General features: G+C 41.7%; 3 protein-coding genes across 4 annotated transcripts in view; 2 read left to right on the top strand and 1 right to left on the bottom strand.

Annotated features, from left to right (window-relative positions):
* Window positions 1-1,724, top strand: part of EPHA10 (EPH receptor A10) — a 41,982-nt gene extending 40,258 nt beyond the window's left edge. Inside the window, exon 17 of the mRNA XM_056795169.1 lies at window positions 1-1,724. This exon is cut by the window's left edge and continues 824 nt beyond it. The gene's annotated coding sequence lies outside the window, so the exon portion shown is untranslated.
* Window positions 1,725-9,921: 8,197 nt separating this feature from the next.
* On the bottom strand, window positions 9,922-36,701 carry CDCA8 (cell division cycle associated 8). Its single transcript, XM_001380894.5, has 10 exons — window positions 36,354-36,701; window positions 31,950-32,078; window positions 31,436-31,476; window positions 24,167-24,242; window positions 22,809-22,882; window positions 21,586-21,650; window positions 20,366-20,461; window positions 19,215-19,341; window positions 16,903-16,989; window positions 9,922-16,418 (listed from the first exon to the last, which is right to left on the bottom strand). The coding sequence occupies exons 1-10, from the start codon at window positions 36,448-36,450 to the stop codon at window positions 16,374-16,376; spliced, it is 837 nt and encodes a 278-aa protein (XP_001380931.2). The 5' UTR covers window positions 36,451-36,701; the 3' UTR covers window positions 9,922-16,373.
* Window positions 36,702-36,810: 109 nt separating this feature from the next.
* Window positions 36,811-60,317, top strand: AIRIM (AFG2 interacting ribosome maturation factor). 2 transcript variants are annotated; one of them, XM_001380892.5, is made up of 5 exons: window positions 36,811-36,961; window positions 51,029-51,311; window positions 52,837-53,016; window positions 57,405-57,520; window positions 58,140-60,317. In XM_001380892.5, exons 2-5 carry the CDS (start codon window positions 51,040-51,042, stop codon window positions 58,175-58,177), a joined length of 606 nt encoding a protein of 201 aa, XP_001380929.3. In that variant the 5' UTR covers window positions 36,811-36,961; window positions 51,029-51,039; the 3' UTR covers window positions 58,178-60,317. The 2 variants fall into 2 exon arrangements, with proteins under 2 accessions (XP_001380929.3, XP_016277988.2); XM_016422502.2 differs by having other exon boundaries at window positions 36,953-37,032.
* The last annotated feature ends 5,305 nt before the right edge of the window (window positions 60,318-65,622 follow it).

The raw sequence follows: 65,622 nt of genomic DNA, 5'->3' as shown, positions 1-65,622 counted from the left end.
CAGGTGCTTATCAAGACACATCTGTCTGTCTTCTGTTCATCTGGGTCCCTCTTCAGGGCCATCTCATCTACTCCCAACGTCATCCATCCCCCAGATTCATAGACCGATGAGAATCTGTCCTCCTTAAAGATATCACTGCCTCCTTGGAAGTTCTGCAACAGGTCTAGTCTTTCTTGCTGCCAGTTCCTTTTCACCTGGAGTCAGAGAGGAGCTCACCTTCTGAGTGACTCACCTGGGATCTGCCACACTCACGCCGCCGCCAGCCTGGGGGGAGGAGGGAGACAAACAGGGTTTTCATTTTGAATTCCTTTACACAAGAGCAGGGATTGGACTTTTCCCCTCCCTGTATCTGGTCCCAGGTAAGAACTCTGAGCTGCTCTTCTCTTCTCAGCCCACAAAACCCCATTATTTAGCCTCCAGGGAGTATGGGGAAGAGAATCCTAGAATGTCAAACCCCAAAGAGAGCTGAGATAACTTGGCTCAGCCTTAGAGAAAGCAAGTTCCAGATCTGGGAAACAACTTGCTCAAAGTTGCTGAGTGAGTAGGAGAGCTGGTACTAGAACTGGGGTTTCCTGGCTCTTGGGGCTCTTCCCATTTCATCAGGAGGACTCCTAGGAAAGCCTTGAGTGTCTTACCCTGGACTTTAACTGCCTTCCGATAGAGGGGCCCAGAGGAGGGAAGCCAGAGAAGGTCTTTAGGTGCCAAGGTGGGCTTTAAAGGTTGGGCAACAGTAAAGAGACAGGCAGGGTACAGAGCATCCCTGGATCCAAGTGAATGGTGATTTGGGAGGGAAGGGTGAGTTGCAATTCAATGCCTGGCATGAGTGAGATAAGCTGGAGAATAGGGAAGTTGGGTGGGCTGGGAAGAAGGCTAGGGGGCCAGGAATGGGGGACTTATTCCTAACTGGTCTGTATTGGACCAAGGAAAGAAGGGTCAAGGAAAGCAAGTCCCTCACCCTCCCACTCCCAGGCACACTACTTCCCCAGGACAAAACATCTCTGCCTCCTCAGAGGAGGGAATCTGGGGCTAGAAAGGAGCTATGGGTGCTGTCTGGAATTCTCTTTTTTCTTTTCCAAGGAGAGGGATCCTAGGCTCCAGTGAGTTAGCTGTCCTCTAACTTTCACACTGTAGCTTGTGACATCTAAGGATGGGTTGAAAGGATTGGTGATGTTAACTGGAAGAAGAAGAAGAAGAAGAGATCTTGATGGGGATGAGAGCCTGTCGTACAATATCTGAAGGGTTGTCCCAAGATAAATATACTTGGTTGGTTTGTCCCGAGGGCAGGGCTTGGAGAAATGGAGGGGACCGGCAGGGAGCTGACTCCCTGACAATCCCAAGATAGAATGGACTTGGGGTGGGGGGTGCTGGAGTACAATTTGGTGACAGTGCTGTAAAGAACATTTCTATACAAGGAACAGTGGTAGGAAATGCCCTCTGTCCCTCCTGGGGTCCCCCCTGCCCACCTCTGGGACTTCGTGATTACACTCCCAGTTATACATGGTCTACACCCCCCCCCATTCTATACAGATCTATTTTTATATGGAAGTTAATTTCACCACAGTGTAAGCCAATGGGGCGGAGGGGGCGAGGTGTGATGGGGTGGGGGTGGGGGGTTCTTTGTGATTTGATTTCTTTGGTTAATTTTGGAGATGTTTTGTATTTATGGGGTCCTGTCTGCTACATGCAATAATAAAGATGTATGGACATCTGGACTGTGAAATAAAGAGGAGTCCCTTGTGTTCAGCTCTGGGAGTGATGATGGGGTGGGGGTGGGAGCATCCACACAGTCTCCTGCTGTTGAGGAGAATCCTGGCAGAACCGGCAGTTTTAGTATTATGTTTTTAAAAGGAACTGACAGTATCGTCCTTGTTCCAAGATCTCTGATGCTTAAGGATAGTGATTAGAGAGATGGGTTGAGATGATGCAGAATTCTGATTCGATACACTAAATATTTTCTATATGCAAAGAACAGCTGAGGTGGGTCTCTGGCCAGAAGAGATCGAGTAAAAAAAATTTCCCCTAGATTTAGGCTGCCCAAAGGCATCTTTTTGGGCACCAAGTAGAACAGTGGATAGTGTTCTGAGCCTGGAGTCAGGAAGGCTCATCTTCCCGTGTTCAAATCCAGCCTCAGGCACTTCCTAGCTGGATGACTCTGAGTAAGTCACATTACCCTGTTTGCCTTAGTTTCCTCATCTGTCAAATGAGTTGGAGGACATGACATCTAATATGCCAAGAAACCCCTAAATGGGGTCACTAGGAGTTGCCTGAATGCCAGTACGCTGAACAAGTGAAGACATCTTTTTTTAATTGAAAATTTTTATTTAATTAATTTAGAATATCAAAGACATCTTTTTGCCCCTTTTGAACCCTTGCACAGCTTGCAAAGAGAACTGAAATAGTGAGTTAGCTATGCAAAAGCTCGAGTTCAGAAACCAAACACAGATATTCCCCTCTCCCCAGGCCATATCATCCTGATGAATAAATTGGGGAGCCAAGAGATGGAAGGGCCAGAGTTCTTTTGCAGAAGAAGCTATCAAAGGACAGAAGGCTCTGTGTATCTGTGCTACTTACTCCATGGTGCATCAGTCAATTCATCCCTCCTTCATTCAGCTTCATAGGCTGGACCAAAATCTCCAGACAGGAAAAAGGGGCTCCATGGAAGGGCTTCCTCCCATACTGTCCATCTTTGGTCCCTAACAGACCAGAATGCGGGCTGTGCTTGCTGTTGAGATTGTGGGTAAAGAAGGGGTCAGGTAGGCAGTGGGCTCCAGGAAGGCACCTCATCTCTGGCACATATATACCGAGTGCAGAGGGGCAGAGACTCGGGTTCTTAGCAGGCAGAGGAGAGGAGAAAATGCTGCAGTTGATTCTGAAGTTATGGATGCAACAAACAACATTCGTTAATTGCAAAATGTGTCCAAGGCTCTGCGCCAAGCACCAGTCGCTCTGCTCACCTAAAGGCTGCTGGTACAGATGCTGCCTCCTTGCTCTGATCTTCCCCTACCCCCTCCCCTGCCTGAGAATTCCCTCCATCTTCTGCGGGCTCTTGCCTGGGTATTTCAATCTCTCTCAGATGTCAGTGCAGCACCGCCGCTGTTTGGCCCCGGCCCCCCTTCCCTCTGGCTCCAGAGCTAGTCTGCACCCTTTACTATCACACAGCTCCTTTTGCTTGCTTTTGGTTCTGGTCTGTCACTTAAAAATGTGGGAAACTCCCTCCACTGATTGTCAATAATCTGTAGTATATTTTTTTTAAACCCTCACCTTCTGTCTTGGAATCAATACTGTGTACTGGTTCCAGGGCTAGGCAATGGGGGTGAAGTGACTTGCCCAGGGTCACACAGCTGGGAAGTATCTGAGGCCAGATTACTGCCCCCCAGTAATTTGTAGTCTTTGAAAACCTAGGGGAGCACTGAAAGGCCAAGAGACTTAACCCAGAGTTGGCCCAGTTTCTAGATGTCCGAGGCAGGGCTTGAACCTGTCTTCCTAACACTAAAGTGGGCTCTCTGTCATGGCACTTCTTATGTATCCTTAAGTCCTTGTGTCACAAGATGCTTACACCCATCCTGTCACTAGCCAACCTGACGGCTAGTCTTAGCCTTCCCAGGCTCAAGGGCTTATCAAGACACATCTGTCTGTCTTCCGCTCCTCTGTGCCCCTCTGAAGCCTTGTTGAAAATATCAGCTCTTCGGGGCATCCCCTTTTATGTCACCATGGTTGGGAGTCCGTCTGAGATCATGCATGACTAGGAGAACCTACAACAGAATCCTGGGCTCAAAGAGCTTTGGTTTGGCTTTGGTTGGCAGAGTGAAGGATCCTGGTTATCAAAGGCGAGTAGCAAGAAATTGGGAGGAGTAGGGCAAACCACAAGCTGTGCTCATGCCAAAAGGAAAGTAGGGTTGTGATTTATTAATAACATAAAATAATAGGGGGCAGCTGGGTGGCTCAGTGAATGGAGAGCCAGGCCCAGAGACAGGAGGTCCTGGGTTCAAATGTGACCTCAGACACTTCCTAGCTGTGTGACCCTGGGCAAGTCACTTAACCCCCCCATTGCCTAGCCCTTACCGTTCTTCTGCCTTGGGACCAATACATGGTATTGATTCTAAGATGGAAGTTAAGGTTTAAAAATAATAATATAAAATAATAAATAAATAGTGAATTGTTCATATAATAAATACCAATATAATTAGATTGATATAATATGATATATAATATGTAATTCTATAATATGTAATTTTATTAATATAATTTATTAATAGAATTACATATTAATAGTATATAATATTCATTTATCATATATCATATAATAATTTCTTAAGGACTATGTAAATGCAAGTTATTATCCTCATTTTGCAGAAAAAGGAATAGACTTATCCAGGCTCACACAACTAGGAAACATTAACATATATGTTTGAAAGCAGGTATCCTGATTTCAAGCTGGGGCGTTCTTTCCACAACACAAAGGATTAATTAAAGGTTGCTGCTCCCTGTGAAATGAACAGCCTTCACCATGACTGACTTCACCCATCCTCCTACCTATCCAGTACTTGCCTGAATCTGAACTTCCAGGGGAGGAGGATCTGGGTCTGGGTGAGGATCTCTTTTGTGTATGGCTGCTGGGAACAGTCAGGCCTTATTAAGCATCCTGGCAGCTGAAGAAATGGTTTGAATGTTCCCAGCCCCCCAGAAATGGAGGCCCCGAAGGGTTAAGTGACCCGAGATCCTAGTAATGAGAAGAAATGGAATTTATTTAAAGTCCAGATATCCTGAGTGGGAAATGCACCCCCTTTTTCTAACATACTCCAGTTGTTTTTCCCAGTTATGGAAGGGCTAATGCCTCTTTCATCAGGCATCCTGCCATCAGGCAGGGAATTCACCCCAAATAAGGCATCATTCTGCCTCTCCTCAAGCACCTTCAGCAAGAGCCCTCACGACCTAAATAAGGTAGCCCGTTCCAGCCTCAGACAGCTGAGTGCTAGCGAGTTCTTCCTTAAACTGGGCTGAAATCCGCTTTCCCAGCTCTAATCTCAGAATCATAATTCATATATTTCCCCCACCCAAGTCTTCTCCAGGCTAAACATTCCTCGTTCCTTCAGCCAATCCATTCCATAAATGTCCCTCTGGGTTCTGAATCGCTCTCTAAAAGTCAGCACTCTTCCTCAAACATGCCAGAACCGGGACACCGAAGTTTGCTCTGGGAGGAGGTTTTACCAGGTTAGCTTTACCGCTCAGTGTTGGTCCCCCAACTGAACGAGAACCTCAATCCCGTTACAAGCCCTTCGCCTTGCTTGCACGGCTAGCCTTTGGGAGTTGGACAAACATCTGTAACTGCATTTTAGTTTGAGCTGTGGACTCTGCCTGCCAGTTTCCACAGCAGCTGTTCTGGCAGCTGGCTCGGAGCAGATGGAGACTGTCTGACTCACAGAGTGCACAGAGTGAAGCTACTTCATCGAAAGCCCTGAATGCCGAGCTGAGTTTGGCTTGTTTTTCCTGTAGACACCAAAGGTTTCTAAGAAGCAGTGCCAGGAGCCGGTGATACTGGTGTCAGGGAAACCAGTAAATTGGGAAACCCTTACAAGAGTCAAGTTGAGAAATGATGGCATGAACTAGGGTGATTACAATGGAAAAGGAGAGGTAGATGAAGGGGTAGATGCTAAAGATTTAGGGCAAAAATGGATTTGGCAACTCATCTCTATTTTGTATATATATATATTTTTAATCCTTACTTTCTTTTTTAGTATCAGTTCTAAAACAGAAGGGCAGTAAGGCTAGGCAGGTGACTTGTCCAGGGTCACAGAACTAGGCAATGTCCGAGGTCAAAACTGAACCCACAACCTCCTTTTCTAAGCCTGGCTTCCTATCCACTGAGCCACCTACCTGCCTCTGTGTTTTGTATTCTGATGCAGGCTCTATAAATATGGGTATTATAGTTCTGCTTGTCTTATGACTCCATGGATAGAGCCCCGGGCTTGGAGTCAGGATGTTTAAGTCTGGCCTCAGGTGTTAAATAGTGGTGTGACCCTGGACAAGTCACTTAACCACCCTCCATCTCCATTTTTTAAACCATAAAATGAGGATACTAATAACATTTACTTTGCAGGATTATTGAAATCAAAGGAGATATTTATCTATAATGTTTATCAAAAAGAAATATCTCTAAAGCACTCATCACAGCAGCTGGCACATGGTAAATGTGATAAATGCTTATTTCTTTCCTCTTCCCTATGCAATTAGCTCCTTGAGGGCAGGAATCCAAAGAATTCTAGAATTCAAGAGTTGGGACCTCAGAAACTATGTAGTCCAATCTATACACAAGAGGAATCCTTGCTTTAACATATAGGACAAGTGGCTCCCCAGAGGGGGAGCTCATCACTTCATCAAGCAGCCCATCGCACTTGGACAGCTCTCAAACCAGGTGCCTCTTTGCCTTTTCTACCCACTGCTCCTGACTTAGCCCTCTAGAGTGAAATAGATGAAGTCTAATTCTTCCTTTACACGACTGCCCTATTGAATTTCATTTTATTAGAATCAATCCAATGTTCAAGTCTAGCTTGTCTCATAGTATAATATTAACACCCATCCCAGCTTCTAAACCATCGATAAAAAGGTTAAAGGGCACATATGCCAGAGGACTTACTCCCCTAGAGACCGTGTAGACACCCAACTATAAATAATTGGCTAAGCTTTGTATTTTCCCCAACCCCAAATACAAGGCTCAAAAAACAATCAAAATGCATTGCTTTTGCTTTTATATCATACCATTTGGCTCTGAATATATCCTTCCCCATTCTCTAATCCAGTGACTTTTAAAAAAGCAAAGACTTTTTTATACACAACAATTATATATATGTATATATATATATGGTTTGTTATAAATGTGGAACAAATTATAACAAATATGCTTATGCAAGAGAAACAAATCCTCACATTAGCTAGGTTCAAAAATCGATGTCTCATTCTTTTCTTCCCCTCCTTCCTGCTCCTTCCCCTGTTCTAAGAAAGCAGGGAATATATAGGTTGTACATATAATTCATATTGTAAAGAGAGAATTAGACTCTCTTAGTTTATTTTTAATATGTAATCAACCAGCAAACTTTAATTTAGTCAAATCAAGAGCTTAAAGTACCCCTACTTAGTACCTAGTACCATTAAGTAAGAGAGTTCACAAGTGACTTACTAGTTCACCCCCCCAAAGGCCACAAGCACTGCCCCCCCCCTCCCCGGGCAGTGCTAGGCAAATTGGGAGGCTGTGATTGGTTCCTATAAAGTGGGAGAGACAGGAAGTGATGTGGGAAAAGGACTATAAAAGTCGAGGCTGAAGGACAAGATGCACTCTTTGCTTCCTTGGTGCTTCAGTAAGGAGACCCTCTCTCCATTGGTGCTTTGGGGGACACTCTCTTCAGCGTGAGCTCTGCTGAGATTCTTGGTGGTCTTATCCTCATGGGCACTGAAGGGTCTCGGTGGCTTTTCAGCATTTCCTGGCTCTTCAAATTTCAGCTTTCTAATTAGTACTTTAGATTATGGTGACACTCGCTTTTGGATCTGCATTCCCCATCTAGGATTAGGGTACTTGTAGCTAGGCAACTTTTTCCTATATTTCATATCTCAACCCAGTTGTAAATAAAAGCTGCTAACAGTTTTTCTGACTTAAGGGTTAATATTTTATAAACGGTGACCCCAATTCTATTTTATAACTCATATTTAGTCAAACCTAATTTTAAATCTTACAGTATTTCCCTGTTTGTCATGATGTAAAATAACACATTTCTTTCACCAGAGAAAAATTCATGGAGGGCATAAAGTGAAGAATGATGTTTTAATCTGCATTCAGACTCTCTTTGTTACTTCTATGGCGGTGGTGTTACTTCTATGGTGGTGGATATCTTTTGTTATCATGAGTCCCTTGGAGTTGTCTTGGATTCCTGCCTTGTTGAAAACAGTTAAGTCGGGAGCAGCTGGGTGGTTCAGTGGATTGAGAGCCAGGCCTAGAGATGGGAGGTCCTGGGTTCAAATTTGGCCTCAAACATTTCCCAGCTGTGTGACCCTGGGCAAGTCACTCAACCCCCATTGCCCAGCCCTTACCACTCTTCTGCCTTAGAACCAATACACAGTATTGATTCTAAGACGGAAGGTAAGGCTTAAAAAAAAATAGTTGTCATTCAGTTAAATCATTAAAAGAGAAAAAAGTATTTCAGTAAAATTGCCACATTGATAGGTCTAAGAATGAATGCAAAATGGACCTCTGCTTTCGCAGTAAAGGGTGAGATTCATTTTCTCAGTTTTTCTCCAGAACCAAACCTGGTTATTTTAATTTCATGTTTGTATATGTTGGTTTTCTGTTTCTGCTTATTTTGTTCTGTATCAGTTCATGTCTTCCTAGGTTTTTCTGAATTCTTTATCTTATATAGCATATTCTATTATATTCATGCACGTTTGCTTAGCCATTCTCCCATTGTTGGGCATCTATATTTTGTTTCCAGTTCTTTGTCTCCCTTACCCCACACTAGTCTCTTGCCCCAACTTGCTGCCATGAATATTTTGGTGTGCATTGGATTTTTCTTTCAATTCTGGAAATTCACAGCTCCACTGATAGTATCCATCATGTTATGGAGTGTGTCCATATTCTCACATCCCCTGCAAAATGACCATTCCCACCTTTCATCCTTGCCAATTTGCTAAGCATATGATAAGATCTGTTAATTTGATTTACATTTCATTATGACTTGGAGCAATCTGCCATGTGGCTAATAGTTTACAATCCTGAGCACTTTCTGTTCATATACTTTGGCAACATATCCCCTGTTGATTTGGTTACATTCTTATTAATTCCCTATATGGCTCTAAAATATCTGATGCAAAGATATTTTATCCAATCAAGTTTTGATTATCTTAACTGCATTTTGTTTATGCCAAAGTTTTTCAAATTTACATAACAAAAATTATGGTTTTCCTCTATGCCATTAAGAATTTTTCTCCAAATGTCTATCAGTTAGGAATGATTGAGAAAGATGTGGTATATGACTGTAATGGAATACTGTTGTATTATAAAAAATGATGAGTAGGACAATTTTCAGGAAAAAACCTGGAGACTTACTTACATGAACTGATGCAAAGTAATATGAGCAGAACCAAAAAAACATTGTATGTAGTAACAGCAACATTGTTTGATGAACAAACGTGAATGACCTAGCTCTTCTAGCAGTACAATGATCCAAGACAATCCCAAAGACTGATGATAAAAAATGCCATCTGCCCTTCACTCCAAGAAAAAACGGATGAGGTCCAAATGCAGACCAAAATATACCATATTTCACTTTCTTCTTTTTTTTTGTTTGAGATCTCTTCTACAAAATGACTAATATGGAAAAATGTTTTACATCATAGCCGGTGTAAAATCTATATCAGATTGCTTACCATCTCAGGGAGGGAATTAGAGAATTTAGAACCAAATTTTTTTTTTTATGTTAAAAAATTCTCTCCCTAGTTCTAGCTATGAAAGGTACCACTATCTGTTTTTCTCCTTTTTCTTTTTTTCTTTCTTAATTTGTAATTTAAAAAAATTTTAAAGAATATTTTATCATAAAAATGATTATACTCAGTGAGGTGTAGAACTCTATCATCCTACAGAGAAGTAGTAGGGGAATAAGACAAGGGAAGGGAGAGGTAATAGAAGGGAGAGGGGGATGTGTGGGGGGCTGACAAAAAGCAAATTATTGGTAAGGAGGAACAGAATAAAAAGGAATAGAGCAGGATCTAAAGGGGATAACATGATGGAGGGCAATACACAGTTAGTAATCCTAACGCTGAATGTGAATGGGATGAACTCACCCATAAAAGGAAAGCAGATGGCAGAGTGGATTAAAAACCAGAATCCTACTATATGTTGTTTACAAGAAACACATTTGAGGCAAGATGACACACAGATTCAAGGTAAAAGGCTGGAGCAGAATTTATTATGCATCATCTAAAGTAAAAAAAGCAGGAGTAGCAATCATGATACCAGACAAAGTCAAACTAGAAATTGATCTGATTAAAAGAAATAAGGAAGGAAATTACATTTTGCTAAAGGGTATAATAAATAATGAAGTGATATCATTACTAAACATTTATGCACCAAATGGCATAGCATCTAGATTTCCAAAGGAAAAATTCAAGGAGCTCAGGGAGGAAATAGATAGTAAGACCCTACTAGTGGGGGATCTCAACCTTCCCCTTTCAGAGCTAGGTAAATCAAACCAAAAAATAAGAATGAAGTAAGGGAAGTAAATGAAATACTAGAAAAATTAGAGGTAAGAGATATCAGGAGAAAATTAAATAAGGATGAAAAGGAATATACCCTCTTCTCAGCAGTAAATGGTACATATACAAAGATTGACCATGTACTAGGGCATAGAAATATTGCAAACATATGCAGAAAGGCAGAAATAATAAATGCAACTTTTTCAGATCATAATGCAATAAAAATCATACTTAACAAGGGGTCCATGGAAAGACAAATTTAAAATTAATTGGAAATTAAATAATCAGTCTTCAAAACTGGTGGGTCAAAGAAGAAATCATAGAAACAATTACTGACTTCATTAAAGAGAATGACAATGAGGAGACAATATATCAAAACTTATGGGAAATAGCCAAAGCAGTACTCAGGGAAAATTTTTTATCTCTCTGAGTGCCTATACCAATGAAATAGAAAGGGAGGAGAGATCAATGAATTGGACTTACAACTTAAAAAATTAGGAAAAGAATAAATTAAAAATACTCAGATAAAAACTAAATTGGAAATCCTAAAAATAAAGGAGAAATTAATAAAATTGAAAGTAAAAGAACTATTGAACTAATAAATAAGACTAGGAGCTGGTACTTTGAAAAAAAATAAAATAAAGTACTGATTGATCTCTTAAAAAAAAAGAGAGAATTAAATTAACAGCATCGAAGATGAAAGGGGTGATTTCACCTCTAATGAAATTAACTATTTTGCTCAATTATATGGCAATAAAGTATGACAATCTAGGTGAAATGGGTGAATATTTACAAAAATATAAATTGCCTAGATTAACAAAGAGGAAATAGAATATTTAAATAACCCCATCTCAGAAAAAGAAATTAAACAATTATCAAGGAACTTCCTAAGAAAAAATCACCAGGGCCAGATGGATTCACAAATGAATTCTATCAAACATTTAAAGAACTAATCTCAATACTATGCAAACTATCTGACAAAACAAGCAAAGGAGTTTTACCAAATTCCTTTTATGACACAAATGTGGTACTGATTCCAAAGCCTTGCAGACCAAAACCAGAATATTTTCCCATGCTTACGTGATTCATGTTCTCTTCCTCCCCTCTTTCCTCCTCTTGGAGCTCACAAAAAATCCCACTAGGTTATACATGTGTTACTGCTCAAAACCTATTTTCATATTATTTATATTAATGATAGTGATCTTTTAAAACAAAAACCTCCAATCATATACCCATAGAACCAAGTGATAAGTCATGTTTCTCTTCTGTGTTTTTGCTCCCACAGTTCTTTCTCTGGATGTGTATAGCTTTCTCTCTCATGAGTCCCACAGGGTTGTCCTGGATCATTGTAGTGCTATTAGTAGCAAAGTCGATTCCATTTGATCATCCCAATGTTTCAGTTACTGTGTACAATGTTCTCCTGGTTCTGCTCATTTTACTCTGCATCCATTCATGGAGGTTTTTCCAGTTCAGATAGAAATCAAGCAGTTCATCATCCCTTATAGCACAACAGTATTCCATCACCATCATATATCACAATTCGCTTAGCCATCCCCCAATTGAGGAACATCCTTTCAGTTTCCAACTTTTTGCCATCACAAAGAGCAAAGCTATGAATATTTTTGTGCAAACATTTTTCATAATCTCTGTCTGCCCCCTTTTCAATGTGATCTTTAACATATAATAGCAAAGTAAGTCATTTGAAACACATTGGATAGACAGTAATCTAGTAATGCTAGTTCATAATATACCGAGATCCAAGGAAGGCACCATATCCAAGGGGGCCAGACAGGAAAACATTATTAAGTTATGGCTGGTGGGCAGTTTGCAACCTACTCAGAACTGGTCAACAACCCTGGTGAAGTACTGGTTCATAGTTTGGCAATCAGCTTGATGCACGTCTGGACCAGGATACATGGCATCTCTTTTTAGGAGTTAAGGAGCAGCTCAAGGGAGTCAGTACCACTTGGGGGTCAAAGTCTGTTTCTGACACATAATGATTTTCTGACTCTAAGCAAATATTTTGCCTTCAGAAATACTTTGGCAACTCCAAGACTGAGGATGCTGAGGTGCTAACCTCCAGTGGTAGACATTACTTCCTCTCCAGGGAGCTCCAAGTTCAACCCATTTCTCTATTAGGAATTAATGCATTGTCTTATCTTAACAATTCTCTATTTCTATGTTCCCTGCTGGACCCAGGAGAGACCACAATCTAATTTTCTAGCCCCCACATCTACAATCTATGTATATATAAGGTATGCAGAGGAAGTTTATTTAATAAAACTAGTTCAGAAATCTAAGACCCCCTTCCTCCTCAAACCCAATGAGCTATCCTTTCTAACAAGGAATTTAAAAATTCAATAAGCTGAGCATCAGACCAATGAGATCTGACTTAAAAAAAAAATCCTCACCTTCCATCTTAGAATCAATACTGGGTATTGGTTCTAGGGCAGAAGAGTAGTAAGGGCTAAGCAATGGGGGTTAAGTGACTTGCCCAAGGTCACTCAGCTAGTGTCTGAGGTCAGATTAAAACCCAGGATCTCCTATCTCTGGGCCTGACTCTCAATCCACTGAGCCACCCAGTTGCCCCCTAACCAAGTCTCTAAAGCACCCATTGCTTAGCCCCTGACCTCTGCAAAAGAAAGTACCTTATCCCTTCTATGAGAGTTTAAAGCTTAGTCATTAAACCTGGCAGATTGCCTTATGTCTTTGAATTCACATCTGTTGTTTCATTTAGTGTAATTTGTTTAGCATTGCTGCAAATGATGGGCATCTACTTTGTTTCTACTTCTTTGCTACTACAAAGTGTTATGAATCTTGGTGTATACAGGATCTTTTTTTAAAAGTCTGACCTTGTTGAGGTCTGTGTATAATAGTGGAACTTCCATGTTGAAAAGTATGAATATTTTATTTGCTTTTTTAGCACAATTTCAAATTCTTTCTGACTGGTTGGTCTAAAGGACTTCTGGTTAAGACAAATGTCCGAGGTCATGCCGAAGCCCTGTTCTCCCAATTTTTCTTTAGTAAAGATTATAAAGGGCATCAGATGGATAATAATCAACATAACAAGGCCAGGCAGCAAAAGCTTGTGGGCATCAAGAAAGAGATCTCTAGGAAAACTACCATGGCATGAAGTCCCAATTAAGGCTGGAGATAAGAGTAAACAGAAGAGAGGTAAAAAATGATGGAAGAATGCTATGGGTCAGGAGATGGACAAGAGGAAAGCCCAGAAAAGAGAAACTCTCCAATAAGCACTAGCAGAGCCTCAGAGGGAAAACATGGCTTTACTACAAGGACTCAGTGGCTAGAATGAAGAGATTTAAAAAAAAATAAAATGAAATGTCAGCCCACAAGCATTTATTAGGTGTTTACTATGTCCAGGCACTGTGCTGAGCACATTACAATATTAACTCATCCAATCCTCACAATGACCCTGGGAGGTAGGTGCCACCTTTATCCTCATTTTATGGTTGAGGAAACTGAAGCAGAGGTTACTTGTTCAGGGTCACACAGATTAGTGTCTGAGACTGAATATGAATTCGAGTCTCCCTGACTTTACGCCTGGTGCTCTAACCAGAGTATTGAACCATGTAACAGGTGTCAGCACCCCTGGTGGGGAGAAACTTCTTTTCCAGTTCTATAGTGGTGGCTTGCAAGAGGCAGGGACTTCGGCAATTGTAAGGCCACTCTGAAAGTGACACCAGTCTCTGATGCTGAAAGGACCAGGCTGGAAGCAGGATTATCCAAGGGCCACTACTTGGCCCTTGACCATCTCCATCAGGGTCCGTGGGGAGGATGTGCCACGGTTTGGCCCACCTGATGCATGCCACCTCCAGTCATCTCAGGGACCTTCTCCACAAGGACTGCTCCCTTCTATCAGTATTATAACACACACATAAAATCTCATATCTATAAGATCACACTACATATGTATATATAAAAAATGTTTGCTTAAAAACCCACCAGTTAGTTTCCGTTTCCCCACATAACAAGACTGATCACTACCTTTCAGCTGAAAAATCTTTTACTGGTTTTGCCCTCCTCCTTTACAGCGTGGTAGTTACAAGCTGCCTGACTTGTCCGGGCTGTTTTCTAGTAGTGCTTGGCACATGGTGGGAGTTTGATGTTTCTTTCTTTCCTCCGCATCCCTCCATGAATGTTTGGGTTTTCTGGAATAATTCCTCAATGATCTTGCAGTGCTGTACTCCAGGAACACCTGGTTTGTTTCTAGGCTTTCAATGCTGTCAATTGTTAGTTGTGCACTTTTGCTCTCATTTTTTCCTCCTGGGGATGCTCTTCTCTTCCCACATCGCTTTCTCAGCTTTTTAGTCTGTTTTCCTGTAAGGTATTTCCCTTGTAGGTTTCTTTCTTCTATTTTTTGGGTCTGTTTGAGAGTGCCAGGGCAAATGCTCTGTCCTCCAGAAACCCACCCTGCTTCTCGATGGGGAGCAGCACTGGCCCAGCACCTACACCAGGCCATCCTCCATTAGATGACAAGCTCAAAGCAGGGACTGTCTTGTTTAAATTTGGTATCTTCCAGGGCTGGGTAAAACAGCCACTTTATATCTGTTGACTTTAAAAGAAAGGCAAGAGTAAAAGTCAATAAGGAAAACAAAAGACAACACAAAGCCTGGGAAGACGAGAACAGCGGTACTCTCACCAAAGCCAGGAAGTCAGGATGAAGGAAGGGTGGCAGGAGAAAGTACTGATGACTTTTCCTGTGGTGGTTAAACCCTTCCTTTCTATGAAGTGACTTGCCTAGGGTCACACGACTAGGAAATGTACCAGGGCTCCAGGCCTGGTACTCTCTCCACAGGGTCACCTGGCTGCTATCCCTAACGTGAGCACAAACGGATACTCAGTGAACACTGCACCGCGCTGGTTAGATGGGCGGTGCTGGCTTATCAAGGGGGCCTCTCCATTCTCAGCATCTGTGGGGGCAGCAGACCAAACCTATTCCCATCTGGCCATCTCAGACACCTGTCAGTGGCTCCCACAAGCGTCCTTCATCCTCCCGAGACAGCTCCTTTAATATTTGATGAACACTAGACAACACTCAGGGTGCCCATATGTTAGGTCAAACAGCACCACACAGGCTGGACATTTGTCTCCGGCGCGCGCACCAGCAATCTGTGAATCCACATGGCTCCGTGTGTGCCTGGAAGTGGCCAGCTAAGATCTGCCACAGGTCCCTTCTCCTCCACACGGCCAGGAACATTCAACGTGGGAAATGTGCAGGGAAAAACGCCCCACACAAAGCCAGAGAAACCGCGCGCTCTTGTTCTCAGCCCCACGCTGGCTGATGGAGAGGCCCCTGGCTTTGCCCTTCCCAATGAACTCTTTCAGCACCTAACAAAGGGGAAAACCATTTCAGAGTCGGGAGCTAGTGAAGACCAGATTCAGTGACAGGAGAGAGGCAGGGTGCTCGGAAAGGCCTTCGGAGCTGCTGAGGGAGCCGCGGCTTGTTCCCTGCTATCTGCATCTTCCTGGACCAGGTAGCAGCTTTGGCATCTGGGCGAGGCCTCGGCTCAGCAACAAGAATCCCCAAGCTTGCTTCAGACGGTGTCAGTCTTAGGCAGACAGGATTCTGACTATTAAAACTATTTATTGAAAATAAGTACATACAAAGAATTCCTCACACATCAGGTCAGAACAGAGGAGAAAGCGGAGACAGACGGAGGGGCTAATGCTACAGTCATTGTGAGGAAGATCCTGCAGCAGCTGCAGTTGCCCTTCTCTTGAGGCCAAACCCCTGTCCTTGTGGCACATGGCACCACCGCCCACGATCCCCAAAGCTCTGACAAAGTCCTAAAAACAAACGAAATAGTGGCAGCTGTGTGAGGCAAGCTGGAGCGCTCCTGGGGAAGGACGGGCGGGAGGTGAGCCAGTTTGGGGAGTGGACAGAGGCTGTGATTGGAGCAATCGTCCTAACTTTTTGCTCTGAGGGTTCTGGTGGAAGGGGATGAGAAGAAAGGTGTGTTTCTCCATGATCTCTAATGTCCCACCAGTCAATCCCTTTATAAGAAACTTTGGACCAAATAAACGACGAGCCTGCAGAGAGCCTTCAGAGATGGCAAAGTTGCACATGTTAAGTCCCACCATGCCTGGCTTGGGCTTCTTGAAGAGTTTCAGCCGCTTCATTTTTGGGTCCGTAAGCTATTACAGATCTGAGCAAGTCGATTCTAAAAGGAAAGTAAATCACGAATTATCTGGAGAAGACAAGCCTCCTTTGCTCGTCTAGGACATAGGCCTTTCGTGGCCACAAATCCAAGACAAATCACAACCTCTCTAGGCCTTGACCCAGACAGTATTCCCAAACACTAGTGGGAAAGGTGCTAAGTACATGGAGAATGCCTGTCTAGACTTTCAACCTCCTCTGTCTCATTAGTGTCCTCCGATGCAGAGTATATTCCCTTGTCTGGGCGCTGCAGTGGTCGGGCCACCTCTAGAACCACCCTCCAGGGGACCTCTGACACTGCCCCAGGAGCAGAATCCTTCCCCACAACACTCGCCCACAATTCAGGGCTTGGGGATTTTGGTCAGACCCAGGCAGAAGCTTCTAAGCATAACCAGAATCCCAAGATCCACGGGAAAACATCTGGTGCCAGTAACTCTCCTCCATGTCCAAAGTGGCCACACCCCCGTGAAACAGTTCAGAGGACTTACAGATAACTTCTTAATGTTTCCCAAGGCCTCTGGATCCAGATGGGCCAGATCCATCTTTTGTAAGTCACTGGCCAGTAAGCGCATACTCTGTCCAAAGGAAAAGGAAAAGGGTGTTACATTCAGAAGGCCAGAGAACGCCACAATACACACTAAACTTGTGCTCATGCACCAACTTCTACCCGAAGCCTTTCTTGACCCCCCAGTTCCTAGTGCCTTCTCCTCCCCAAATCTGGAATCAAAACGATTCTGTATTCTTTTATTCTTTTTATACTTCTTTCGAATGTGTAGGCCTCTATTTATTTGTCTTCCTTGTTAGAGGAAACGTTTTCATGAGGGTGGGGTGGAATTAAGATGGCAGAGTGGGAGGAAATAGTACAGCCTAGTTTCCCACTACATATCATCCATGAAGAACTAGAAAGCGTATCAGACTGAATTCTAGTTGGGAAAGTAAAAAAAAAAATGTCAGCAAGTTCTTTTTACAACCCAGCATGGTTTGGGGAGACAGAGACCTACAGACTTGGAATGGGGTCTAGTGTGGAGAGTGTGTGGAGTATTCTAACACCCAGGGACAGAAAAGGAGCTGGGGCAGAGCGCTAGGGAGAAAGAGATCCTGGGGATCCTTAACTAGCACTGGGCACAGGAAGAACAGACCCTAGCTAGAACAAATTCAGAAGCAAATAAGAGTGGTTCTGAGCCCAGGAGCAGAGAGGGGACTCAGTTCTAGCCTCCAGGGTGGGGTAGAAGTCTGAAGTGGAATAATCAGGATAGGAAACTCAGACCAAAGGGGAGGTGGCAATTCAGTTGCTCTGAATCTATAGAACCAATTACCAGATGAATAGTAACCAAGTTGAGTAGCAGCCTAAAGAAACTCCAAACCAGGAATAAAAGCCAAAAGACTCAACCTGGGTAACGAATTTGCAGAGCTCAGACCACAAGAGTAATGAACAGAGCTTCCTCTGAATCATACCATTTTGGGAGCATGAAAAGTTTTCAGGACTCAGGCCTAAATAAGCTTTGAAAGCAGCAGAAGGGTACAAGAGGACATAAGTTCAGGTCACACATTGCCCCTAAAGGTACAGTGCCCCAGTATTAACACCAAGTCCAAAGTCAAGAAGCAACTGGAAGAATGAGCAAACATAAAAAGAATCCCACCATAAAAAGCTATGATGGGGAGAAGAAACTCAATCCAGAAATATAAGAGAATGCCTTATGAATATCTGTAAGCAAAGCTTCAAAGAAAAATGCAGCTCGGTCCTAAGTCCAACAAGAATTTTTAGAAGAGTTAAAGCAAGAATTTTTAAAAGTGCTAAAAAATAATTTTTAAAAACCAAGTGAGAGTGATAAGGAAGGAAAAGAGCAAAACAAAACAAACAACACTCCCCCCAAAAAAAACAAAACAACTTGGAAAAAGTGGCATAAAATCTCACTTCTCCATGAGTTATTTTCTTCAAATAACTCTGAAAATTAGAATTGCCCAAATTAAAGGTGACAACCTAGGAGACATCAGAAACTTTAAAAAGTCAGATTAGAGAACTAATTTGAGGATCAGCGGACTACTTGGAAATCATAAACAAAAAGTGTCTAGTCAACACATCTCAAGAAAACAGCAAAGAAAATTGTCTAGACATCTTAGAACCAGAGGACAAAGCAGAAACGGAGTTTACTTGTCACCTCTTGAAAGAATGCAATGAGGAGTTTATGTCATTCTTCATTATCTGTATCCCCAGCTCCAAGAGCACAGTATTGAGCACGCTGTATTTACTTGTTGAATGTCTAAGAAAAGAGGACGTGCTGACTACCATCAGACTAGCAACTGGCCAAAGAGGAACAGTGCACTTTCTCTACAACAGCCAGTCTGTTTCAAAGTGAATTTGGACTTGTTGACTTTCTGATGAGAAAGGACCTTTTGAGATGCAACTTTTCTCCCTCAGTGTATTGGTGCCACCACTGCGGTTAATGAGAGCTGAGCTTGACCTTCTGTTTCTGAGTCTCAGGCCCAAGAGGCAGAACATAAAGCTCACCTTTTCAGGCTGGTTATAGCTATGGTTCTGATTTGCATATCTTAAGCTGCATATCAAGCATATATAAACAAATGCAGCAGTAGGGGCACTTTTCAAATCACAGAAGTGCCTGCTATAGCAATGGCACCCTCCTTGGAAACCAGCATGAAACACTGACCTAGACTGGGTTTGAAAAAGACTGGGCAGGAGATTTAACTGAATAGACAGAAAAGATGTCTTGGGGGGCATAATAGTTCAAGAAGACCCAGAATGGCCCCAACTCTCTCTCACATAGACACTGCTCTCTTTTACCTCTCCTCCACCCACTGGCACAGTAAGGAAGACCTCATTGCTATCAGCCAGGGGGCTGCCGTTCACAGAAACGTTGTAAATCTTCTCTCTGGCTGCTGGAGTGCGTAGGCCTGGAGTCTTGAAGATTCTATAAAAGCAGGAAAGTTTTTGTGAAATCTGCCTACTACAATGAATTAAAAAGCAAGAAGCATGAGCATTTCTATCCCGATCCTACGTCCAGCTATCATTCTCCAACCATTTACTTCTTCCCTCCCAAACCACTCATTTCAAAGAGGAAGTTAAAGTTTAAATTTAGAAAAATTGTGAGCATTATATGGCTCAACACAACTTGCCTGAGAGAAAAAAGGCTGGAATTACTAAACACGCAACTAGAAAATAAATTCTCATTTTTGGCTCTTTGAAACCTGGCTGGAAAAAAGTCACCAGAAATAGATCACGGTCATTTCATTTAGAAGAGCAAATGCTTCCTCAAGTTGTTCAAATGTCACAGGAAAAGAGGATTTAGGGATTATAGTATCACTGGAATCTAACATTTTCAAGACGAAGGAGATTATTATACAAGAAAGAAAAAGTGAAACATTATTAAAATGTTGTCACTCATTCCTTTCAGACCTTTGGGTTGGAATTGGCAAAGGCCAAAAGAGGTTATAACTTATACGTAGAGAGAATAAAATAGTTCACCTACATAATGCTCCAGGCAATAACTTCAATTGTTCTTAGAAGAGCAATAATAATAATAATAATAGTTAATAATAATAGCAGCTTACAATTATAGAGCACCTGTTATGTGCCAGGCACGGTGTTAAGCACTTTACAATTATTATCTCTTTTGCTCCTCCCAACAAACCTGAGGTAGGTGCTTTTATTACCCACATTTTATAGATGAAACTGTGGCAGTCAGAGGTTAAGAGACGTGTAACGGTCCTACAACTAGGACATGCTTGAGGTCAAATTTGAATTCAGATTTTCTTGACCTCAAGCCCAGTGTTCTCTCCGCAGTCCTCAGCTGAGTGAGAAGGTAACAAAGTTCATGTCTCCTTCAGCCTCTGCAGACTCAAGGATTAGGTCCATTTGGCAAATGTCTGCTGTCTAGTGACTAATGTCCAATATCTGGACCACCACTGAACTTCAAGTAGCTTTCAAATACTTACCTGGAATCAAACTTGGGTGTCAGACCTGGAGTTGGTCCTAATATAGAGAAATCAGATCTGCCTGTGGCTGGAGTAACAAGACTATTTTGGTTGGACCTGTAAGAAATTTTGCCATGAGATGGAATCTTAATTGGCTTGAAGAAAACATCAGTTTTAATTATTCAAATCATGATCTTAGGACAACCTCCCAAACCAGCCAGTCAGGTCCACTGCCTCATAGAGGGATTTCCAGTTAACCTTTAGCAGTCACCATCTATCCTATGGTAGAATTTTGATAGAGGAAGAGTTGGTCAAAACTATTCCTAAAAATTTATTTTCCTCCTCTTCCATCTGGAATCTGTGAACCAGTGTGGAGGAGAGGATTAAAGAATTCCAACATTCTTTACTACAGTGTGAGGGAATTTCTAGCTACAAATTATATAATACAGTCTTTAACAATGCCTGCCAAAAGGCTCTTTCTTTATTCCACCTTAAAGTCTAGAGCATAAACAAGGCATCAGTATTCCAATGGAAGTTAAAAGCCTTCACTGGACAGCAATGCACACGACTTATCACAGAATAAGTAACCATGTAAAGAGGAACTGTTATTAAAAAGATACATTTATAAAAATATATTTTTTTTTACAAATGACAATTTGTTGCATGTTCCCTGCTTGCTGCCTATTGAGTCCTAGGTAGAACTCTCTTTTATTTAACCCTAGTCCTGAATCTGCCTGAGATCTCTTTTTCTGGTCTAGGCATTCTTACTTTTTTGGGTTCTAGATCCTTTCTCAAAATAATGTTCTTAAATGCATAAAATAAAATATATAGCAATATGAAGGATACTAAGCATTAAAGAAAGGTTTTTTATTCTCCCATTCGAGTTCCTAGACCTCTTGAAATCTTTCCATGGACCCACTGAGCTAAGAAGCCTGGTTGGGCTCTGGTCCCTCGAAGTTAAGCTTAGTCTACTCAGATTTGCTTATCCTACCCTCTAGTCCTAGCCAAACCAGTGACTGACTCTGCCCCTTTCAGATGTGGCTTTTCTAGAGTGCAACTGCCTAGGAAGGAAAAAAGTCTAATTTCCTGGGTCACAACTTGTCACAGATCCCCACTGCAGAACAGTTTCTGACCAGGGGCCAAAAGGGCTAAAACCTTCTCCATGTCTACATTTCAAACCAACAGGATCTAAGACTTTAAGGTCTCCAACCCCACCCTCAGGAGTCCCCCATCCGCATTGCCTTTTGTTCCTGCCATTTGCTCGTACTGATTGAGTCCTTTTCTTGGTCGTAGGACACCTCTTTGTCTGAGAGGGAAACAAAAAAGACTGAAGTTACACGCAGAAAAGAGAAGTGCTGAAAAGAAGTTTGCAGTTCAAATTTAAGTTCAAATACAATCCATCCTGTGAAATACAGTGACCAGCTCCTAGAAGTGCATCAACTCATGTCACTCAGTCTGAGAGTAGGGATGTGAACAACCAAAAAGGAACCCTTGCTTTGACTGCAAGTGGCTCTCCAGCCTCTGCTTGCAGACCTCCAGAGAAGCCATTGCCTCCAGACAGGCCACACCACTTTTGCAATGGTCTAACTGCAAAGAAGTATTGTATGGCATCATGCCAGATTGGTCTCATAGTTTTTTATCTGAGGTTGCTCATTCTTCTCTCTAAGCCAAAGAAAACCAATTCCATTTCCGTCCAGAAATATAGAATATCAAGAGCCAAAAGAGACCTTCAGCAACATCTAGTCTAGCCCACTCATTTTTTAATAGTGCAGGAAAACCTGAGCCAACACATGGGATGTGAATTGCCTAAGATCACATTGCAAGATAGGCTCAGAACCCATGTGGGACCGTATGCAGATGGGATCAGGTCAGGGGGAGGGCTAGTTATCTTATGTCTTTTTTCTAAGGTTGAAAGAGTAGAAGCTATTGTTAGAGATTTTCTTCATTCTGGCTTCTTTCCAAATCTCTCAGTTGAGCCACTATGAATGGGGCTCCAGAAGTTATGATGTGAGGAAGAAAAACCTTTCAAGGGTAGTTAGGTAGCTCAGTGGATAGAGCCAGGCCTTGAGTCAAGAAGTCCTGGGTTCAAATCTGAACTCAGACACTTCCTAGCTGTGGGGCCCTTAGCAAGTCATTTAGTGCCAATTGCCTAGTCCTTGCTACTCTTCTGCCTTAGAACTAATAATTTGTATCCATTCTAAGACAGAAGGTAAAGGTTAAAAAAAAAAAAGCAGATTTCCACATTTTCCCTCCATAGTCCAGTTCTCCTTGCCTCACCTAAGCAATCTCGTCTTTATTAGTCACGTCTTTATTAGATTCCTCTGCTGACTAATTTGACTGAAGTCCTATATTTTAAGTATTATATCTACTAATTTATTAGCTTTTGGTAGAAAATCAGTGATAATTCTCAACACACAGATGATCAGGAGATAACACTAGACCCCCCCATGGGTCCAACCCTTACCTTTGTAGTTTGAGGATTAATATTTTCAGCTTCTTCTTCTCTAATCATCTCAGCCACTTTTGCTGCTTTCTTTGCTATAAGGAACATTTAAAACAAACTGATGATTCCAGGAGGAATTAACTCATTTAACCCAATTGTTGGACACTTGAAATGTGAAATATGAACCTTCCTTTTTTGAGTGTAGCAAATGACAGCAGGGCATAGGCATATGGCCCTTTACAAAGCCATTGGCCACATGAGCACATCAGACTTTCCTGTAGAGTACACATACAAGCATCTCCCCTCTCTGAAGAGTTTTGTGGCTTGCCTGATGTCTACACGGTGAATAAATGGCAGAGCTATGCCCAGATTCTGTTTCCATTATCTACATTAAAATAGTCTAATAGCAGGCAACTCAAACACTGTTTGGCTGTCCCAAATACAGACCAAATGGCTTAAGTGAAATTTTTTTTGAGGGTTTGGGAGGCCGACATTTTGTAAGAATTTGTAAGTCTATTTTTCTCTTTCAAGAACCAGTGCTCATTCTGTTGCACCAAGTTGCCTCTGGATCAGACCTGCACTTTTTACAAAGGTTATTTTGGCAGCCATTTAGTGGGTGGGTTCAAGAAGAAAGAGACTACAATTGGGGTCCTCATTTAGGACCTAACTACTGCCATGCATAAGAGGTGATGACAGCCTGAACCATACGTTCCATTCTGAATTTAAGCTACCAGTGGGACATGCAGGAAGAACCATAGCCTCAGAATTGGAAGAGATTCCAGCAGTCCTGTGGTTCAGGCAACACCCCTACCCAATCTTTATTTAAAACTCCTCCAGATGAGCAGAATCCACTATCTCCTCAGGCAGCCCATTCTACTTTTGGACAACTCTAATTACTGGGATAGAATTCCTTGTATCAAGCCTAAGAGATAGCTAAAAAATGGTTGATGGAACAGTGTTCAAGATATAGACAAGGACTGAATATATATACATATCCAAGTCATCTGCAAAGAAAAGATATTTGAATTCTTTGGAGCTGAAAAAACTCTAAGACGGCAAATGTGGAGAGGAGGTGGCATATGACTGAATACCAGGTAACACCCACAGTAAAGGCCCAGAGAATGTTTGATTGATTCCACAAAGGAGCCTGAAGAATGGTCAGATAGATAGAAGAACTAGGAGTGAACAGTATAATAAAAACCAAAAAGGAGAAAATGCCAAGGGCAGGGTGATTAGTTGCAGAAAGGTCAAACAGGATGAAGACTAAAAAAAAAGGTCACTGGATTCTATCAGTTAAGAAATGATCACTGGAAAGAGCTGTTTTGGGAGAAGAATGGAGACAAAAACCAAATGACAGGGGATTGAGAAGCGCTACCAACCTCTGACGGCAGCTTTCAAGGGTGTCTGAATAGCCTCGGCTGTCAGCTTATTTATCTCAGTGATATCCAGGTCAGCCTGAAAGAAAATAGCCAGAAAACACCAGAGGCATCAATGTACAGGATTAATGAAATACATTAGATGATGAATGTTTTCTCCTCTTAGAAAGTCTCTTCTTGTCTCTCTGCCACCTTGCCCTTTGAAATGAAATGTGACCACTCATAGATAGAATGTCTAGATGGCAATTTCCCTGGTAAGAGGACAATGCCGCTCAGTGAACAGCTCACTATCTGTGAATATAGCTAAAAGGAACATCCTTTAATAATAGTCTTTTCAACCCTGAGCACAAAGCCCAGGCTGGCTAATATAAGACCTGTGCCTTTAATTAAAACTGGTCTGCAGTCGTAGGGCTTAACATATTACCTGGGGCCACTGCCTCTTTGGTGATAGGACATCTAGTGGCTAAAGTATTTTTTCAAAATGTGTTAGTCAACCAAAACCAAGAAGGCTTCTATGTAGCAGGCACTGAGAAAATTGCTAGGGATACAAAGACAAAAAAGAAAGTCCCTGCCCTTAAAGAGCTTAAATTCTATTAACTTCAATAAGCATGTGAAATATACTATGCATATTAAGGATATTAATGGAAAACAGAGGCAGCCTTTGACTAAAATGTCTTCTGAGCTTTACTGCTATGGTAGAAGATATTGTTTCTTCCATATTTTATAGACTCTAGGATTTAACAAAAAAGCTTCCAGTTATTGGTTTTATTTTAAAATGCAAAAGGTCAGATGGACTCTCTGGTATATAACTGAGTACTTTATCCAGCCAAGGCAAAATGTCCTGCTTTCCTAAGAAGCTCAGGCTTTCCTACACCTATCTGAACAAATGGATATGAAAGTACTGAAGGCAGCATAGATTTTAGAAACTATATATATAAACTAAACATCTTGGATATTACTCTCCCTCCCTCTTATTTCAACCATCTTTTCCAAAATGTAAGATTAAATATCTTTACTTTGGTCTATTCTTTTTCCACAAATGAATTTCTGTTGTCATGTAAAAGAACTGTGGTTTTCTCTGCCTTCTATTCTCCATCTTCTTATAACAGAAAGAAATAGTCCATATCACAGGGACTTAAAATGATATTGATCCCTTCTCCTTTACCTCAAGGTCTATCTCTTATAAAAAGAATTTAAAATAAAAGCAGTGCAATAAAACCAATCATCACACCAAATTCAACACTATACGTAACATTTCCTACCCATGATCCTCCTTACTTCTGGTAAGAGGGGAGAGAGGCACAGCCACAATTATCTTCTGTGACAAGCTTGGTCATTATTTTATAGCATTTAGTTTCCAGTGTTGTTATTTATTGCACTATCCATCTACATGGCGTCCTTACCTGGTTTTATCGGAGGCCCTCCCTGCCCTTCTTCCAGGCTCCCAAGATCTTAAACCTTGGTGAACTGAGCACCAGACTCCTCACTCTGCCTTACTCCCATATCCAGGGAGTTGTCGAAACTTGTCATTTCTCTCTCCAGAACACCTCACAGCTCAGATCTGACTTTTCTTTCTTCACAGAGTGCTTTGACCTTAATTCAGGCCCTCATCACCTCTGGTCTATGCTATTGCAATAGCCTCAAGTCTCAGATCTGACCACCTGACTCCAATAGCTACCTGTTACCTCTAGGATTAAACTCATGGTTAGCTTAAAAAAAGAACAAAAACTCTTTCTGTCTTAATATCTAGGCAATTGGGGTCAAGTGACTTGCCCAGCTAAGAAGTGTCTTCAGGCACATTTAAACCCAGGTCCTCTCAACTGTACCACCTACCTGCCCCATTTAGCACTGAAATCTCTTCACAACCTGGCTCTAATCTCCTATCTGCTTTATTATACATTATTCCCACTCCTGCATTCTATTCATCTATCTATTCATACTGGCCCTTTCCTCAATTCCTCCTACACCAAATTCCATCTCCTATCACCATGTCTTTGCTTTGGCCATCCCCATCTCAAATACTTGTAGTGTACTTCCTCCCTTCCTTCAAGAACCACTTGCCTTGCCTGATTCTTCCTCTGAAGTGCTAACACCTTCCTTCACAAACTACCTGCATTTTTCCTTTATATATCTTTAGTAATATCATTTTCCTCACTGGAATCTAAGTTCTTTTTGAGTACATTTTTTTCCCTTTTCATATTTGCAACCCTAGAGCCTAGTAGTACAATCACACAGTTTAGCACACAGTAGGCATTTAATAAATGCTCATTAGTTGAAGTTTTCATGCTTCTGCTTCTTCATTCCCTTCATGTACAACCATTTGTTGAGTTACTCACCAATTCATGGGACAAAAATTTCAATTTGTTACTGACATATATTTTAGTATAAATGGGACTTGTTTATTTATCTATTCATCCACCCCTATCAAAATATTCCAGAGGCTTCCTATTGCCTCTAAGATTAAAAATTTTAAATCCTCTAGTTTTTAAAGTCCTTCATAACCTGGATCCTTCCTACTTTTCCAAGTCTTTTTATATCTTCCTTCCTTCCATATACTATATAAACACTGATGCTGGTCTCCTTCTGTTCCTGGGATAAGACACTTTCTTAAACTCCATAAATTTTCTTTTCTTTTTTTGACTCCATAAATTTCCACTGACCCTCCTCCCAGGCTAGAATTCCCTCCTTCCTCACCTATGCCTCCTGATTTCCTTCAAGTCTCAGCAAAAATACCACCTCTTCCAAGAAGGCTTTTCTTGTCCTGAATTTTGGGTCTTTCACTTCTATCAGGAGGTAAGCAGTGTGAAGATGGGATTAACTTTCCCCTGCCCATTTTTTACATTTAATCGCCAGAAACATATGCACCCTACTTATCCTTAAGTAGGGGAGGTGTGTGACCCACATGTGTGAAAGTGGGTGACAAATCAGAATCCACTGACTGCCCCCTGGGCAGTTCTAAGCAAAGCTTTAGCTGTAACTGGACCACCAAGATGGAAGGTAAGGGTTTAAAAAAATGCCAAGAACTTCCTGTGAGGAGGTCTTTTGCCTTCAACTTGACCTTGGAGGATCTCTAGCTGAGGATTACTATTAGGACTACCACGTCAGTGAGAAAGGCTGACTCCTTTCCCTGGTTTGTTCTGAGAGGTACTAGCCTCTAGAGGGGCCCCTTGTCTTGGAGGAGGCCTCGTGGCTAAAACCCTTGTGTAACTGACCCCTAGGCCTTCGAGCTGGGGCTTCCGGAGCCCTACCAGAGTAAAGTCAGGGCTTGAGCAAATAGTCTAGCTCATTAAGATAAGATTTCTTACTCTGCCCTCTTTCTCATTTCTCTACTTTCACTCTTTCTATATTTTAAAAATAAATTGCTAAAAAATCATTTGGAAGTAATAATTCCTTTTGACCATACTCTTAAATAATTTAGTCCAACTCTTTCATTTTGACCCTTTCCATTCTGGCCCTTACAGTAGCATGTTTCATCGTTAGTTCCCCAGAATCCTGAGTGGTTATAATACAGATAAGAGGTCAATACAATAGTATTTCAGCACATTGTTTGCCAAAACCTGTTCCTCAGCACTGGAACTCCACCCCCACCCCCACTCCCCTACCCCCCAGTTCTGGTCTTTTCACCATGAATGTTTAGGTCTCTAATTTCATTAAAAATCCATTCCCCCAAACTTATAATGTTATATTTAGTTTTGATAGATAGGCTTGGCTGTAAAACTATTATCCTTTGCTTTCTGGAATATCCTATTCCAATCTTTGTTCCTTTACACTGGTGGCTGCTAACTAACGTGTGATCTTGACTGAATCTTTGGGTAGTTGAATTCTTTCTTTCTGGTTACTTGATTGAAAACTCTGAATTTGAGCTTTGACATTCCTGAAAACTTTTCATTGGCATTTTCTCTCAGGAGGTAACCAGTGGATTCTTCCTTTTTTCTTCTTTACCCTCTGGTTTTGAAAGATCTAGGCAATTTTCTTTTTAAGATTTCTTGAATTAGTGTATTTAGATTATTTTCTTTTTGATCATATCATTCAGGTAGTCCTATGATTCCTAAGCTTTTTCTCCTTATTGCTTTCCAGCTTCATTTTACTATTTTTTTTAAAGCCCTTACCTTCTGTCTTAGAATCAATACTGTATTTTGGTTCCAAGGCAGAAGAGTGCTAAGGGCTAGGCAATGGGGGTTAAGTGACTTGTTCAGGGTCACACAGCTGGGAAGTATTTAAGGCCAGATTTGAATCCAGGACCTCCCATCTTTAGGCCTGGCTCTCAATCTCCTGGGCAACCCAGCTGCCCCCTGTTACTGTTGTTATAAGAAACTTTACACTTCCATTTTTTTTTTAGCCTTTTGACTTTGATTTAGTATTTCTTAATGCCTCATTAAGTCACTGGCTTCATTTTGGTCCATTCAAATTTTTAGGGAGCTATGTAGGCAAGATTTTGTAATTCCTATGCCAAGTAGTTTAACTACCTTTCCAATTCTTTTTGCTATAGCTCTGGTTTCTTTTCCAATTTCTTCCTCAAGTGCTCTCACATTCCGTTTATAAAAACATTTTTAAACTCTTAATTCATTTCTTCTAGGAATTCTAGTTGACTTTGTGCCCAAGCTATTGCCTCTAGATGTTCTGGAGTCATTTGCTTCTTCTGTCTGTATTTTGCACATCCCCTGCCACCATAAAAGCTCATTTTTTGTTTGATTGTCTATCTGTTCTTCTAGCTTCCTTCCTTTGGATCTGACCTTAGGGCTTGGTTCTTTGCAACACTACTAGAGGAAAGGTCTGAACTGGTCTTATTGCTGCTTTCCTGGGATACTGAATATTGCTATTCCAGGATCTCAAGGCCAGACTACAGTGCTCCCCAAGCGGTCAGATCCAGGTCAAAATCTGAATGCTGTCCCCTTGTCTGAGTTCTGTAAATTCCTAACCTGGGTTCAGAGCTGTGTAAGAGCAGAATGCTGTTGGGCTCCACCCCAGAAGGCCAGGCAAAAAGCTCTCTTGGTTCAAAATAGCAGAATCATAGCCTCACCCCACACACTTTGACGTGGGTTTCTTGATTTGGTTAGTCCTTTGCAGGCTAGGCTAGATGTTGGTAGAGAGATCCTGATTTGTACATGATGTCTGAGCCACAGCACTAATGCTGCCGTTGGTTTCTGAAATTCCTCCTTTCTAAGGATACTGCCCAGGGTTTCTTTAGGCCGTAGACAGGCCCCATTCTAACTCTCTCTCTTGGACCTTCAACCTGGAACTGGAGAGTAGTCAGCAAAGCTGTCAGTTGGCACCTATATCCCCTGTAGTGCTGCCCCCTTTTATGCCAGGGTGCAGCCTCTCCCTGGAGAACTCTGTTTTCTGTGTGTTCCATTCCTGTCTTGACCCTGTTTCCAGTGTCTGCTCTCTGTTTATCCTAACTTGGGTTGGATAAAAGATCCACTGTGACTTTTTTCTGGATTTCTCCATCAGGATTCAATATAACCCAATACATTCTAAAGATCTGTTGAAGGAGTTGTGGAAGAGAATTCAACTGCACTGCATCCTTCTACCCTGACATTCTGGCTCTGTCCCCTATAACAGGGGCTTAATAAATGCATGATGACCTCTTTGGCACATAAACCTAGCAATGTAGGATCTCTGCATCAAAGTATATGACATTAGTCACAAAAACCAACCAACCAACCAACCAACCAACCAACCAACCAACCAACCAACCAACCATAATTCACATGAACTTATAATAAAGCTCAAATTGTGAATTGGAATCTGGTCATAACCAAGAAAATTTATATTCTGGACTTCTGAGCAACAGGCCAAGGCATCTATTACAATCCATTTATCTCAGGAAGTGGGTGGATATGGACTGACAGTCATTCATTAAGGATTAGTTGCCCTCAGGTTGCTCCCTATATTCTGATAGACAGACCCTTCTACTTCCCATTGCAGTATTAGAAAACACCAAAAGGAGGGGACTCTGGGTTCCTTGCTAGTCCTCAGACTCATCTTTTATACAATGACCTTACCTCCCTCCTTCCCAACCTCACATCTAAATCACTTCGTTTCCTGCTGGAAGGATGCTGATTTCTTTCTATTTGGTTGTCAAACCCTTTTATCTTGTTATGTTTAGGAAAAGTTCTGTTCTCTATGCCTAAGTCCTTAGGGTAGATCAAGATCTAACTATTCCCCATACTCTGTGTTTTAAAGCCTCCAGGTTCCTCAATTGCAAAATGAGGACAGTAACACTTGCATCTCCTAGGAGGAGCTATGAAAATCACATGAAGTAATGTATGCAGAGCACTTTGCAAACAAATGGTAAATAAAACACAAAATATCCCAAAGCCTGAGAATTTGTCATCTTTCAGGCTTTCTTCCAGTCCTCCTCCTGGTTCTTGGCCCTTTTCAATTGAGCTGGACAACTGGATAGGGGCAGCAAGTTCCTGTCAATAGACTTTAAACAAAGGCCGCCTATCCATTTGTTAGGAATGTCACAAAGACAGGAAAGGAAATCCTGTCTTTTGGAATAGGTTGGATAGATGGCCTGAAGTCTATTTCAATTTGAGAATCTTGAGTCTGTGACAACCCAAGGCCTGGAATCATGGCAATGATTAAGAAATGAAATAAAATTATGTGCTTTATCCCAAGGCCTATGTAATAAGGATGGATGTACCATGCAAATCAATTTAAAAATAAATCTGCATTTGAGATGATCTAATTCTACTGTAGAACTCAAGTCTAGGGACTACAAAAGGAATGGGAAGCAGGACATACTCTTGGGAATTTATCAGAACGGACAAACAAAGTTCTGAAGCAAATGAACACAGTAGCTCAATGTCTGATAAGCCTGTGAACTAACAGAGGAAGAATTCCTTATTCAACAAGACTTCTGGGAAGATTAAAATTAATTTGGCAGAAAATAGTTTAAGAACAGCACTTTATAGCACAATAAGAGCTATATGGCTATATTATATCTAAAAATAAAAGTTCATATTATTTTAAAAGCCTAGAAAATGGAAGAAGATAGCATTCACAATTATAGCCAGGGGAGAAATTTGTAGGCTGGTGCTGGATTCAGTGTGGACATCTGACAGGCACCTCAGTAAATCCAACCCATTAGCCTCAACTGTAGTAAAATCCCCAAAGAGCTCAGAGATCCTTCTGTCTTTACTGGTTGTGTCCATATATTGTCACTTTCACAAGAACACTCCCTTGGGCAGAACAGGTCAACAAATATTCTTGGATTTGATATAGAAAGAAACTTCCCACAAAAATCAAATGAGACAAATCACTTACTGTTGCTGCCTCTTCCAAAGCCTGTTTGCTTCCTCCTAGGGCTACAGAAAAAACATTTCTTGTTAGCAACTACCACATGTTCAGTCATTCATTCAACAATAGAAGCATCTTTGGAAGACATTACTTAACACTTTTATTCCTCACAAAGAAACTACTTCTATATCTAGAAAAAAGTTGTAAGATTTAAAGTAACTAATCAGTAAATAAGGCCCATCGGATTTTAAAGTGGAGAAGCTGATAGTCTGTATACCTTTTTGCAAGCTGTGATTTAGCAATCAGATCAAAATGCTGTGGATAATACTATTTTAAGAAGACTTTTTTGTAGTAGCTAGGAGCACCAGCACGTTTAACATTTTATTTTATTTCAAAGATCTTACCTAGTTTTGATCTTAGATGATTCTGAGATAACTTTATAAACATCAGCAGCAATAGGGCTCTATGCTCAGGGTTACTACATGGGTCTCAAAATGCCAATATACTTTATTTAACACCTAGGAGAGGGTCAGCATCTTACCAAAATATTCGAGCCAATTCATCTCTCTAAGAGCCTTGGGAAGCCGGAGGATTTCAATGTTGTAAAGGTTGTCTACTTCTTTGACAAGATTCTGGGCATCTGACTGTATTTGCTTTGATCTGATTTGTACTGTAAAAAGAGATTTAAAGAAAACAACAATTAAAAAAATGAACAGGTCATTTTACATAAGACAGCAATTCAAAGCCTTAATAATTTTGTACAATTTAGAAATAAACCTTTCTGCAATTTTCAAATGATCTGGTAACAGCACTATATCCCACTCCAAGAAAACTGACAGCTCCTGGTTTCTGAGACATAATTATAAATGTCCCTTCTAGCTTTGAATCCCAGGTTTCCCCGTCATATTTGTTTTAAAAGATCTACATTCCTCAATAAAGTGGTTTTTACAACATCCCAGCCATTCACCTCACCTCAGAGCGATCCCTAGGGCAAGGGGAAGAGGAGCAATTGGAGACACTAAGAGGTTTCAAAGAACTGTCCAGCGACTCAGATAGAGGTGTCAGTGTAAATAGTAAAGAATTCATACTTGGGGGCAGTTAGGTGGCTCCGTGAACAGAGCCTTAGGCCTGAAAATGGGAGTTCCTGGGTTCAAATGTGGTCTCAGATACTTCCTAGGTGTAAGATCCTAGGCAAGTCACTTACCGCCAATTGCCTAACTCTTACTACTTTTCTACATTGGAACTGATACTTAGTATCAATTCTAAAACCAAAGGTAAAGGTTTAAAAAAAGTTTACATTCATGAGAATTTTCCACACAACAAACCTGGGAGATAGGCAGGGCAAGAACCCTTGTTTTAGAAAGGAAAAGCTGAGGTTTAAGAGAGGTAATATGGCCATGATCTCCATAGCAAATTAGTGGTAAAAGCTTGGACTAAAATACAGCCTCTACCCTCCAGTCTTGTACTCTTTCTACAATAGCACCCTTTTACTTTACAAAAGAATACTAAACACATCAGCAGTCATCTCCAGTCCTTTTCCTAGCAAATGAATCGCAGCATTTCAGAGATGATGGGGATCATTTGAGGTTGGGAAATCAGAAGCCTTGAGACCACATCAGGTCTTTCAATATAACCATTTAAACCAAAAGGAATGTATCTTTGATAACAATGATTGTAGGTTCACAACTGAATTAAGTGATTCTGATTTTTTGAGGAATTTATACGACTTTTTTTTTTTATCAGCAACTGTCATACAATTACATTAAATTTAACAAAACTGCTTCAATGTTTAAAATGAGTCTTGTGCATTTTAAGAGTCACACTGTGGATCAAATACTTCACATTATTTTAATAAAAATATTCCTAGAGTAACAAAAGACATTCAATTGGTCAATTATATGAAACTGAACACAAAAATGTTAGAACCAAACATCAAGTTCTTTTATTAATAACAAGCATTAGGAAAATGGTGTCATTTTTAAAATCCTATTTTGTAGGGAACTTAAAGAATATGCAGTCAAGATCAGGCAAATGAGGAGGTCTCAGGGCTGAACAAAATTTAAACATCCTCTCCAAAGAGAAGCCCCTGGAGAGATTCAGCATCCTAAGAGAATTCCTTCTTCTATTGGGACTTTGTACAAGATATCCTCCATGGCTTTGGCAAATATCTTTTGGGGAACATAACAACTGTATTTCTACAGCCACAATGGTTTGCAACATGATTTGTTTGATCCTCTTAAAAGGCTTTACTATCTTCATTTTATAGATCAAGAAAATGAGGTTCAGAGTTGCCTTTTGGTTTAAAAAAACCTCACCTTCCATCTTAGAATCAATACTATGAACTGGTTCCAAGACAGAAAGTAGTAAAGGCTAGACAATGGGATTTAAGTAACCTGTCCAGAGTCACACAGTTAGGAAATGTTTGAGGCCAGATTTTCATTCAGGGCCTCCTCTTTCCAGGTCTATCTTTCTATTCTTTAAGCCACCTAGCTACTCCCAAAGCAACTTCAGAATTGTTAAAAAAAAAAATTGCTGGTGGTCACACAGTTGGCAAATGCTGGAGGAAGTTCAAACACAGATTGTCTTGACTCCAAGTCTAGTACCAATCACACATGTAGGTATCATCCTGTTTTATGCCTTTTAAAATCTTAATAGGAGTTCATTGAGTTAGTTATCTTTGTGGTTTCAAATTACCCTAGTGTCAACTTGAAATCTGGACACCTCAATTTTACCCCTACCCTTTGAGAGACCCCAGTACCAGGCACACCTGTTTTGGACTGAACTATAGACCTTAAACCGTTTGGAGTCCCCACCTGCTGGCTGCAGCCTCTTTGCAGCTTGCTTGCAGCTTGTCTATGCATGCTATCTGTACCAAGTTCTCCAGAGGGTATAAAAGACCCCCAAGTTCTGTCACTCTTCTGCAAAATCATCTAGCACAGTGCATTCTCCCAGGGTGTTGACCCTGAGAAGTTTTTGGCCTTGGGCTCTGTGATAGCAGCAGATTACTGGACCTATATCTTTCCTGATTAAAGTCTTGATTTTCCTGACTACATTAGTAGTTCTGTGTTATTTCCAAGTTAAAAGAACCAATACATGGTATTGATTCTGAGACAAAAGGTAAGAGTTTAAAAAAAAATTGCATGAGTCAATGGAAAGATACCCAGTGAGTATATAAGTATAAAATCTTAGCTATTCAAATCTTGTGAGATAATGTATGAAATGTCCTTTGCAAATTTTATAATGATTATGTTGACAATGGACAACTCACATCTGAAATATGTTGTAAAATACAGAACAAGAATACATTTGGAAACAGATGTAGATGAAGGATGTAATTAGAGGGATAAAAGATGGCTAGTCCAAGTGTTTATACTGATATTCAAGGGGGGAAAAAACCAACATAAAGGTTTATAGAAGAATATGAACAAAAATGACAGATTCACTGGTGTGTTTTGAACTACTTCTCTAAAGGGAGTAGTTATACCAATGAGCCATTGAAATGTGAAAAAAAATGTGAATGAATACAATACTTTTGTTTCTGTAACTGTACTGTGAGGAAATCAATTTTACATCATTTATGTAATTACTACTGTCCTGTAATGAATGGATTGATGGATATTCCTTGGAATGCTTTTTGGCCATCTAATTTTCCAGAGCAGAAAAAAAAATCTCAAAGATAAGTGATTTGCCTAAGTAATTTAACAAATGGCTTTTGAGCCCCAATCCTGGGAATTCCCTTTTTCTCAAACTTTAAAGAACATTCTGTACTGCTTTTTACGCATTTATATTAACAAGCATGTATTTACCATATGCCAGGCACTACATCAAACTGGACATACAAAGTGACAAAAACACAAAAACCAAACCAGTCTTCAAGGAGCATAATTGTATATGCAGAGTATAAATACTGCAACTTTGTCTCACATTCCCCACTACACCAGGAGATGATAGCTAGGATGGAATCTTGGGTTTTCAGTGTCTACTTCAGAAAAGTTTCACAAATGGATTATTTTATTTCCACGAAACTGACACAGGGATTTTCCCCTTGGAAAGGGTTGACTTATTCAAACTCTAAGGCTCTAGGATCAACTACAGGGTGTCTGAAAAGTCTAGGTGCATGTGTAAACTTTAAAGCTTAAAGAAATTAATGAAGTTTAGTGCTTGCATTCAGACTTTTGGAACACATCTATTCATTTAAAGTCCTTCCCAATCTGATACAACTGACCTTTCCATATACATATATAAGGAATACATATATATGTATACACACACACACACACACACACACACATCCATATATCTATCAAACCCTTCCCATACTCTACTACAGTCCAGCAAGCTAGATTTCCTCTATCTCTCATCTCCAAGTTCTGATTCGGGCCACCCCCCTCCCCCCCATTTTTGGAAAGCATCCTCTCCCTCTTCATTTTCTCGTTTCCTTGCTTTTTTCGAAATTCAGTTTAAATGATGCCTTTTCTGATTCTCAGACCCCTCCTTCCCTCAGCAGCAAGGCCCCTCCCCCACCAAATTACCTAGTGTTTATTTTGCTAGTCCAAAACAGGAAGCTTGGGCATGGGAGTTTGGGGTCTTGTGGAAGGGTCCTTGTCAAGTTCCCAAAGAAAGTTGGTATGATACTTGCACAGTCGTCTCCGCCTCCTCTGAAAGAATGCAAACTTTCCAGGGCTAGAGGAGGGGGCGGCACTAAGAGCCAGGCCTGGAAACTGGAGGTCCTAGGTTCAAATATGATCTTAGACAGTTCCTAGCCCTTGCCATTCTATAGGAACAGAAGCTAAGAGTTTTTTTTTTTTTTTTTAAAGTACTTGGGATGATTTAAATAACCTGCCCCGGAGATTCTGCACCCCTCCTCCCCCAGAGGATGAACCTAGTAGGCGCCATTTCGCTCTTCTCCAGGCCCGTGGCCGAGTCTCGGGGCCCATAGAGTTACCTTCACGGTCGAAATCCTTGAGGAAGGAAGCGAGCTTTCTGCCTCGGACCGCGCTCTTCTTGGTTGTCCGACTTGAGGCCTTCTTCGATGGAGCCATGGTGCTGAGGTTGGAGAAGGCGCGGCGCGGTCCGGGGAGACTGGGGCTGCGGTGCGTGAGATAGATAATAGCCCGGAGAGATCAGTCCCGCTGGACCTGCCTCGGTGCCCGAGGAAAGTCCAAAAGTTTCTGTCCAGATCCTGGCAACCGGGAGGAGATAGGTCCCAAAGAAGTGAGCAATGACCAAAGCGGGTCCACCCACCACTCTCAGGGATGTTAAATGGAGTCCCTGTCTCGGCTGGCGGATTCAAACTCAACCGCTCCTTGACAGCCAATAAGAAACCGCGCTCTAGAGCGGGCGCGAGGGAGGCTCATAAGAACCAATCATCTGGCGCACCCACAATCAGATTGACCAATCCTTGGGCAAGACTACAACACCCAAGAGGTTTAGCGGCATGGATCTAGTGTTTTTTGCAAGTGTAAACTGTGACAAGTTTCCTTAGCTGGTTAATATCCGTTGGTTGCAGCTTTTGGGCATGCGCTGTGGAGAGCAGGAAGCTCTGTGTGGATGGTGAGTTGCTACATAGTAGCTTCCTACTGGCTCCGTGGGTGTAATGTCTGGAAAGACTGAGGATCTAGAGGGTGGGTTGGGGTTTGCCAAGTGCGGAGAAAGACTTTACACCTGGCAGGGCCCAAGGGATCTCAGGCGTCGAACTCCTCCGACCTCAGCGTTTGATGGGGAAAGTGAGGCCCAGAGAGGGAAGCGTCACTCAGGGGCAGGGCCAACCCTTTTCTCTGACCTAAGCCCTTCGGTTTTGGGCCATGCCGCGGGCGCTGTGGAAAGCGGACAAGATCTGGGCTTGGGGGACCTGACCAGGGGATGCCTTTTTAATTTTTATTTATTTATTTGAATTTAGTGATTGTATTTTATTAATGAGATTTGTTTTGCCCATTTTACTTTGGTGTTAAACCAAAGATGTGCTGAATTGTTAATCAGTGTCTTGAAATGGAAACATTCAAAGATTCATAAATGAGATTTTTATTTTTATTTTTTAATTTAATTTAATTAAGAAAAATTTTCCATGGTTACATGATTCATGTTCCTTCTCTCCCCTCCTCCTATCCCCCTCTTATAGCCAACACACAATTCCACTGGGTTTTACATGTATCATTGATCATGACCTATTTCCATGTTATTAATATTTGCACTAGGGTGATTGTTTAGAGTCTACATCCCCATTCATATCCCCATCCACCCATGTGATCAAGCAGTTGTTTTTCTTCTGTGTGCCACAGTTCTTCCTCTAAATGTGGATAGTGTTCTTTCTCTTGAGTCCCTCGGAATTGTCCTGGATCTTTGCATTGCTGCTAGTAGAGAAGTCCATTACATTTGATTGTACTGCAGTGTATCAGTCTCTGTGTACAATATTTTCTTGGTTCTGCTCCTCTCACTCTGCATCAATTCCTGGAGGTCGTTTCAGTTCACATGGAATTCCTACAGTTCATTATTCCTTTGAGCATAATAGTATTCCATCACCAACTGATAACACAATTTGTTCAGCCATTCCCCAATCGAAGGGGAATTTACCTTATTTTCCAATTTTTTGTCACCACAAAGAGTGTGGCTATAAAATTTTTCGTACAAGTCTTTTTCCTTATTATCTCTTTGGGGTATAAACCCAGTAGTGCTATGGCTGGATCAAATGGCAGGCAGTCTTTTAGTGCCCTTTGATCATAGTTCCAAATTGCCATCCAGAAATGGTTGGATCAATTCACAACTCCACCAGCAATGAATTAATGTCCCTATTTTGCCAATCCCCCAAATATTTATTACTTTACTTTGCTGTCATGTTAGTCAATCTTCTAGGTGTGAAGTGGTACCTCAGAGTTGTTTTGATTTGCATTTCTCTAATTATAAGAGATTTAGAACACTTTTTCATGTGCTTATTGATAGTTTTGATTTCTTTATCTGAAAATTACTTATTCATGTCCCTTGCCCATTTATCATTGGGGAATGGCTTGCTTTTTTGTACAATTTAGCTCTTTATATATTTGAGTAATTAGACCTTTGTCAGAGGTTTTTGTTATAAATTTGTTGCTTCCCTTCTAATTTTGGTTGCATTGGTTTTGTTTGTACAAAACCTTTTTAATTTAATGTAATCAAAATTATTTTACATTTTGTAATTTTTTCTTACTCTTGCTTGATCTTGAAATCTTTCCCAAAGATCTGACAGGTATACTATTCTGTGTTCACCTAATTTACTTATAGTTTTCTTCTTTATATTCAAGTCATTCACCCATTCTGAGTTTATCTTGGTGTAGGGTGTGAGATGTTGATCTAAACCTAATCTCTCCCATACTGTTTTCCAATTTTCCCAGCAGTTTTTGTCAAATAGTGGATTTTGGGCCCAAAAGCTGGGATCTTTGGGTTTATCATACACTGATACATCATACATCTTGCTGAGGTCATTTACCCCAAGTCTATTCCACTGATCCTCCCTTGTCTCTTAACCAGTTTTTATTGTTTTGATGACCACTGCTCTTTGGTACAGTTTAAGATCTGGTACTGCTAGGCCCCCCTCCTTCACATTTTTGTTCATTATTCCCCTTGATATTCTTGATCTTTTGTTCTTCCAAATGAACTATGTTATAGATTTTTTCTAATTCAGTAAAAAACTTTCTTGGTAGTTTGATAGATATGAACTGAATAAGTAAATTAATTTGGGTAGGATTGTCATTTTTATTATGTTAGGTTGTCCTACCCATGAGAAATTAATGTTTTGCCAGTAGTTTAGATCTAGTTTTAATTGTGTGGATAGTGTTTTGTAGTTGTGTTCATATAGTTTCTGTGTTTGTCTTGGCAGATAGATTCCCAAGTGTTTTATGTTGTCTAGGATAATTTTAAATGGAATTTCTCTTTCTAACTCTTGATGTTGGGATGTGTTGGAAATATATAGAAATGCTGATGATTTATGTGGGTTTATTTTGTATCCTGCAACTTGCTAGTTTGTAAGGATTAAATAATATTTCTACCCAGATATATATTTTATAAAGTTTATTGGAAGGGGATAGACAATCATTCCTAAGTAAGCTGAGTATGTGGTGGCTAGCCTGCCAGTCCCTTTCCTTCTTCCCTCCACCTGCTTGATCTGCATCCTGACTTCTTCCTTCTTCATTCTCTTCTTGGCTTCTCCCTGATTGTCTTTTGATTCTCCTGCTCAGAAGCCCAAAGCCTTGACTTTTATTGACATACCGAATGTAGAGGGATGCAAAACTGGCACAACTATGTTATGTCAGGAATGTTTGATAAGACAGGTAAAGCTCCTCAGGAGGGGGAGGGGATAAAACTTCCTTGACACAAATTGTTGATTATTTCCACTAACTTTTTAGTTCATTCTCTAGGATTATTTAAGTAGACCATCATATCATCCGCAAAGAGTGATAGCTTGGTCTCCTCATTGCCAATTATAATACATTCAATTTCTTTTTCTTCTCTAATTGCTACAGCTAGTGTTTCTAGTACCACGTTAAATAATAGAGGTGTTAATGGGCATCATTGTTTCATTCCTGATTTTATTGGGAAGGCTTCTAGTTTATCCCCATTGCAGATGATGCTTGCTGATGGTTTTAGATATATACTGTTTATTATTTTTAGGAAAGGTCCTTCTATTCCTATACTTTCTAGTGTTTTAAATAGGAATGAGTTCTATATTTTGTCAAAGGCTTTTCCTGCATCTATTGAGATAATGTGATTTTTGTCAGTTTGCTTGTTAAAATGGTCAATTATGTGGATGGTTTTCCTGATATTGAACCGTCTTTGCATTCCTGGTATAAATCTCACCTGATCGTAATGAATAACCCTCATGATCACTTGCTGGAGTCTTTTTGCTAGTATTCTATTTAAAATTTTTGTATCTATGTTCATTAAGGAGATTAGTCTGTAGTTTTCTTTCTCTGTTTTTGATCTGCCTGGCTTTGGAATCAGTACCATATTTGTGTCATAAAAGGAATTTGGTAGAACTCTTTTGCTTATTTTGTCAAATAGTTTATGTTATATTGGGATTAGTTGTTCTTTGAATGTTTGATAGAATTCACTTGTGAATCCATCTGTACCTGGGGATTTTTTCTTAGGGAATTCTTTGGTGGCTTGTTCAATTTCTTTTTCTGATATGGGATTATTTAAATATTCTATTTCTTCTTCTGTTAATCTATGCAATTAATATTTTTGTAAATATTCATCCATATCACCTAGATTGCCATATTTATTGCCAAATAATTGCGCAAAATAGTTTATTATGATTGCCTTAATTTCCTCTTCATTATAGGTGAGGTCTCCCTTTTCATCTTTGATACAATTAATTTGGTTTTCTTCTTTCCTCTTAATCAGTTTGATTAATCAGTACTTTGTCTATTTTGTTTTTCAAAGTACCAGCTTTTAGTCTTATTTATTCATTTCTCCTTTAATTTTTAGGATTTCTAATTTAGTTTTTATCTGGGGATTTTTAATTTATTCTCTTTCTAGTTTTTTTAACTAGCATGTCCAATTCATTGAACTCTGCCCTCCCTAATTTGTTAATATATGAACTCAAGGTTATAAATTTCCCCCTTAGTACTGCTTTGGCTGCATCCCATAGATTTTGAAATGGTGTCTCATCATTGTCATTTTCTTCAAGGAAATTATTAATTGTTTCTATGATTTATTCTTTAACTGATTTAAAAGAATTATATTATTTAATTTCCAATTAATTTTTGATTTGGCTCTCCATGTACCCTTACTAATTATTATTTTTATTGCATTATTATCTGAGTAATATTTATTATTTCTGCTTTTTTGCACTTGTTTGCCATATTTTTATGTCCTTGTACATGGTCAATCTTTGTGAATGTACCACGTGCTGCTTAAAAGAAGGTGTAGTCCTTTTTGTCCCTATTTATTTTTCTCCACCTATCTCTTAGCTCTAATTTTTCTAAGATTTCATTCACATCTCTTACCTCTTTCATTTATTTTTTTGGTTTGATTTATCTAGATTTGAGAGAGGAAGGTTCAGGTCTCTCACTAGTATAATTGTACTGTCTATTTACTCCTTGAGCTCCAATAGTTTCTCCTTTAGAAATTTGGATGCTATCCCATTACCATTTGGTGCATACAAGTTGAATAATGATATTTCCTCATTGTTTATACTGCCTTTTATCAACATGTAATTACCTTCCCTATCTCTTTTAATCATATCTATTTTTACTTTGACTTTGTCAGATATCATGATTGTGTGTCCTGCCTTCTTTTTCTCAGTTGATGCCCAACAGATTTTGCTCCAGCCTTTTACCTTTAGGCTGTGTGGGTTTACCTGCCTCATGTGTGTTTCTTTTCTTTTTTTTTAAATTTTTTTTCCTTTTAAACATTATTTTATTTGGTCATTTTCAAACATTATTCATTGGAAACAAAGATCATTTTCTTTTCCTCCCCCCTCCCACCACCCATTCCATACCCGATGCGTGATTCCACTGGGTATCACATGTGTCCTTGATTCTTATTTTTTTTTTAATTTTTATTTGGTCATTTACAAACATTATTCATTGGAAACAAAGATCATTTTCTTTTCCTCCCCCCTCCCACCACCCCTTCCATAGCCGATGCGTGATTCCACTGGGTATCACATGTGTCCTTGATTCTTTTTTTTTTTTAATTTTTATTTGGTCATTTCCAAACATTATTCATTGGAAACAAAGATCATTTTCTTTTCTTCCCTCCCCCCCTCCCACCACCTCTCCCATAGTCCACGCACAATTCCACTGGGTATCACATGTGTTCTTGATTCAAACCCATTTCCATGTTGTTGGTATTTCCATTAGGGTGTTCATTCAGAGTCTCTCCTCAGTCATATCCCCTCCATCCCTGTAGTCAAGCTATTTCCTTTCCTCCATGTTTTTACTCCCACTGTTTGTTCTCTGCTTGAGGGTAGTGTTTTTTTTTTCCTTGATCCCTTCAGGTTGTTCAGGATCACTGCATTGACACTAATGGAAAAGTCCATTACATTCGATTGTACCACTGTGTATCAGTCTCTGTGTACAATGTTTTCCTGGTTCTGCTCCTTTCACTCTGCATCACTTCCTGAAGGTTGTTCCAGTCTCCATGGAATTCCTCCACTTTATTATTCCTTTGAGCACAATAGTATTCCATCACCAACATATACCACAATTTGTTCAGCCATTCCCCAATTGATGGGTATCCCCTCGTTTTCCAATTTTTGGCCACCACAAAGAGTGCAGCTATGAATATTCTTGTACAAGTCTTTTTCCTTATTATCTCTTTGGGGTACAAGCCCAGTAGTGCTATGGCTGGATCAAAAGGCAGACAGTCTTTTATCGCCCTTTGGGCATAGTTCCAAATTGCCCTCCAGAATGGTTGGATTAATTCACAACTCTACCAACAATGAATTAGTGTCCCTACTTTGCCACATCCCCTCCAACATTCATTACTTTCCATAGCTGTTATGTTAGCCAATCTTCTAGGTGTGAGGTGATACCTCAGAGTTGTTTTGATTTGCATCTCTCTGATTATAAGAGATGTAGAACACTTTTTCATGTGCTTATTAATAGTTTTGATTTCTTTATCTGAAAACTGCCTGTTCATGTCCCTTGCCCATTTATCAATTGGAGAATGGCTTGATTTTTTGTACAATTGATTTAGCTCTTTGTAAATTTGAGTAATTAAACCTTTGTCAGAGGTTTTTATGAAGATTGTTTCCCAATTTGTTGCTACCCTTCTGATTTTAGTTACATTGGTTTTGTTTGTACAAAACCTTTTTAATTTGATGTAGTCAAAATTATTTATTTTACATTTTGTGACTCTTTCTAAGTCTTGCTTGGTTTTAAAATCTTTCCCTTCCCAAAGGTCTGACATATATACTATTCTGTGTTCACCTAATTTACTTACAGTTTCCTTCTTTATGTTCAAGTCATTCACCCATTCTGAATTTATCTTGGTGTGGGGTATGAGGTGTTGATCCAAACCTAATCTCTCCCACACTGTCTTCCAATTTTCCCAGCAGTTTTTATCAAATAATGGATTTTTGTCCCAAAAGCTGGGGTCTTTGGGTTTGTCATAAACTGTCTTGCTGAGGTCATTTACGCCAAGTCTATTCCACTGATCCTCCTTTCTGTCTCTTAGCCAGTAACAACTTGTTTTGATAACCGCTGCTTTATAGTATAGTTTGAGATCTGGGACTGCAAGTCCTCCTTCCTTTGCATTTTTTTTCATGATTTCCCTGGATATCCTTGATCTTTAGTTCTTCCAAATGAACTTAGTTATGGTTTTTTTCTAATTCAGTAAAGAAGTTTTTTGGTAGTTCAATGGGTATGGCGCTAAATAAGTAAATTAATTTGGGTAGGATTGTCATTTTTATTATGTTAGCTCATCCCTCCCATGAGCAATCAATATTTTTCTAATTGTTTAGATCTAGTTTTAGCTGTGTGGAAAGTGTTTTGTAGCTGAGTTCATATAGTTACTGTGTTTGTCTTGGCAGATAGATTCCTAAGTATTTTATATTGTCTAGGGTGATTTTGAATGGTATTTCGCTTTCTAATTCTTGCTACTGCGATGGGTTAGAGATATATAGAAATGCTGATGACTTATGTGGGTTTATTTTGTATCCTGTAACTTTGCTAAAATTGTTGATTATTTCGAGCAACTTTTTGGTTGATTCTCTAGGATTCTTTAAGTAAACCATCATATCATCCGCAAAGAGTGATAGCTTGGTCTCCTCATTGCCAATTTTAATACCTTCAATTTCTTTTTCTTCTCTAATTGCTATAGCTAGTGTTTCTAGTACAATATTAAATAATAGAGGTGATAATGGGCATCCTTGTTTTACTCCTCATCTTATTGGGAAGGCTTCTAGTTTATCCCCATTGAAGATGATGTTTGCTGATGGTTTTAGATATATACTGTTTGTTATTTTTAGGAAAGGCCCTTCTATTCCTACATTTTCTAGAGTTTTCAATAGGAATGGGTGTTGTATTTTATCAAAGGCTTTTTCTGCATCTATTGACATAATCATGTGATTTTTGTCATTTTGCTTTTTAAAATGGTCAGTTATGTGAATAGTTTTCCTAATATTGAACCATCCTTGTATTCCTGGTATGAATCCTGCCTGGTCATAGTGGATTACCCTTGTGATGACTTGCTGGAGTCTTTTTTCTCCCTTTGATGATTCTCTTGAGTTCTGTGCTTGGACATCAAATTTTCTGTTCAGGTCTGTTCTTTTCTTTATGAATTCTTGTAATTCTTCTATTTTAATGAATGACCATACTTTTCCCTGTAAGAATATAGTCAGTTTTGCTGGGTAGTTGATTCTTGGTTGTAGACCTAAATTTCCTTGCTTCCCGGAATATCATATTTCATGCATTTCAGTCCTTCAGTATGGATGCAGCCAGATCCTGCATTATCCTCACTGTGGTTCTGTGGTATCTGAATGACTTCTTCTTGGCAGCTTGTAATATCTTTTCTTTGGTCTGATAGTTCTTGAATTTGGCTACAACATTCCTGGGTGTTGTCATTTGGGGATTAAGTACAGGAGGTGATCTGTGGATTCTTTCAAATCTCCACTTTTCCCTCTTGTTCTAGGATATCGGGGCAGTTTTCTTTAATAATTTCCTGTAGTGTGATGTCCAGGCTTTTTCTTTTGTCATGGTCTTCTGGCAGACCAATGATTCTTAAATTGTCTCTCCTTGAACGATTTTCTAAATCCTGTTTTGTGAATGAGATGTTTCATATTTTCCTCAATTTTTTTCATTCTTTTGGTTTTGTTTTATAGTGTCCTGCTGCCTTGTGAGGTCACTCGATTCTAGTTGTTGTATTCTGGTTCTTAAAGACTGGATTTCATCCCTGGCTTTTTGGTCATCCTTTTACTTTTGGTCTGATTTTCTTTGGAGGTCATCTTTCATCCTCTTTACTTTGTCTTTCATTTCCTTTTTCTCATCTTTCATCTTCTTCACCTCATCTTTCATCTCTTTTTCCTCATTTTCCATCTGGTTGATTTTGGCTTTCAAGACACTATTTTCTGTTTCCAGATGATTTATCTTAGTTTTTAAGTTCTTTTCCCAATTGTCTTCAGCCTCTCTTAATTGTGTTTTGAATTGCGTTTTGAGTTCTTCCAAAGCCTGTATCCAGTTTGCTGGGATTTCTGATTTTTCCTTTGCTGATCCCTCCCCCTCTGTTTTGTTCGTTCTTTGCTCGTTACCTGTACAGAAGCTGTCTATTGTAATTTCTTTCTTCTTTTTCTGTTGTTTGCTCATATTTTCCCCTTCTTTGCTCCCCGTCTTTGTCTGTGCTCTTGCTCCTCTCATTTTTTTGGTTTTGGGGCTGTCAGTTTTCCCTCTCAGAGCTTTGTCAGATCTTTCGGTACAGTGTCTAGGGGAAGAATGTTGACTTCCCTGTCCTCTGGAGGCTTTTGATCAGATTAAGTTCAACTGGGTTGGGCTGTATGGGCTCTGAGGCCGAAGACTCCTGGAAGGCTGGAGCCAAATGGAAGGTCTCAGCCGCCCATGCTCTCTCCAGTTTTCTCCAGCTGCTTCCCCGCTGCCTATGTTCCACACTCTCAGCCTGGCACAGCCCTGTCTGCAAGGTACACCTTCTAGAGTAGTGCCTTTGCCTGCTCAGAGGTTCCTGTCCTTGCGGGAGACTCTACACTCTAGGGGGGAAGGGGTCCTGGCCTCCCTGAGCTTTGAGGACTCCTGATGGGATTAGGTTCAATTAGGTTGGATGTGCCCTGAGGCAAAAACCTCCGGTGAAACTGGAGCCAGATGGAAGGATCCAGCCACAGGGCTGCTGGCTCTTTGGTCTCTCTCTGGCTGCTTCCCTGCTGCCTGTGTTGGACGCTCTGAGCCTGGCACAGCCCTGCTCACAAGGTATACCCTCCAGACCAGCAGCTTTGCCCGCCCAGAGGTTCCCGCTGCAGCTGGGGGCTCAGTGCTCTGGGTTGGGGAGGAGGGGTCCTGGGACCTTCCTTAGACCCGAGTGTTCTTGGATTCCGACTTTTTGTGGGCATGTACCTTTTGACTTGAGTCCAGAAGGAGGGTTCCCTGCCTCTGTCCTGTTGTTAAGTTTGAATTTCAGTCCCCTAGGAGCATTCAGTTTGTGATTGGTAAGGAAGGGTTTTCAGAGGTCTGAACTTTTGCTGCTTCTAAGCTGCCATCTTGACTCTGCCTCCCTTATGTGTGTTTCTTGTAGACAGTATATGGTAGGATTTTGGTTTTTGATCCACTCTGCTATTTGCTTCCATTTTATGGGGGAGTTCATCCCATTCATATTCAGAGTTATGATTACCACCTGTGTGTTCCCTAACATTTTAATTTCCTCTCCTAGTCCTGTCCTTTCTCCTTTTGCTATTTCCTTCTATGCCAGTGCTTTGCTTTTAATTAGTCCCCAAATCCCCACCCTTATTTTACTTCCCTTTCTGTCCCCTTCATTTTTATTCCCCTCTTATTTTTTTAGGGTCTATTAAATTTCCTCCCCTCTCTCTTTCCCTCCCTTTTTGTAGTTGCCTCCCCACTCTCCACCTTGGTTTTTTCTTCTCAACTTCCCTGTAGGGTAAGAGAATTTGATATCCCAATGGATCTAGATGCTTTTCCCTCTCAGAATTTATTCCACTGAGAGTAAGCTTTTAGTATTATGTATTAGCTCTCTCTTCCTCTCCTTCTTATAATAGTATTCTTTCCTTCCCCCTCCCACATATCTCTTTGTAGTATAGGTTATCCTATTTTTCTTATTCCTTCAAGTTTCTCTTGGTACCATCTTCTATTCCCCCCCCCTTTCTTTTTTTGCATACCATCTTAAACCACTTAGTACCCCAGCCTCTACCTTGAATAATTATTCTAACTACTATAATAATGAATACGATTTTTTTTAAAACCCTTACCTTCTGTCTTAGAGTCAGTACTGTGTATTGGCTCCAAGGCAGAAGAGTGGTAAGGGCTAGGCAATGGGGGTCAAGTGACTTGCCCAGAGTCACAAAGCTGGGAAGTGTCTGAGGTCAGATTTGAACCCAGGACCTCCCGTCTCTAGGCCTGACTCTCAGTCCACTGAGCCACCCAGCTGCCCCCAATGAATACGATTTTTGAGAGTTACAAATAACATTTTTCCACATAGGAATGTAAAATATTTGACCTTAAAGAAAAAAAATTCCCCTCTCTTTCTTATTTACTTTTTCATGTTTCTCTTGATTTTTGTATTTGGATATCAACTTTTCAGTTTAGTTCTGGTCTTTACAAATATTTTGAAATCTTCTATTTTGTTGAATGCCCATACTTTCCCATGGAAGTATATACTCAGTTTTGATGGGTAGGTGATCATTGGTTATAGATCCAATTCTCTTGCCTTTCTGAATATCATATTCTAAACCTTGTGGTCCTTTAATGTGGAGGCTTCCAGATCCTGTGTAATCATGATTGGTGCTCCTTGATATCTGAATTGTCTCTTTCTGGCTTCTTGTAATATTTTCTCTTTCGTTTAGAAGCTCTTGAATTTGGCAATTACATTCCTTGGGGTTGTCTCTTGAGGATTTAATGTAGAGGGTGATCTATGGATTCTTTCAATGCCTATTTTGCCCTTTTGTTGAAGAACATCAGGGAAGTTTTCTTGGATAATTTCTTGTAGTATGATGGATGTCAAGGTTTCTGTTTATTCCTAGGTTTTCAGGTAGACCAATGATTCTCAAATTGTCTCTTCTAGATTGGTTTTCCAGATCAGTCATTTTCTCAGTGATATATTTCATGTTTCCTACTATTTTGTCATTCTTTTGACTTTGCTTTATTAATTCTTGCTGTCTTGTGAGATCATTAGCTTCAATTTGCCCAATTCTAGTCTTTAAAGACTGGTTTTCAGCTATTATTTTTTTCATTTTCCTTTTCAGTTTGGTCTATCCTGCTTTTTGTGGCTCCCAGCAGGTCATTTCTGGTCTTCAATTTGCTTATTATTTCATTTTATTTCTGGGCTTCTTTTTCCAAGTGGGAGATTCTATCTTTTAAACTGATATTTTCTTTTTTGAACTATTTCCCACTTTTCTTGCCAAGTTTCTCCTATCTTTTTAACTTGGTTCTCAAATTCCAGCCTGATTTCTTGGAGAGCTTATGACTAATTTCCTTTTTTTTTTTTGGTGAAAGTTTGGATGTTTACTTATTTGTTGTCCTCTGCTATCCCCTATGTAGTCTGTTGTTTCTCTAAGTAGAAATTACCCAGAGTCAAAGACTTTTTCTTTTCTTTTCTTTCTTTCTTTCTTTCTTTCTTTCTTTCTTTCTTTCTTTCTTTCTTTCTTTCTTTCTTTCTTTCTTTCTTTCTTTCTTTCTTTCTTTCTTTCTTTCTTTCTTTCTTTCTTTCTTTCTTTCTTTCTTTCTTTCTTTCTTTCTTTCTTTCAGATTGTAGTTCTTGGGTGTTGGTGGCTGTCGCTTTGTTGGTTTTTCATTCCTTTCCCAGTCAGAAGTCTTGAGTGAGGAGGCAGGCTCTCTGTGTATTGAGCTATGGACTAGTTTTTGCCCTGGGCCTGTTTTTTTGAGTCTCTCTGGCGTCTGCTGTGTGCCTCCCCTCTCTGCTCTATCTCAGCACCCAAGGTCCACGTTCCTCATCCTCCTGGGGTTCCAAGTCTAGCTTCTCTCAGGGATAAGTCTGTGGTGTTCTCAGCCAGCTCCCCAAGAACCTAGAGATTATCCAGAGCTCACTCTGATTCTGGTGTGCTTGCTCTGACTCTGGCGCTATAAGAGGAGTGGAGGAGGGGTGATCAGCTCACGCTTTGGTGGGAGTTATTTAACCCCCTTATAGCATGGAAATTCCCAAATCCTGCCTACCTTCAAGGCTGTGTCCTATGGTGGAGCCCCTTCACTCATCTGATTTTGGTTTCTTGTCTTTTGAGGGACTTTATATCTGTTGGTGGTGAGGAGAGAAAAATCCTTGCTTCTACACTACAGCCATCTTAACCTGAAAGTCCCACCTTTTTTTAGCAAATGTGTGACCTTGGTCCTTTTATTCCCCTAGGCCTCAGTTTCTCTGTAAATTGAATTTAATAATAGTTGTCTTTTCTCCAGAGCTGTGGGTTCAAGTAATGAATGTACAATCATACTATTCATATATATATTTGTGTCAGAGGTATGATTTCATTGAACTTGGGGATCTTCCAGTAGGAAACTCCTTCAACCCATGTAGACCTTCGACTCTTCTATGTTTTGTTTTTGTTTTTTATCTTAGTTTCCCAGGGCACTTTGGGTTTAAGTGGCTTGACAGTCAAGTGTCAAAGGCAGAGATATTCAACCCTTGTTTGCCTGAATCCAAGGTCATGATGATTTCTTAAAATTCTATATAAATGTCAGTTATTAGTGTATTAACATAGAGTCGTGCTCTTAGTGTCTTGGTCACTTGACTTCCATCCAGGCTGCCTTTCTGCTTATCTTTATCTCCAAAGTAGTAGTAGTTGTTGTTTTTAACCCTTATCTTCTGTCTTAGAATCAATACTGTATATTGGTTCTGTGTGGAGTGGAATTCTGGGGAGGCTCATACCTCCAGAATCACTCTAATGAGCAGACAGGAGACTTGATAAGATGCTGGCAGAGCTCATGTAGCTTTTTTTTTGGGGGGGGGGCAGGGAAAGAAGGGGCATAGAGTGAGGGAGCACTGTCTGAAGAGACCTCTTCAATAGTGCACATTAATGCTCAAATTTACTCACTTTATAGAGATCCAACACAATGCTACCTCCTCTTTCCCACCATCTGAGTGGGACATAACACGTTTGTAAGTTACATTTCTTTATCTTGTTCTATCTTCCTTAAGTTCTTTCAACACTTCCAAGCCTATGGGAACATTCCTTAAGTTTGCAGTTTCTCCGTTGAGTTAAAATTTAGGCCTGTCCAAAGTTTTTCAAGCTGTAATATTTAGGTCATGTAGTCAAGATTATAACTTGTAAATTGTGAGGTTTCTCATAGAAATTAGGACACCCAAACCTTTTCCCATGGGAAAGAAGAAAGAGGGGGGTCTCTGCCACATTTGAAAAGGATATAGTAAAGGCCATATTTATATACTAATATATATGAAGCTGCTTAGGGAGGGGGATTTTTCTGCTCTTCATAAGGAGATTGATATCTTCCTTCTGAAGGGCACCTAACTTTCACTAATTTTCTATAGGAAGTTGCCGATCTATGATTACTAATACTAATCAGTGTATACTGGGGAATAACGCATAATTTCATCCTGCATAGTTTCGAGGCAGAAGAAGGGTAAGGATTAGGCAATGGGAGTTGAATGGCTTGTCCAGGGTCACACAGCTAAAAAAGTATCTTGAGGTTAGATTTGAACCCAGGACCTCCCATCTCTAGCCCTGGCTCTATATCTACTGAGCCATCTAGTTGTTCCCCCTCTCCCCAACCTTCCATTTCTAATAGAGCTTTGCCTGGTTATCCTCTCCAATTTGTACTTATCTTGCTCTTAATCTGGGGTCCGGAGCTTTCCCTCAAATAGATTGTCAGCTCTTGGAAAGCAGGGCCAGTGTTGTATCTATCTTTCTATCCTAGCCCATTGCCTTGCATTTAATAGATGCTTGATAAATGTGTATTGAATTAAGTAGCTCAGTAATTGAGGCTTCCTAATGATTTATTTTAGATGCAGAAAAGATGCCTCCAAGGGAAGCTTTGCCAGCTGTGCAGGAGGCTCTGAAGAAGGCTTTCCATGTGGTAGAGCACCAGCACGGCCTCTGGAAGAGTACTCTGAGTGACTGCTCACCTCTCCTGGCTTCCCTCAGCAACCTGGCAGAGCAGCTCCAGGCCAGTCAGAATGTGCGGCTGGAGGACACCCCGCTTCGGGCTTTCCCTGACCTGAAAGATCGCCTGAGAAGAAAACTGCTGGCTGCTGGGGATGCCATCTTGGACCAATTGGGGGAGAAGCTGTAAGAGATGCTAGGACATATTTCCAGGGCAGGAAGAATTGAATCTTTGATTTTTAAACAGCCAGTTTGATCTCCCACTGTGGGAACTTTTTCTTTTCCAGAGCTTAACATTATCTAGTTTTGCGATAGATATTATATGCTCCTCTTTCCTTTCCACCTGCTCTCCAAGACCCATTTACTAGAACTTAGTTGCCCAAAGCAAGAGGTTCAATGTAAGTAGCAGGGTGGTACATAGAAAGAACATTGGGCTTATAGTAAGGACCTGAATTACATCTCAACTTTGTCACTGTGTGATAATAGACAATTCTCTTCATCTCTGGACCTCAGTTTTCCTCATCTGTAAAATGAAGGGATTGGCCAGTCCCTGCAGTCAGTCATGTGGCATGAACTTGAGGCCCCTCGCCATTCTGGCTGCTGTCCTGTGGAAACTATCTTCTCCCCCTTAAAATGCTGTGCCTACAACTGACTATAATACCCTCGGTGTGCCTGACCCATGGCCTCCTTGCTCCTAGGAGCAATGCCTTGCTTGATGCAGCCTGTGAGCGCATTAGCTTTCTTAACTACTCTAGCACGCTGCCAACTCATATTAGCTTTGCAATCCACCGGAAGACCCAGATCTTTTTTTCAGACAAACTGCTGCCCACAATGCCTTCCCCTTTCAACTCTAAAGCTGTGATACACATGAAAATAAACATCTGTTCGAAAGCCTTGAGATCAGAAAAAACTTTTAAGAAAAATACTGATAAGCATCCCATGAAATTCTTAATGTTCATCATATTGGCTTTGGAAGGAATCTTAGTGGTCATTTAGTTTAACTCTTAACCGAAGAGTGAGCCCCCTTTGTAATGTTCCTGAGGAGTGGTCATGGAGACTCGGCTTGGGAGACACATCTCAGGATAGGGATGATTGCCTGGAGGCCATCCATTCTACCCACCAGTCCTCCTAGCTAGCGAGTTTTACTGTACTTTGTACTGAAATTTGACCCCTGTGTAAGATTCAAATTAATATCCTATGACTCCAAGTATCCTATTTTATAAGATTTATTAATAGTCACTTGAAGTAGAGGAAATAAAATGACAAAAGTAAAGCCTGAGCAAAGAGAAGTTTTTCCCAACCTTGTTCGCGGGAGAAGAGAGGGGAGAGGGCAGGGTTACAGCAACTTTATCTCCAAAACGTAAGCATGTCACGTGAGGATGAAAAGGGGATTCTGGGAAATGGAGTCCTGGGGTACAAAATTCCAACTACACACCTGTCACCTCTAGCAGAAGAAGCCTGAGCCCTGTTCTCCAGACGGCCCCTCAGACTATTGCAATCAGTGATCACGCTGTCTCCTTCCTCACACGGAGCACCAAATCTTCTCCAGGGGAGTGTGATATCACACAGTTTCCAGGCGCCTCCCCTTCCCTCCCTCCATGACCAGAGATAATGGGACATGCTTGTCACTCGAGTGTAGCTTTTGTTCATCCCAGGCGGCTGTCTGGGCTGTCTTGCCAGTGCTGTTTAACACCATTGTCTTTTTCTGTAGAACCAGCCTCCTCCAGGTGCGAGACACAGTCAGCAGCCACGTGGAGCAAGTGTTTGAGCTGTATGAGCAGAAAGCAGATGAACTAGGCCTGGATGCAGTCTTACAGCCTTCGGCTGTGAGCCCCTCATTGGCTGATATGTTGGCATGGTTACAGGACATTGACAGACATTATCGAAATGCGTATCCTTCACCCAGATATCACTGGGGATGGCGGGAGGTTTTTTAAAGAAACTCACATGCCTTCAGCTCATAAATAGTTGTTTTAGGCCACAGAATCACAGGGTTTCAGAATGGAGATGAACCTCAGCAGCTATCTAGTCAAATCCAGACTGGAGAAAGAATCCCTCTAGAGAGCTGATAAGTGGTCATCCTATTGCTTGAAATCTTCTGGGAAAAGGAACCCACTTTCTCCTTGAGGCATCTCATTTCACTTTGGAGCAACTTTAGCTGTCAGAAATCTTCCCTGACTTCAGGCCTCCTGGAGCTAAGCACAAATCTAATTCATCTTTCCTTCAGACAGTTGAAGAATGCTATCATGTACCTCCCACCTCTTTCGCTCTGAGGCTTCTCTTCTTCAGGCTAAACTGGCTCAATTCCTTCAGTTAATCCTCATATGGCATGAACTTGAGGCCCCTCATCATCCTGGTTGCAATTCTCCTCATAATGTGGTACCCAGAGCTGAATGTAATCTCTAGACGTGCTCTGACCCATTGCCTCCTTGTTTCTAGAAGCAATGATTTGTTTGATGCAGCCTGCAATTACATTAGCTCTCTTGACTGCCATAGCACACTGCCAACTCATATTGAGTTTGCAATCCACCAGAAGACCCAGATCTTTTTCAGACAAACTGCTGTCTAACTATGCCTTCCCCATCCTATATTTGTGAAGCTTTTTAAACCTAAGTGTGAGAGCTTGTGTTTATCCCCATTAGATTGCGTCCAATGTTCTCAGGACCTTTTGGACCTTGATAATGTCATTCGGTGTGTTCGCTCTCTCCCCCTTATGTGTCATCTGCAAGCTTGATAAGAGTGTCATCTTTTTCCCTGTCCAACTCATTGACAAAATGTCAAACAGCACAATCCTTCGGGGACATCTCTGGAGATCCCCCAAGTTGGCAGTGAATGATTAATGGCTACTTTCTGGGTCCATCTATTCAACCACATCTGAGTATTTACTATTATTTAACCCACATCTCTTTATTCCACAGGAATATGGTGAGATTTTTCAAATTCGCTGCTAAAATCTAGGCAACTTGGCTATGGTGTGCTATTTTTAGTTGATCAGAAGAGAGATGAAGTTTAATACTAAAGCCTAGGGAAGCTGTTCGCTCCAGGCCTGCATCCCTGATGGGCCAGTTTTAGACCAAAAGAAAGATAAAATCAGTCTGACGTGATCTGTACTTGGAGGAGTTCTTATGTTTTTCTGTGTGTGCTCCTTGGTCTAGATATTCATTAGCCATTTAATAAGATATTTTAGGATTTTTCCAGCAGTCAGCATCAAGCTTGACAGTCCATAACCTGCAGCTTCCATTCTTTTCTCTTTTTTGAAAATCCCTTGACACTTGGCCTTGCCGAGGCCTGGGACATGATTCCTTTTTTCTCTCACCTTTCCTAGGTCACTAATGATGGCTCAGGTGTCATATCCACCTTGGATAGAATCATTTATCTTAGCAGCTAGACCTCTCCTAATATCTCCATATCTCTGTTATCCACTCCCTCTTGGCCATGTTTGTTCTATCCAAAGGTCATTTTTCTTGGCAGAGTAAACAAGTAAAATAAGCATCGGACACCTTTTTGTCATCGACTATCCTCTTATTATTCACCTGGAGCAATGGCCCTATCCATTATTTGCCCTCTTTTTTCCCTAGTAGATCTGGATAGAATAGAGGGTTATTTGGGTGGTCTTTCGTGGTCTTCTCTTGGTGTGCCTCTTCAGTGAAAGGTAGTGCTATTTTCCCTCTCACGTTGTCAGTCTACCTTTGAGGTGAGGGTTCAAGTGTCTGCAATGTCCTCAGTACCCACTAGGGTCTTCGTACTTTGTGCCATCACATTCTTTTTCTTCTGCCTCCACCAGGAGTATTAGCAGCTCTTTCTTCTCTCCTGTCACTCACACCTACACTTTTTGGAGATCAGTCTCTTTTTCCACTATTTATCCTCCCCTTCCCCAACTCCTTGCAGTATGGCTTCTTCCGTGGCACTATCCTATTGCTCTGAGATGTCACCGGAAACCCCTTAGTCCCGGGTCTTTCTCATCTCTCTCCCTCTTGGACCTCTGTATCATTTGCCAGTGTTGACCCCTCTCGGGGATCCCATCTGCTCCCCCTGCTTCAGAGACACCACACTGTCCTGCTTCCCCACATCTCTAACCACCTCTTCTCTGTCCCCTTCACATCTCTGATGCTTTAGGGCAAGTGTAACACCCTAAATTCTGTCTTTTTTTTTTTAAACCCTCATCTTCTATCTTGGAGTCAGTACTGTGTATTGGCTGCAAGGCAGAAGAGCGGTAAGGGCTAGGCAGTGGGGGTCAAGTGACTTGCCCAGGGTCACACAGCTGGGAAGTGGCTAATGCCAGATTTGAACCTAGGACCTCCCATCTCTAGGACTGGCTCTCAATCCACTGAGCTACCCAGCTGCCCCCCTAAATTCTGTCTTTGAGCCTCTTTTCTTTCTTCTCTTTTTCCTGTAGTGATTCCATACATATACCTTTTCAACTTCAGGCGAACCTCTCACCTGAGTGATAATCTCCTTCTGGCTGTCCCACCAGCACCTCAACATACCCCAAACACAACCTCAAATCCTGCCCGTAAAATCACCCCCTTCCTCACTTCCTCCTGTTTTTCTGTTTCAGTTCCTTCGAGTCGTCTTTGACTCTTCTCTCACCACCCCCATTGGAGAAGTTGGGGGCCTGATGGCACCCTGGGCCTCTCCCCTGCCCTTAGTGCCCTTGGCTTCCTCTGTGGCTTAACCCCGAGGAGCGCTTCCCCTTCCCCTTCTCCCTACCCACCCAGGGCAGCCACCAGAACCCTCTTCGGATGCCCTGGCTGCCTGTGCTCCCTCGCGCCAGATTTTATTTTATTTATCTGCCTAAGTGTTGTCCTTCCACGCTGTCTGTACCCTTTGCTGTGCCTTGCACATAGATGGGGCTTAGTACATGAGCTGAGTGGGTGGGTAAGTTTCTTACTCCTTGCAATGCGACCTCCGAAATACCATCTTGAATTCTGGTACTATTCTCCGTGTTATTATCAGGGAGATTATTAACCACCTGCCTAGACTATTGCTATAGTTCTCTGATGGCTCTTCGCCCTTCCTCTCTATCTTTCAATTCCTCATCCCTTGCCAGACTAATTTTCCTTACATATTGATCTGCTCCTCTCATGCCTCTGCTCAAAACCCTTCAGTGGCCTCTTATTGTCGGCTGAATGAAATAGATTTGTATCTTGGCATTCAAGGCCCTCTACGATATGGAGTACATTTTTTCTAGTCTGATCTCTTACTACTCCCACCTCTGGATACTGTTGCAGTCAAGCTACTGCTCTCTGTCATACCTGCTGCATGTTTGGCTGCTTTTGTGCCTTTCTTCCCACTTTTCCCTTTGACTAGAATTCCCTTCTGCATTTTTCTCCTCCCCACCACTTGGCCTATTGAAATTCTCTCTTTCCTCTCTTTTTTTTTATTACAAACAGTTTTCATTTTAAAAAATTCTTTCATTTCTTTTTCCTTTCTAAAAAAATGACTTATACTGTAAAAAATTAATTCCCAGGCATCCTGCCCCATAGAAGTATTAACCAACCAAAAATATGTGGGTGTCTATATAAATATATATGTATATTATATTTACACACATATATTTTGTCTTTTGTGTCTGTTCATTGGATCTTTCTCTGGAGGAGGACATTCACAGGTTATTTTTTCAAATATTAATTCTGTAGCTATATATAATGTTTTCTTGGTTCTGCTTGCTTTGCTCCTCATTTCATGTAGGTGTTTCCAAGTTTAAAAAAAAAATTAAGGGGGGCAGCTGGGTGACTCAGAGGATGGAGAACCAGTTCCAGAGACGGGAGGTCCTGGGTTCAAATCTGGCCTCAGACACTTCCTAGCTGTGTGACCCTGGGCATGTCACTTAACCCCCATTGCCTAGCCCTTACCACTCTTCTGTCTTAGAGCCAATACACAGGATTGATTCCAAGATGGAAGGTGAGGGTTTAAAAAAAGAATTTAAGCTGTTTGTCATTTGAGGAGTTTTCTGTCAAAATCATATAAGGCCATCTCCCCGCCCCCCCCAAGTCAAATCAAGAAGCATTTCTTTGTGCCTAGTCCCGAAGTAGGTAGAGAAAAGGAAAAGACAATGGCCACGCTTGGCCCCCGCAGGGCCCTGGCAAACTGAAGGCAGGCGGGAGAGCTCCGAAGCTTTCCCCTCCCCCGCGGACCCCCTCCGGGTCCGTCTCTTGGGCCGGGTTGGTCCCTTGGGCTGGGGGGGGGGGGCGGCTTTCTTGGGTCTGAAGCTCTCCGCTGGGCTGTCGGGAGGCGCTAACGTTTGTGAAACTGCGGCGTGTCCTTCACTCTACAAAGATACCTGGCGAGGAAGCAGCTGGTGGCCCAGATCCGCTGGGGAGACGTGCGCCACGTGCAGACTCTGCCGCCAGCCTGGGATGGGATGTCGGAGAACGGGCAGGACCTCGTGCCAGGTCTGTATTCCCATCCAGAATGCCGCTCAGACCCTGCCCCGGGGTCACTGCCCCGGGGGAGGCCGCAGCAGGAGGCGGGGCCCCAGCCCTGGCTTGGTTCCAGCCTGCCCCTCTCCTCCTCCTTGCCCCGCCTGGCTTCGCCTCTCCCTTCCTCCCCAGACCCACGTCCGTCTGAGCTCCCCCCTTCCTATTCCTTCCGACCCGAGCTTGGCCTTCAGGGCCCTCTTCAACGAGCCAGCCAAGCCGGGCCCCTCTACTCACTCTGTTCTGTGCTGTCATACGGGTCCCCTCCCTCCCTGGACCTTCACTCATGCTGTCCCAGGTGTGGAGTCGTTTCCCTCCCATTCAAATCCTTCCCAATTCAGGTGCCACCTCTTCCTTGAAGCCTTCTCTGATTGCTCTACCTCTTCTCCCTCTTTTCATTTGTCACCTAATAATACGTTGTAAGTCTTGGGTATGTATCCTACTCTAAGTTATATTTTGAGTCATACATCTTTGTGTTCTCCATCTACTAAATCAAAAGCTCCTTTGGAGGTCAAGGACTGTTTTCTTGGTATCCCCGGGGCCAATCACAGTGCCAAATTGGGGGTTTATGGATTTTCTTCTCTTCCTTCCCCAGATATCCTGCTGAATGTATCGTTTTTCCTGGCGACCTAAAGAAGCTGTTTTTATCCACAAACCAGAGCGGCCCCAGCTCCCGTCCATCTTGGCTTCTCCTGACACTTCAGCGCGGGTGTGGACACGGCCGTGTGGAAGTCCGATTTCTCGTTATCTCGTGGAATGTTGGGGCTCTGTGTGTCCGAGGCCAACCAACGTCCATGCAATAGCGTTTACATGCAGACGGTCGCCTGAAGCCCAGGAAGGGGCCCCAGACTGGTGGTGACGAAGAAGGGGTCAGAGCCGTGCCCAGGATGTCGGAGGGGCTGGAGGAACCCATGAAGAGGAGCCGGGACGGAGACGGGCCAACGGCCGGAGCATTTTCCCCGTGGCTCTGCCTTTTACCGTTACCTTCCAGAAATTTAAGAAAATGCTTTCACAAAAACGCTTCATGCTTCAAATTCTGCTCTCTGTTTAATCCTTACTTTCTGTCCTAGGACCGAAAGGCAAAGGCTAGGTGGATGGGGTTAATGACATGCCCAGGGTCACACAGCCGGGAAGCCTTTGAGGCCAGCCTTAGACCAGGACCGCCCCACGTCTTGCCTCTAACCCCCGGGGTCCCTAGCGGACCCCCAAATTCTCTTCTTGCTAGGGCTTGGGAGCAGAAACAAAAATGACAAAACTCAGCCCTAGTGGGCTTAGGGAAATAAGCGTGCACCTGTTTTGCCAGCCGAATCGCCCTTGTGGAGCAGGCTGGCCGCGCGGCCCGAGGTCTAGCTGTGCTCCGCCCTCCGTTCCTAATCTTTGACCTCATATTTCACTTTCTGCCTGGAACTTCGAAAACGTCAAGACTGGAAATGTCCCAACAGTGGAAGAACTTCTGTTACTGTAATCCAAACCTCTACTTCAGGGAAGAGCTATAAATAGGAAGACTGGTAAATATGAAGGCAACAGGAAAAGACAAAACGATGAGAAGTGAGGGGGAACAATCTGGAATAAAGCAAGCCTTTGGTTAGCATCTTCCCCTTTGAACTCTTCACATTTAGAAACCGATCACAAGAGGATTTCTAGCTGTGTGACCCTGGACAAGTCACTTACCCCAATTGGGTAGCTCTTACTGCTCTTCTTCCTTAGGACCCATACTTGTGTCCATTCTAAGATGCAAGGTTAGGTGGTTTGGGTTTTGTTTTGTTTTCTTTTCTTTTTAAACAAAAGAAGGCCAAAAAACCAAGAGGAAGAAATTTAGTATGTGGGCTCTGAGTATATAAAGGGTAATAAAGTATATACACAAGCCTAGGGGTAAATGCAAGAAAACAAATGGCAGGGACAGAGACCAGAGGTGTGGATTTTTGTTAGAGAAATCTGAATATTGAGGTCATTGTAAGACTGAGACCCGCCGGTCCTGATTTCTTTGATGTTCCCCAAGTTGTTTCCAAACAGGGCCACAAGGGGGTGGCAGAGTGGCAGAAATGACTTCTGGACGTCTTCTTTTTTGAGGATTTTTGTAGATTTCCTCAACTAGAAAGAAAACTAGGGATCGCCTAGTCCAAACCCACCCTTTACAGAGGAGGGAGGAGACATTGAAGAAGGGAAGAGACTTGATGTAGGCGATACTTTATTATTATTACTTTTAATCCTTGCCTTTTGTCTTAGTATCAATTCTTTGTTGTTGTTGTTGTTTTGTTTTTTAACCCTTACCTTCTGTCTTAGAATCAGTACTATGTATTGGTTCCAAGGCCGAAGAGCAGTAAGGGCTAAGCAATGGGGGTTAAGTGACTTGTCCAGGGTCACACAGCTAGGAAGGACAGATTTGAACCCAGGACCTCCAGACTCCAGGCCTGGGGCTCTGTCCACTTAGTTGCCTTCATATACTTTGCCAGTGGCAGAATGGAAAACTCCGAAGTGTGCTAGTTGGCTCCCAGGCCAGAGCTTCCCCTCTGCTTCTCTGTGGTCCTGTGTTCTGATGGGCTGACAAGTACTCACTATAGAGATCCTCAAGCAGGACTGTGTCGTCTCCTGACTGACTGGTGGGAGGAGGAGGAAAGGAGAGGAGATGAAATTGTCTCCTCAGGTGGTCCCTGGCGAGATGGATAACCCAGACCTTTTCAGCCTCTTCCCTCCCCTACCATGCGGCTCCTTCCAGGCTGGACCTGTTCTGGCTCTGGCTGTTGTTTGGAATCAATAAACGCTTTTAATGGTTGGTGTTTTGGTTGAACAACATGTGCGTGTGTCATGGGCCCTTCAGCAGTCTGCAACTATGGGAAGTTCACTTTTTCAATTCAGGCCTTTCTGTTATTAAAGAGCTCCAACAGGAAGTTCATCTCCCACTTGCCCAGGCTCTCCTCGGGCGCAGGAGAACAAGTCTAACCCTTTCTTCGAGGGGAGCAGAGGACAATGACTTTGGCTCCCAGATTTCTATACCTTGAGGGCTTTGTTAAGACTAGCTCCTACTGTAAAATCCCCCGGCGGCCCACCTGGCAAGTCACCTCCGAGCCCTAGCTTGGAGCAACAAGCAATTCCTCCCATTCGCCTCTAAAATGAGGTCCGGACAGCTGGCCTGGTCATGCGGAGAGGAGAAAAAGCAGCCCTGGGCAGGAGAGTTGGCCAGAGCAAAGGCCTCGGTCCCCTTCCTCTCCATCTGGCTCTGCTTAGGTCCCTTCTCCACACACAGGCCTCCACTCTAACTTGCTGATCCTAATGGGGAAAACACCTGCTGAGAGAGGGAAGCAGCCAGGTATAGTGAAAAGAATGCTCCACCCGGACCCAGCATGGTCAGCGGCAGCCAATCTCTCTGAGCTGTAGTTTCCCCATTTGTGAAAGATGGACGGCGATGCCCCTCACACTATCTAACTCATAGGATGGTAGCAAGAAAAGAGCTTTGTGTCCCTTAAAGTTCTATAGATCAGCGAGTTATGATTCCAAGCCAACGACTCTTTATTTGGCGCCTCAAACACTGCCACATCCAGGGAGACGGAGCAGGAAGGTAGCCAGAGCTACTCCTGCTGAAGGGCTAGCTGTAGGCAGCCTATCCAAGTAGGGAGAGCCAGAGCTTCTGCGCTGCTCTTAAGTTGTCCCATTATACAGGTGTGTGTGTTAATTTTTGTGTTTGGAAAGGTCAGCCGCAGAGTCAGGCAAGACTTCAGTTTGTGAGGTGTGTGCTGCTAAGAGTTTAACCAGCTTGGGGTGGGAAGTACGTGCACAATCCACTTCTAAGTTTAATCTGCATTATCAACATTTTCTCCGTCACTTTCTTAAGCCCTATTTTGTAGCCTTTGCCAATTTCTGAGGTATAAATATATATTTTTTAATTTAACAATCGGCTCTCAGCTATCTCAAGATGGCTCCAACACATTCCTGGCAATCCAATCCCTCGCTCAACAAGAATCCACTCTAGAGCAATCTCTACAAATTGTTCATCCAACTTTTGCCTGAAGACAACCGGGTAGAGGGAACCTACCACTTCCCAAGGTAGCCCATTTCACTTTTGGAGAGCTCTCATTCCTAGCAAGTTGTTCCTCATGTTCAACCAGAATCTGGCCCTTGGCAACTTCTACCCATTGCTCTGCCCTCTACGGACAAGCAGAATAATTCTAATTGCCTTTTTACATGACATCCCTTTAAATACCTCCAGGTTTTGTAGACTTGAGAGGTGGACAAGACCTAGAAACCATCCAACTTAGAAACTCAACCTTTTTTGTTCCATGCACCTCTTGGGCAGTCTGGCAAACCTCCGAACCCCTTCTCAGAATCCTGTTTTTTAATTCATAAAGTAAAATACATAAGATTACAAAAAGGATCAACTATATTGAAATTAAGTTAGCAACATTTTTTCAAATAAGTTTATGGACCCCACGTTTATGAGCCCTTGATCTAGCCTGTTTTTATAGATGAGGAAACAAGGCCAGAAGTAACTTGTTGAGCTTCTCATGCTTAATCAGCAGCCAAGCGAAGATCTGAACCGCCATGTTCTATTTGAAGACCATTATCCTGCCCTCTCCCTAATCCTTACCTCTCACTCTGCAGTCTTCTACTCTTCAGCTTAAACACCCCCAGTTCCTTCAACCAATACTTGTATGGCCTAATAATTCAAGCACGTCACTGTCCAGGTAAACTTATTTTGATATTGTTCTTTAACGTGGCACCAAGAATTGAGCAGACAGAGTGTTCCAGATGTGATCTAACCCAGGCAGAGCACATCAGGACTGTCACCTCCTGTCTTCTGAGATTTTCTCTATTCTTTTGGGTCCATCTTTACTAAGAGTAGCTCCCATACTGGGCAAGAGAGGAAATATAAGTATTAAGTAATTTTCTGCCCTTGAGAAGCTTGTGGGATGCTAAGACATATATATATATATATATATATATATATATCCCTAATCCTCTCCATTTCTTTAGTGCTTTTAAGTCATACAATATAGGAAACCAGAAAGGTAAACAGCTTAAGTCTCACCATCCCCACTTTTTTCAGGAATTTTTTTTCCCCTTCCACCATCCCCATTTTACAGCAGCCCAAACTGAGGATTTGCCCAGGGGCATACATTTAACAAGTGCTGGGTCTTGTGAGTCCAAGTTTAGCACTTCTTAGGCTATACCACACTGTCTCTGCCTCAAACACGATTTATGGTACATAACTGGCACCAAGGCCGGAAGAGTTTGGACAGGGAGCAGGTACCCAGCATTCTGGCTTCCCATTCTCAAACTCAACATGCAGAGTGGATCATTTGCAGCTAGGGCCCAGCCTAATAAACCCCGCTACTCCATCTAACATTTATAGGCAGCAGCTGATTTTTATCAGCCAGTTTGTTCTTTCATATAAGCAGAGTTTTATGAGGGTCTTCTGAGCTGGCTTATAATGTGCTGAAATGTCTGCAAAACTCTACCATAAATTCAGGGGAGCTGCCAAGGGCAGGATGTGATTTTGCAGGCACATTTTCCCCAGCTGGAGGCCCTGTCCCTTTGCCGAGTTTCCCGTTTTGCACTTGTCTCTTTTGACTTGGACAGGCTCTTCCACAACTCGCGGCTTCTTGAAAGGCAGCTGAGAAGTGAGGGGTTGGAAAAATGGACCAAAAAGCTAATCTGTGCTAAAAATGATCCTGGACAGATGTGCCTCTCTGAAAGCTCCTTTTGATGCCGGCTGCTCTAACAGAGACATCAGCCTGAATGGCCACATGAACCCTGAAGGGGGGACAGTGCCAACTCAGCAAATTATTAATCTTTTCATTATTTGGGTTGAGTTGTCACCCTTCACACTTGCCAAAAACCTTCATCATCTTTCATTAGTTTGGTAAATTAAGAAGCAACTCTTAAGGACCTCTCCCCAGATGTCCTCCAAACTTGACATCTTTTTCCAACATCTGGATCCTCCTCAGCAAAGAGATGAGATTTGAACAGCCTCCAAATGAGGTGAGGCCCAGGCACTTTCTTTACTGGCCAAATGGTTTCCAAAACCTCTGAGGAGATGAGTGCTGACCACATATACGAGGGAAATCCACCCTTCCAAAATGGCGGCACCTTCTCTATTTTTGCCAATAAGCCATTAGACCAATGGACAGTATACCCGGCTTGACTGGGCTTCCACATGTCAAAGGATCATGGGATTTTAGGGCCGGAAATGGCCTTAAGAGATCTAGTCAGTCTTCTCATTTTACAAATGTCTTTTAACTCCCAGTCCAGTACTCAACTTCCCCATTTTTCACTATCTGTATTCTGAAGACTTATGCTCAACACTTGAATTCTCTTTCCTTTGGGACTCTTTCCCCTTGCCTTCCTGTTCTCCAGCTCCCCAGGATCTGGAGATGAACCTATGAATGGAATGCGTCTTGCCTGTCAGCTCTGAGGCCTGCCCAGATCCCCAAAGGCTTCCTCTTTCCCAATCCTCTGGTTACAGCACATCTCTTCCACTCACCCTGCATGACGATGATGCCGCTTGGAAAGGAGAAAATGCCAACATCTGCCTTGTGCAACTCTGTCCAATCTGACAGCCCTGTCAAGTATGCCCCTGGGGCTCCCATCACCTCCTAGAAGAGACCAAAAGGGTTTATTAATACACTGAGCTCTTAAGCTTTGAAGAGCTTGAAGGGATATTGTGATCAGGGACTTCTCCATGAGGAGAGTCCAGCTCCCCTGATCTTCCTACTAATGGAATGGAGATGAGTGTGACTGAAATGGAGCCCGTGCCTGGGGCAAACGCTGGAACAATTGTGGTCAAAAGAGCTTTCCAAATGCCAGTCTGGGTGCACACTCAGTACATATCAAAAATTCAGCAAGTATTCTTCAGTGTTTCCTATGGGCACGGTTATAGGGGAATCACAGAATTACAGAATTGGAAATTTTGTAGTCTAACTTTTGCCTAAACAAAAATCTCTTCTACCTCTGTTCATAAAAATTGAATATCTAGGCTTTTTTAGTTTTAAACTCTTATTCTCTGCCTTAGTATCAATTCTAAGATAGAAGAGTGGCAAGGACTAGGTGATTTGCCCAAGATCACACAGCTAGGAAGTATCTGAGGTCAGATTTGAACCCCAGGTCTTCCTGACTCCAGGCTTGGTGCTCTAGCTCTTCCTATCTAGGCTTTAATAGAAGCCTTCTAGAGAGGGAAGATGCACTCACTAGGCAGCCCTTTCCACTTTAAGTTAGAAAGTAGGAACAAATAAAACTTTCCAATACCAACAAACCAAGGGAAATGCTCAGCTTTCTCTGCCCATTTCTCACCATTTCACTATTCCAGCTATCATGGGAATGTGCCTGGTGTTATTTGACTCTTTCCTACCACTACCCACATTCAGGGACTGCAGGAGTCTTTGGGTGGAATAAAAAGGAAGGAGAGTCCTGAAGTTTGCAGAGGAAAGTGGCATGATCCCAATGGTGGAAGTCTGGACCTGAAAATATGCTCCTAGAAATTGGGCATGTCAGGGCATTCAGAACACCACAGCACCGGGATTGTGCCTATGATTAGTTAGAAGGAAGGAGGAACAAAATCCTAAAGACTTTGGCTCTGATAAAACTTCCTTTTCCTGCTTCTGAAGAAGAAAAGGTGATAGTGGCAGAAATGGACTCAGATGACAATCAATGGAGAATCTGAGATCATTCACCAACACCAGCCTGGGGAAACTTTGAAAGAATACTTGTCATCTGCTGTGAGATGAGGACAGCTTTAGGCTACATGATGTGGACACACCACAAATTTCACTGGAGACATGTACTCTAGGAGCCCTACTCAGAGCCCTAGGTCATAGCAGACTAGGACAAGTATCGGATGGACCAACTGGTTACTGGCTAGGAACCCTGTTACAAGTCTATTTGCTCTTTCTGACTTGATCATAAATTTGTTCATTCTTTAAAGCCTTGTGAGTCAATGGACTTGTAAGAGGAATTGGTGACTAAACCTTCAGAAGCATGAAAGTTAAAATGTGAGAATGAGCAAATCACAGAAATATGCCTGGGTCCTGATTCTTTTAAATGTCAGGAGAGAGTCATTGACATAATGGTTCCACTTACACGGAGCT

This window comes from Monodelphis domestica, chromosome 4 (genome assembly GCF_027887165.1).
Source record: "Monodelphis domestica isolate mMonDom1 chromosome 4, mMonDom1.pri, whole genome shotgun sequence".
In the NCBI taxonomy this organism is placed as follows: Eukaryota; Metazoa; Chordata; class Mammalia; order Didelphimorphia; family Didelphidae; genus Monodelphis; species Monodelphis domestica.
Note: the sequence above shows the minus strand (reverse complement) of the source record. Positions and strands in the feature narration are given on the sequence as shown.

Excerpts from the sequence above, each read along its gene's own strand:
- CDCA8 (XM_001380894.5), bottom strand. The coding sequence starts at position 36,450 with ATGGCTCCATCGAAGAAGGCCTCAAGTCGGACAACCAAGAAGAGCGCG. Across the intron at positions 31,477-31,949 it reads GAATTGGCTCGAATATTTTG|CCCTAGGAGGAAGCAAACAG; the intron begins GTAAGATGCTGA and ends TTTTTTCTGTAG. Across the intron at positions 16,990-19,214 it reads TGCCAGTGGGTGGAGGAGAG|AGTATGCGCTTACTGGCCAG; the intron begins GTAAAAGAGAGC and ends TCCTTTGGACAG.
- AIRIM (XM_016422502.2), top strand. The coding sequence starts at position 37,005 with ATGTCTGGAAAGACTGAGGATCTAGAGG. Across the intron at positions 37,033-51,028 it reads AAAGACTGAGGATCTAGAGG|ATGCAGAAAAGATGCCTCCA; the intron begins GTGGGTTGGGGT and ends GATTTATTTTAG. Across the intron at positions 57,521-58,139 it reads CGGGCAGGACCTCGTGCCAG|ATATCCTGCTGAATGTATCG; the intron begins GTCTGTATTCCC and ends TTCCTTCCCCAG.